Source organism: Lissotriton vulgaris, chromosome 7 (assembly GCF_964263255.1).
Source record: "Lissotriton vulgaris chromosome 7, aLisVul1.2, whole genome shotgun sequence".
In the NCBI taxonomy this organism is placed as follows: Eukaryota; Metazoa; Chordata; class Amphibia; order Caudata; family Salamandridae; genus Lissotriton; species Lissotriton vulgaris.
Window position 1 is genome coordinate 1,542,588,253 of NC_141695.1, and position 72,089 is coordinate 1,542,660,341.

Here is a 72,089-nt window from a genome sequence, read left to right on the forward strand (position 1 = left end):
CTCTAGATACAAGTTTCTCTTTTTCCATCACACAACTATCTTTCACCTCATATGCACGACCACTGGTGTCAACTGCATGCACCAAATCATTTTCCTGAAAGTAACTCTCCTCATTAAAAAAAGGCTCAGAACTTGAACTATGCATCCATTCACCAGAAAATACTTCACAAAAATTACTCCGATTAATAATTCTTTTCCATCTACTGTTCGATTTGAAAACATCCATTGCCTTATTAAGTATCCTAATTCTATTGATTATTAAAATAAATAATTTTTTCTTAACTTCAAAAGCCTGATCAACAATCTTTTCTACACTTTTCTTTTTCTTGTAAAAAGCAGCTTTTAGTTTACTTTTCTTTTCATTTTTTAGCAAATTTAAAACTACCCTATTGCGAAACATTCGCCTACGAATGTCCCTAAAAACATTTACCCTTCTATTGCTAACCATTCTCTTCTCTCCTGGTCCAATGGAAACATTTTTTGTGGGCTTCTCTTTCCTTTTTAGATTTGTTGACTTTTTCTGTATATTCACATTAGCAATTTCATTTTTTTTCCTACGACATATGTTGCGAAGAAAAGACTTAATTGGCTTACCAGAAGCTTTTCTGGTGTTTTTTGAAGTAGTTGTTGAAGAGGATTCCATAAACTCTGTTGTTGATGTTCTCCTTTTCCGTATGGTATTTTTGATATTTCTTTGCCTTGAAGGCATTTTTGCTTCCTTTTCAGAAGTTGATTTGAATCTGTTGTTCTGTTAAAAAAACACATGAAAGACCACTATTAGCAAACAACAAAGTAATGTTAAAAAGCAAACAATATAAACAATAAATTGCAACATATTTAAGTTTATACAATAGCAACACATGGCTTTATTTTTAAAGGCCTTGCGCCACCAGTGCGTCACTTATTACCCATGTTTAAAGTCAAGCATCAGCTGCACATGGCATTCATAAATAAGGGCCAAATGCAAATACCAATCAATTGCACCCAAAAATCGATTTTTCAATAACATGTAAGAAACACTGCGCAAAACCTAAGTACAACCACTCAATATCATCAAACAAAGTCAGGGTCTGATTTATAAAGGCCTTGCGCCACCAGTGCGTCACTTATTACCCATGTTTAAAGTTTTGCATCGGCTGCACATGGCAATCATAAATAAGGGCCAAATACATATACCAATCAATTGCACCCAAAAATCGATTTTTGAATAACATGTAAGAAACACTGTGCAGAACCTATGTACAACCAATCAATATCATCAAACAAAGTCAGGGCCTTATTTATGAAAGCCTTGCGCCACCAGTGTGTCACTTATTACCCATGTTTAAAGTCATGCATCAGTTGCACATGGCAATCATAAATAAGGGCCAAATACATATACCAATCAATTGCACCCAAAAATCGATTTTTCAATAACATGTAAGAAACACGGCGCAGAACCTATGTACAACCAATCAATATCATCAAACAAAGTCAGGGCCTTATTTATGAAAGCCTTGCGCCACCAGTGCGTCACTTATTACCCATGTTTAAAGTCATGCATCAGCTGCACATGGCAATCATAAATAAGGGCCAAATACATATACCAATCAATTGCACCCAAAAATCGATTTTTCAATAACATGTAAGAAACACGGCGCAGAACCTAAGTACAACCACTCAATATCATCAAACAAAGTCAGGGCCTTATTTATGAAAGCCTTGCGCCACCAGTGGGTCACTTATTACCCATGTTTAAAATCATGCATCAGTTGCACATGGCAATCATAAATAAGGGCCAAATACATATACCAATCAATTGCACCCAAAAATCGATTTTTCAATAACATGTAAGAAACACGGCGCTGAACCTAAGTACAACCACTCAATATCATCAAACAAAGTCAGGGCCTTATTTATGAAAGCCTTGCGCCACCAGTGCGTCACTTATTACCCATGTTTAAAGTCATGCATCAGTTGCACATGGCAATCATAAATTAGGGCAAAATACATATACCAATCAATTGCACCCAAAAATCGATTTTTCAATAACATGTAAGAAACACGGCGCAGAACCTAAGTACAACCAATCAATATCATCAAACAAAGTCAGGGCCTTATTTATGAAAGCCTTGCGCCACCAGTGCGTCACTTATTACCCATGTTTAAAATCATGCATCAGTTTCACATGGCAATCATAAATAAGGGCCAAATACATATACCAATCAATTGCACCCAAAAATCGATTTTTGAATAACATGTAAGGAACACTGCACAGAACCTAAGTACAACCACTCAATATCATCAAACAAAGTCAGGCCTTATTTATGAAAGCCTTGCGCCACCAGTGCGTCACTTATTACCCATGTTTAAAGTCATGCATCAGCTGCACATGGCAATCATAAATAAGGGCCAAATACATATACCAATCAATTGCACCCAAAAATCGATTTTTGAATAACATGTAAGAAACACTGTGCAGAACCTATGTACAACCAATCAATATCATCAAACAAAGTCAGAGCCTTATTTATGAAAGCCTTGCGCCACCAGTGCGTCACTTATTACCCATGTTTAAAGTCATGCATCAGCTGCACATGGCAATCATAAATAAGGGCCAAATACATATACCAATCAATTGCACCCAAAAATCGATTTTTGAATAACATGTAAGGAACACTGCACAGAACCTAAGTACAACCACTCAATATCATCAAACAAAGTCAGGCCTTATTTATGAAAGCCTTGCGCCACCAGTGCGTCACTTATTACCCATGTTTAAAGTCATGCATCAGTTGCACATGGCAATCATAAATAAGGGCCAAATACATATACCAATCAATTGCACCCAAAAATCGATTTTTGAATAACATGTAAGGAACACTGCACAGAACCTAAGTACAACCACTCAATATCATCAAACAAAGTCAGGCCTTATTTATGAAAGCCTTGCGCCACCAGTGCGTCACGTATTACCCATGTTTAAAGTCATGCATCAGCTGCACATGGCAATCATAAATTAGGGCAAAATACATATACCAATCAATTGCACCCAAAAATCGATTTTTGAATAACATGTAAGGAACACTGCACAGAACCTAAGTACAACCACTCAATATCATCAAACAAAGTCAGGCCTTATTTATGAAAGCCTTGCGCCACCAGTGCGTCACTTATTACCCATGTTTAAAGTCATGCATCAGTTGCACATGGCAATCATAAATAAGGGCCAAATACATATACCAATCAATTGCACCCAAAAATCGATTTTTGAATAACATGTAAGAAACACTGCGCAAAACCTAAGTACAACCACTCAATATCATCAAACAAAGTCAGGGCCTTATTTATGAAAGCCTTGCGCCACCAGTGCGTCACTTATTACCCATGTTTAAAATCATGCATCAGTTTCACATGGCAATCATAAATAAGGGCCAAATACATATACCAATCAATTGCACCCAAAAATCGATTTTTGAATAACATGTAAGGAACACTGCACAGAACCTAAGTACAACCACTCAATATCATCAAACAAAGTCAGGCCTTATTTATGAAAGCCTTGCGCCACCAGTGCGTCACTTATTACCCATGTTTAAAGTCATGCATCAGTTGCACATGGCAATCATAAATAAGGGCCAAATACATATACCAATCAATTGCACCCAAAAATCGATTTTTGAATAACATGTAAGGAACACTGCACAGAACCTATGTACAACCAATCAATATCATCAAACAAAGTCAGAGCCTTATTTATGAAAGCCTTGCGCCACCAGTGCGTCACTTATTACCCATGTTTAAAGTCATGCATCAGCTGCACATGGCAATCATAAATAAGGGCCAAATACATATACCAATCAATTGCACCCAAAAATCGATTTTTGAATAACATGTAAGGAACACTGCACAGAACCTAAGTACAACCACTCAATATCATCAAACAAAGTCAGGCCTTATTTATGAAAGCCTTGCGCCACCAGTGCGTCACTTATTACCCATGTTTAAAGTCATGCATCAGTTGCACATGGCAATCATAAATTAGGGCAAAATACATATACTAATCAATTGCACCCAAAAATCGATTTTTCAATAACATGTAAGAAACACGGCGCAGAACCTAAGTACAACCAATCAATATCATCAAACAAAGTCAGGGCCTTATTTATGAAAGCCTTGCGCCACCAGTGCGTCACTTATTACCCATGTTTAAAATCATGCATCAGTTTCACATGGCAATCATAAATAAGGGCCAAATACATATACCAATCAATTACACCCAAAAATCGATTTTTGAATAACATGTAAGGAACACTGCACAGAACCTAAGTACAACCACTCAATATCATCAAACAAAGTCAGGGCCTTATTTATGAAAGCCTTGCGCCACCAGTGCGTCACTTATTACCCATGTTTAAAGTCATGCATCAGCTGCACATGGCATTCATAAATAAGGGCCAAATACATATACCAATCAATTGCACCCAAAAATCGATTTTTCAATAACATGTAAGAAACACTGCACAGAACCTAACTACAACCACTCAATATCATCAAACAAAGTCAGGGCCTCATTTATAAAAGCCTGGCGCCACCAGTGCATCACTTATTACCCATGTTTAAAGTCATGCATCAACTGCACATGGCAATCATAAAAAAGGCCAAATAAAAATACCATTCATTTGCACCCAAAATCGATTTTTAAATAACATGTAAAAAACACTGCGCAGGACTTATATACTAACATACAATTTCACTTCTAAAACATAACTATCTGCTTCCAAATATTCTCCATAGAGAAAATAAATCTCTATCTAAATTAAATGAATCATTACTTACCTTTAGAAATGCTTTTGGAGATTGAAAACAGTGTCAGACACACACACCAATTTTTCTTTAGCAGAGGAGAAGGTGTGCTCTCAATACACTGAAACCAAGACTGGCATAGAAAATCTCTATCTTTGTACACATATGCCTTAATTCAACCAATGAAAACTCTTCCCTCACTATTTTCAAACCAACACCCATCCCCCTCTCAAACCTTTCTATCTGTTACCATAGCAACTCCCTCCTAACTGAACTCTAAGGTTCAAAAGTTTATCTTACAATGTTGCAAATTAACTCAGCAAGGATGTTTGACCTGTCAATACAGCAGCCTATACAGGGTATTTTTGCTTTTGGTGACTTTTTTTAAACCATTCAAATTGCTTCTTTCACACAACATAACCATACACCCTAACTTTCAGTTTTCAACTATCTGAATCCACCAATCATTGCTAGTGATTCAAGAGCACAGAAACTCCACAATTATTTTTTTGTGAACTCCTACTGTTCCAACTGCCATTTCATTCCCACACTTCATCTGACTGGACCAGAACCTTCTCACATCATGTACTCTGTTTGGGTTATTGGACATAGCTACATCCACTGGGCTCAAAGGTATGCAGCTAGCAGAAATTTTCATAACCTTGATTTATCAAATGTGGAAATCAAGTGGATTGGCCACAGAGGATTAAAATGTCACCAATTGATACCATTGGTGAAAACCTTTTTGCATCTGCCAGAACCTGACCTTATAATTGTGCACTGTGGTGGAAACGATCTAGGCACATTAACTGGGGTAGGTCTGGAAATGCTATTAAAGGACACCTTTCATCAATTGATGATACTTTTTCCACACACTGCCTTGGTATATTCCAATATATGCCAAAGACAGAAATGGAACTGGTCCAACCAATTTGGTCCACAATTTGAGAAAGCACGGAAACATGTAAATAAATCTGTTTCTGCTTACATGAGAGACTATGGAATGGGTTCATTATACAATAATAACTTGCGTTACAACATGCAAGACATCTACAGAGGAGATGGAGTGCACTTCTCAGATGAGGGGAATAGAATATTCCTCCTGAATTTAAGAATGTGTATTGGAACCTACTTGTAGGTACCTAAATCAACCACAGAACCCAAAAGCTCTTTTCAGAGCTACCCTAACTCTGATCATTCAAAGCGTTTATTTTTTTCTAACTTTTTTCACTATTTTTCACCAAAGTACGCTTTCGGGTACGCTTAAAGGTGCGCGCACCAGGCGCTACCCCCGCGAAAAATTAAAGAATTTTTTTTTTTTTTTTAACGTTTATGAGCCTCCTAAGCCCCCCTCAGAAAACCTAGAGGGTCAAGAAGTCTCTACAGTTCCCCCTTCTATCCATTCCGAACATTGTTTACCCTCCATCTTGTGTCTCGATTGTTCCGAAACACAAAATGGAGGACTCCCGTAACGCTGCCAGTGCGCGTAAAGGAGCGCGCACCCCTAAGCGCTCGTTAAAAAAAGGTGGGAAAGTAATTTACGGAAAACCCAATGGAGACACTTTCATCAAATATAGAATACGCCCTACTACATAGCAGTCCCTACCATTTGCCCAAATTTGGTGAAATTCCATTGAGACATTTAGGCTACAGGCCTGTCTAAATATCCTGAGGTAAATTACATGACAAAAACACACTTGTAATGTTAGAATTTACAACCAATTAAAAAGTATCTCTCATTTTCTACGATTATTTCCTGACGTTTGATTGGTTAAGTACAACAATATATATAAAAGAAGAGAGGGAAACACAGCCATTTTGACTACTGCTTCCTGAAGTACACTTGAAAACAAATTTCACTGACAACTTCAACTAATTTCTCTAAGGTAACTTCTAATTATGGAAGTATATTGTACACGTTAAGTTTATTTCTTAAAAAATATTCTGTTAGTGATATGCTATCCCTCTTTAATAGTTAGAGATAGAGATAGACTTCTCTGTAATAGTTATGGATTGAGTTAGGCTTCTCTGGTATACTAGCTCTACTAATATAGTTAATTTATATGCAATTTTCAGAAAGAAAATGGAAGGAGAAAATAAGGCAAATGATACTTCTATCAAAGTAAAGGTGGAAAAACCAGAAGATGAAAAAAAAGAAGTTGATTTCATGGATGACTCTTTGGATGAACAGTTTATAGAATGTTTGGAAGAAATTGAATCATGTACATATAATTATGAGGAAATTCCGGACAATATTATGTTAGAAATTTTATTAAATTATGAAAAAGAATCAGAGGAATAAATTTATCTTTAATAATTTCAATTGTTTCAGACAATATTCTTTTTTATATGTAATTCATGAAGTATTACCAAAAATGTTTAAAATATAAAGTGAGACTTATAGTATACTGTTCAACTATTTTTCTGTTACATAGTAAGTTTACTCATAGTTACTACCTTTCTCCCACTATATTATCTCATATGAATATTTTACACCTCATTTTCATAAGTGAACAGGATAGACTACTCATGATCCCCTAGAAATTCTCAGGGAGTGCTTAAAAGATCTGTTTCTCCTTTCCAGACAGACTATATTATGAATTCCATATACCACAAAAAATACAATAACAACATGCAAGATGTCTACAAAGAAGATGGTGAACATTAAATTTAAGTCTCTTCATTAGTACCTACATGTAGGTACTTACATAAAATAAAAAAATAAAAAAAAAAACAATTCATAAACATACAATTTTTGAAGTGATTATTTTTCCATAGTACCCTCCTCGATACGCTCCCCGGTGCGCGCACCAGGCGCTTCCCCCGCGAAAATCGAAAAAAAAAAAAAAAAATTTGAGGCCCCGCGGGGCCCTTTAATGGCCCCCATATCAAACCTAGGGGGTCAGGGGGGGTCTACCCTGCCCCCTTATGGTCAATTCCACCCTTTGTTTTTGCCACCTCTTATGACTAGATTTTACCGATAGACAAGATGGCGGCCGCTCCGGACTGTTTAGAATGTTTACAGACAACTGAGAGCCAATCAGCTTTCTGCGCGCAAGTCGCGTGTCGCGCCGGGAGCGCTCACCGGTGCGCGCACCGGAGAGCGCCTATAGATATATATATTTTTTTGAACGTTAATTTCTCAAAATCCACTGAAGCACATATCTTGAGACATAGCAAAGGCACATCGGGCTACCAGTCCCTACAATTTTGCCAAGTTTGGTGGAAATCCATTCAGCCGTTCGAGCTAAAAGTGAAATCGACCGCCCTATGGAAATTAACATGGGGAAAACGCGTTTTGGGACCCCCCTTTTATCTCGGCCCCCGCTTGACGAATCCCCCCCAAACTTTCAGGGAAGGACCGGACCGCCATGAGACCATTTTCCTGAAAATTTCAGACAGATTCGTCAACCGGCGCCAAAGTTATTCAAAATAGAATGTTGAGATTTAACATTGAAAATTATCCTAACTATAACTACCTACTGGCGACCGCCAGTAGGTAATATATATATATATATATATATATATATATATATATATATATATATATAAAAAAGACTTAAAGACTTTGCTATGGAAATGACAAAAGACTTTGGCCCAGATGTAGGTCGCCAAATACCGGTCGGTAACGGACGATTTCGGCCGTTACCGACCGGTATTTGGGATTTGACATGTAGGTGGCCATATATTTACGGAATCGGTATATTTACTGATTCGGTAAATTTACTGATTCTGTAAAATACTGAATCGTTAAATTTACCGAATCGGTAAATCCAGATGTAGGTGGCACTTCAAACTGTGCCACAGGCCATTACCGATTTGTTATTTACCATGTAATACTATTGCATGGTAAATAACGAATTCCTGTGTACATGCACATATGTGCATGTATACCTGTGCCATGTGACATACATGCATGCCCTTAGGGCATGTATGTGTGCCACTTGGCACACAAGCCAAAATCAGGTGTGCAACAGGGTGTCAAAGTGACACCGTGTCCCCCTTGTAAATTCAGTAATTTTACCGAATCGGTATTTACTGATTCGGTATTTGACATTGGTTCCTATGGGCCTCAAGGCCCATAGGAATCAATGGCAATTACTGAATCTGTAAATACCAATTCGGTAATTACCGAATGTTACGGATTTGGTAAAACAATCGGTAAAAATACCTACATAGCATTTACCGATTTGTAAATACTGAATCGGTAAAATTCGGTATTTACGAATCGGTAAATGCCATTTACCTACATCTGGCCCTTTGTCCTTTTCTATCTCGGCGTGGCTGGCACTTTGCTAATCCTATGCTTAAAGACTTTGATAGAAAAGCAGACATTTGAGGTGAGCAGATCTGGAGTGCAGCTGGTGTTGAGAGTGCTCCACACAGAAGCTGCTTTCCACCTAAACTTGAGATCTACCCAAAGTTCTATGCTCCTTTTTTGCATATATATATATATTCACTGAAAAAACCATAGGTTTCACACCGGTTATAGTTAGGAATTAGCATTTAAAAAACCTATTAAATTCACTGAAAAAACCATAGGTTTCACACCAGTTATAGTTACCTGGAAATTTTACTGACATAAAACCATTGAAATTCCCACGTTATAGTTAGTTGGACTCACTATAACTTGCGCGTGCAATGCACTGCTGATGACATCACATATTACATCACTCATGACATGGTCAGTGACATCACTCATGACATCACTGATGACACCATCCTTGTAACACAGTGACAGACCTCCTTTCACTGTAAAGTAACCTTTGAAACACATATTCAAAAATAGAAACTAACATTAACAAAAAAGTGGATATACCCATACCAGTTACAATACCAATTCAGTAATTTCACCATCTATATACAAATTCGCACATTCACCAACAGTTTTATGTATTCACTCATACATATACTCACTCATCATATGTAGTGATACCCCTATTCATTCTGTTACACACTGACAGTCATCAAAAACTTACTCATACATATACTCACACATGCAAATAAACTAATAAACATCCATTTATTTGCATATACAACTATACACACATTAGCACATTACTTCTAAGGAAACTTACACATACTTACTCTCTTAAACAATCACTTATAGAAACACATACTTATTTAAACAGGAACTCTTTCAATCTCTCACTCTCACATATACTTACTTATATACATCAATTCTCATATATACAAGATTTAAACATATGTAGTTACTCATAAAGACACTAGTGAGAGAGGCATTCACTCTCTAACACACACATATACACACTCATCCACCCATACAATCCTACACAAATGCTGTCTTCAAAACACATACAAACAGTGAGTCAGTCATTGATGCATCTATGTGCTAAGTAACAGCCCCACCAAACCATACAGACACTCATACTGATACTAAAAAAAATCTAATAACCCATATACACACACATGTAGCTACTCACCAACCCATGCAGCCACTTATACACAAAGTAAAACACTGATACATATATTTAAATATTTAAACATTACTCGCTAATATATGTATTCACTAAGATACACTAAATAAGCCAGTTAACCAATCAATTTCTTTAAAAAAAACATCCATTCAGACACTTATTTAAACATTTATTCTTCCATCGACCTTAACATATACATATATAAAACATATTTATTTTTCAGAAAGGCACATATTCATTGGATGGTGTCATGAGTGATGTCATGAGTGATGTCATCAGTGATGTCACTGACCATGTCATGAGTGATGTAATATGTGATGTCATCAGCAGTGCATTGCACGCGCAAGTTATAGTGAGTCCAACTAACTATAACGTGGGAATTTCAATGGTTTTATGTCAGTAAAATTTCCAGGTAACTATAACTGGTGTGAAACCTATGGTTTTTTCAGTGAATTTAATAGGTTTTTTAAATGCTAATTCCTAACTATAACCGGTGTGAAACCTATGGTTTTTTCAGTGAATTTCATAGGTTTTTTAAATGCTAATTCCTAACTATAACTGGTGTGAAACCTATGGTTTTTTCAGTGAATTTCATAGGTTTTTTAAATGCTAATTCCTAACTATAACTGGTGTGAAACCTTTGGTTTTTTCAGTGAATTTCATTGGTTTTTTAATGCTAATTCCTAACTTTTTATACAGACTCATACCTATGTGTTTTTTAGTGAATTGCTAAAGTATGTTTTTCTAAAAATGAACACTATAATGTATATTGAGATAATATTTTTAATTTAAAATAGTTTTTTTTATATTTCACCCTTGTGCGCTTTCGGGACGCGCACCGGTGCGCGTACCGTCAGCGCACTAACAAAAAAAAAGAAAAAAAAATAATGAAGGAGTAACCATAAGGAATGGCATCACTTATTACCCATGTTTAAAGTGATGCATCAGCTGCACATGGCAATCATAAATAAGGGCCAATCAATTGCACCCAAAAATCGAATTTAAAATAACATGTAAGAAACACTGCGCAGAACCTAAGTACAACCACTCAATATCATCAAACAAAGTCAGGGCCTGATTTATAAAGGCCTTGCGCCACCAGTGCATCACTTATTACCCATGTTTAAAGTGATGCATCAGCTGCACATGGCATTCATAAATAAGGGCCAAATGCAAATACCAATCAATTGCACCCAAAAATCGATTTTTGAATAACATGTAAGAAACACTGCGCAGAACCTAAGTACAACCACTCAATATCATCAAACAAAGTCAGGGCCTGATTTATAAAGGCCTTGCACCACCAGTGCATCACTTATTACCCATGTTTAAAGTGATGCACTAGCTGCACATGGCAATCATAAATAAGGGTCAAATGCAAATACCAATCAATTGCACCCAAAAATCGATTTATGAATAACATGTAAGAAACACTGCGCAGAACCTAAGTACAACCACTCAATATCATCAAACAAAGTCAGGGCCTCATTTATAAATGCCTTGCGCCACCAGTGCATCACTTATTACCCATGTTTAAAGTGATGCATCAGCTGCACATGGCAATCATAAATAAGGGCCAAATGCAAATACCAATCAATTGCACCCAAAAATCGATTTTTGAATAACATGTAAGAAACACTGCGCAGAACCTATGTACAACCACTCAATATCATCAAACAAAGTCAGGGCCTGATTTATAAAGGCCTTGCGCCACCAGTGCATCACTTATTACCCATGTTTAAAGTGATGCATCAGCTGCACATGGCATTCATAAATAAGGGCCAAATGCAAATACCAATCAATTGCACCCAAAAATCGATTTTTGAATAACATGTAAGAAACACTGCGCAGAACCTAAGTACAACCACTCAATATCATCAAACAAAGTCAGGGCCTGATTTATAAAGGCCTTGCACCACCAGTGCATCACTTATTACCCATGTTTAAAGTGATGCACTAGCTGCACATGGCAATCATAAATAAGGGCCAAATGCAAATACCAATCAATTGCACCCAAAAATCGATTTTTGAATAACATGTAAGAAACACTGCGCAGAACCTATGTACAACCACTCAATATCATAAAACAAAGTCAGAGCTTTATTTATGAAAGCCTTGCGCCACCACTGCATCACTTATTACCCATGTTTAAAGTGATGCATCAGCTGCACATGGCAATCATAAAAAAAGGCAAATAAAAATACCATTCATTTGCACCCAAAATCGATTTTTGAATAACATGTAAGAAACACTGCGCAGGACTTATATACTAACATACAATTTAACTTCTAAAACATAACTATCTGCTTCCAAATATTCTCCATAGAGCAAATAAGTCTCTATCTAAATTAAATAAATCATTACTTACCTTTACAAATGCTTTTGGAGATTGAGAACAGTGTCAGACACACACACCAATTTTTCTTTAGCAGAGCAAAAGGTGTGCTCTCAATACACTGAAACCAAGACTGGCATAGAAAATCTCTATCTTTGTACACATATGCCTTAATTCAACCCATCAAAAGTCTTCCCTCACTATTTTCAAACCAACACCCATCCCCCTCTCAGACCTTTCTATCTGTTACCATAGCAACTCCCTCCTAACTGAACTCTAAGGTTCAAAAGTTTATCTTACAATGTTGCAAATTAACTCAGCAAGGATGTTTGACCTCTCAATACAGCAGCCTATACAGGGTATTTTTGCTTTTGGTGACTTTTTTTAAACCATTCAAATTGCTTCTTTCACACAACATAACCATGCACCCTAACTTTCAGTTTTCAACTATCTGAATCCACCAATCACAGCTTGTGATTCAAGAGCAGAGAAACTCCACAATTATTTTTTTGTAAACTCCTACTGTTCCAACTGCCATTTCATTCCCACACTTCATCTGACTGGACCAGAACCTTCTCACATCATGTACTCTGTTTGGATTATTGGACATAGCTACATCCACTGGGCTCAAAGGTATGCAGCTAGCAGAAATTTTCATAACCTTGATTTATCAAATATGGAAATCAAGTGGATTGGCCACAGAGGATTAAAATGTCACCAATTGATACCATTGGTGAAAACCTTTTTGCATCTGCCAGAACCTGACCTTATAATTGTGCACTGTGGTGGAAACGATCTAGGCACATTGACTGGGGTAGGTCTGGAAATGCTTTTAAAGGACACCTTTCATCAATTGATGATACTTTTTCCCCACACTGCCTTGGTATATTCCAATATATGCCAAAGACAGAAATGGAACTGGTCCAACCAATTTTGTCCACAATTTGAGAAAGCACGGAAACATGTGAATAAATCTGTTTCTGCTTACATGAGAGTCTATGGAATGGGTTCAATATACAATAATAACTTGCGTTACAACATGCAAGACATCTACAGAGGAGATGGAGTGCACTTCTCAGATGAGGGGAATAGAATATTCCTCCTGAATTTAAGAATGTGTATTGGAACCTACTTGTAGGTACCTAAATCAACCACAGAACCCAAAAGCTCTTTTCAGAGCTACCCTACCTCTGATCATTCAAAGCGTTTATTTTTTTCTAACTTTTTTCACTATTTTTCACCAAAGTACGCTTTCGGGTACGCTTAAAGGTGCGCGCACCAGGCGCTTCCCCCGTGGAAAATTAAAGATTTTTTTTTTTTTAACGTTTATGAGCCTCCTAAGCCCCCCTCAGAAAACCTAGAGGGTCAAGAAGTCTCTACCGTGCCCCCTTCTACCCATACCGAACATTGTTTACCCTCCATCTTGTGTCTCGATTGTACCGAAACACAAAATGGAGGACTCCCGTAACGCTGCTGGTGCGCGTAAAGGAGCGCGCACCAGTAAGCGCTCGATAAAAAAAGGTGGGAAAGCAATTTACAAAAAAACCACTAGAGACACTTTCATCAAATATAGAATAGGCCCTACTACATAGCAGTCCCTACCATTTACCCAAATTTGATGGAATTCCATTGAGAAAATTATGCTGTAGGCCTGACTAAATATCCTGAGGTAAATTACATGACAAAAACACACTTGTAATGTTAGAATTTACAACCAATTAAAAAGTATCTTTCATTTTCTACGATTATTTCCTGACGTTTGATTGGTTAAGTACAAGAATATATATAAAAGAAGAGAGGGAAACACAGCCATTTTGACTACTGCTTCCAGAAGTACATTTGAAAACAAATATCACTGACAACTTCAACTGATTTCTCTAAGGTAAGTTCTAATTATGGAAGTATATTGTACACTTTAAGTTAATTTCTTAAAAAATATTCTGTTAGTTATATGCTATCCCTCTTTAATAGTTAGAGATAGAGATAGACTTCTCTGTAATAGTTATGGATTGAGTTAGGCTTCTCTGGTATACAGTACCCTAGCTCTACTAATATAGTTAATTTGTATGCAATTTTCAGAAAGAAAATGGAAGGAGAAAATCAGGCAAATGATACTTCTATCAAAGTAAAGGTGGAAAAACCAGAAGATCAAAAAAAAGAAGTTGATTTCATGGATGACTCTTTGGATGAACAGTTTATAGAATGTTTGGAACAAATGGAATCATGTACTAATAATTATGAGGAAATTCCGGACAATATTATGTTAGAAATTTTATTAAATTATGAAAAAGAATCAGAGGAATAAATTTATATTTAATAATTTCAAATTGTTTGAGACAATATTCATTTTTATATGTAATTCATAAAGTATTACCAAAAATGTTTAAAATATAAAGTGAGACTTATAGTATACTGTTCAACTATTTTTCTGTTACATAGTAAGTTTACTCATAGTTACTACCTTTCTCACACTATATTATCTCCTATGTATATTTTACACCTCTTTTTCATAAGGGAGCAGGATAGACTACTCATGATCCCCTAGAAATTCGCAGGGAGTGCTTATAAGATCTGTTTCTCCTTTCCAGACAGACTATGTTATGAATTCCATATACCACAAAAAATACAATAACAACATGCAAGATATCTACAGAGGAGATGGTGTACATTAAATTAAAGTCTCTGCATTGGTACCTACATGTAGGTACTTACAAAAAATAAAAAAAACAATTAATAAACATACAATTTGTTAAAGTGATTATTTTTCCAAAGTACCCTCCTTAGAGCGCTCCCCGGTGCGCCCCCCGGTGCGCGTACCGGGCGCTTCCCCCGCGAAAAACGCAAAAAAAAAATTTTTTTTGAAGGCCCCGCGGGGCCCTTTAATGGCCCCCTTATCAAACCTAGGGGGTCAGGGGGGGTCTACCCTACCCCCTTATGGTCAATTCCCACCTTTGTTTTTGCCACCTCTTATGACTAGATTTTACCGATAGACAAGATGGCGGCTGCACCGGACTGTTTAGAATGTTTACAGACAACTGAGAGCCAATCAGCTTTCTGCGCGCAAGTCGCGTGTCGCGCCTGGAGCGCTCACTGGTGCGCGTACCGGAGCGCGGCTACAGATATATATATTTTTTTGAACGTTAATTTCTCAAAATCCACTGAAGCACATATCTTGAGACATAGCAAAGGCACATCGGGCTACCAGTCCCTACAATTTTGCCAAGTTTGGTGGAAATCCATTCAGCCTTTCGGGCTAAAAGTGAAATTGACCGCCCTATGGAAATTAACATGGGGAAAACGCGTTTTGGGACCCCCCTTTTATCTCGGCCCCCGCTTAACGTATCCCCCCCAAACTTTCAGGGAAGGACCGGAACCCCGCGAGGCCATTTTCAGGAAATTTTCAGGCAGATTCGTCAACCGGCGCCAAAGTTATTCCAAATAGAATTTTGAGATTTAACATTGAAAAAAATCCTAACTATAACTACCTACTGGCGACCGCCAGTAGGTAATATATATATATATATATATATATATACATATATATATATATATATATATATATATATTCACTGAAAAACCATAGGTTATAGACCATATATAGTTAGGAATTCGCATTTACAAAACCTTATTTTACTCACACAAAACCATAAAAATTCCATATATAGTTAGTTGCACTAACTATATATCGCGCACCCGCAATCCACTGCTGATGAAGTCACATATTACATCATTCATGACATGGTCAGTGACATCACTGATGACATCACTGATGACATCTCAAATGACATCACTGATGACGTCTCAAATGACATCACTGATGACATCACTGATGACATCTCATTTGACATTACTGATCACATCACTGATGATATCATTCATGTGAGAATACGATGAATCTCTTCAGACTCTAATATAACCTTAGATACAATCAGTGTAAACAGACACTCACAGACTGTCACTCATCCATGGAGTTACTCACACACCTAGTCAGTCATGCAAATAATCAATCACACCTCCATTTCCTCAACTATACAGTTATACAAACTTTACTTATTCAAACATATACTAACACATATTTACTCTCTTATACAATCCCTGATACAAGTTCACAATGATCCATACAGCCACTCACACATTCACTGGCTCTTATGCACAGTTATTTATATATGTCAACTCTCACATGTACTGTGTTTTACATATGTACTTACTTTGACATGTAGCACTGAGATATCCATTCACTCACCAATACACTCATGCACACAGTCAACCGCCCATACAGCTGTTTCCACATGCACTTTTGAAACCATACATCTAGTGAATCAACTGCTCACACATCTATGCACAGAGTCATACACCTCCCAGCCACCCACACACACACTCAGTCTCCCATACAAATACTTGGGCAACCAATAAATAACCGATATAGTTACTCATATAGCTACTTATCAACACATGCAACAGTTTACAGAACAACAGACATAATGATGCACAAATTAAGACAGTTTAGTCACTAACCCATGCACTCAGTGAGACACATTTAATCACTCACTCATACAGTCAGTCATGCACCTACTAAATCCTTCATCCAGACACTTATACATCCACTCATTCTTCAATATGTAAGACATATTTTAACTTTACAGAAACATACAGTCACTGGATGTTGTCATCAGTGATGTCATCAGTGATGTCATTTGAGATGTCATCAGTGATGTCACTGACCATGTCATGAATGATGTAATATGTGACATCATCAGCAGTGGATTGCGGGTGCGCGATATATAGTTAGTGCAACTAACTATATATGGAATTTCAATGGTTTTGTGTGAGTAAAATAAGGTTTTGTAAATGCGAATTCCTAACTATATATGGTCTATAACCTATGGTTTTTTCAGTGAATTTTCAAGGTTTTGTAAATTCTAATTCCTAACTATATATGGTCTATAACCTATGGTTTTTTCAGTGAATTTTCAAGGTTTTGTAAATGCTAATTCCTAACTATATATGGTCTATAGCCTATGGTTTTTTCAGTGAATATATATATATACATACATATATAAACATATAGCATCTGTATATCTATATAAATACAAACATAAATGCATGCATACATATACTTATATGCATACAGATGCATGTTATTTACATGAAAGTTGAAAAAACACTAATAAAAGCAAAGCTAAAAAGCCACCTCATTACAAACAGAATGGCTTTAACTTAAACGAGGGCGAGATCTATTGCATTTTCAATGCTTGTTTACTTTGGTTCCATCAAGAAGGCATTCAGATGTGTCACACATTTGCCATAAATTCTGAATGTTAGCACTCTAGTTGCACATTAGATCACTGTAGTAAAGCTACTGCTCACCAGGGACGTCTGCTGCTGGTATTCAAAGTGCATGTTTCAGTCTGCATTTCAGAATTTTTTTAATGAAATAGAAGAGGATTTGAGAAGTCACTCAAAATGATCCCTAATTTTTCTTTCTGAAGCACTAATCATACTTTCTATGGCAAAATTAACCCCCTCATGTTGTTCCTTTTTAAATTGAGTGTTTTCAGACTTACCACTTCATTCCAATCAAGATGGCTTCTGGTGTGCCATACTTTTGTCATAAGTAAGACTGTTAGCGCTCTAGTTGTTCTTTAGAACACTCTGGGACATTCTGTCATTGGGCTATACTTGGGGTACATCTGGGTGATATTTGGGCTACATTTAGGCTCTTTTGTCTCTGGTGGCCATCTTGGGAGACTGTATGTCAGAATTTTTAATGAAATTGAAGAGGGTTTGAGAAGTCACTCAAAATGTGCCCTAATTTTTCTTTCTGCAGCACTAATCATAATTCATATGGCAAAATATACCCCCTCATTTTGTTCCTTTTTAAATTAAATGTTTTAAGAGTTACCACTTTATTCCAATCAAGATGGCTTCAGGTGTGCCATACCTTTGTAATAAGTAGGACTGTTAGCGCTCTAGTTGTTCTTTAGAACACTCTGGGACATTCTGTCATTGGGCTATACTTGGGCTACATCTGGGTGATATTTGGGCTACATTTGGGCTCTTTTGTCTCTGGTGGCCATTTTGGGAGACTGCATGTCAGAATCTTTTAATGAAATAGAAGAGGATTTGAAAAGTCACTCAAAATGTGCCCTAAGTTTTCTTTCTGCAGCACTAATAATACCTTCTATTGCATAATATACCCCCTCATTTTGTTCCTTTTTAAATTAAATGTTTTAAGAGTTACCACTTTATTCCCATCACGATGGCTCCAGGTGTGCTATACCTTTGTAATAAGTAGGACTGTTAGCGCTCTAGTTGTTCTTTAGAACACTCTGGGACATTCTGTCATTGGGCTATACTTGGGCTACATCTGGGTGATATTTGGGCTACATTTGGGCTCTTTTGTCTCTGGTGGCCATTTTGGGAGACTGCATGTCAGAATGTTTTAATGAAATAGAAAAGGATTTGAGAAGTCACTCAAAATGTGCCCTAATTTTTCATTCTGCAGCACTAAACATACTTTCTATGGCAAAATATACCCCCTCATGTTGTTTCTTTTTAAATTAAATGTTTTAAGAGTTACCACTTTATTCCAATCAAGATGGCTTCAGGTGTGCCATACCTTTGTAATAAGTAGGACTGTTAGCGCTCTAGTTGTTCTTTAGAACACTCTGGGACTTTCTGTCATTGGGCTATACTTGGGCTACATCTGGGTGATATTTGGGCTACATTTGGGCTCTTTTGTCTCTGGTGGCCATTTTGGGAGACTGCATGTCAGAATGTTTTAATGAAATAGAAAAGGATTTGAGAAGTCACTCAAAATGTGCCCTAATTTTTCATTCTGCAGCACTAATCATACTTTCTATGGCAAAATATACCCCCTCATGTTGTTTCTTTTTAAATTAAATGTTTTAAGAGTTACCACTTTATTCCAATCAAGATGGCTTCAGGTGTGCCATACCTTTGTAATAAGTAGGACTGTTAGCGCTCTAGTTGTTCTTTAGAACACTCTAGGAGGCTGCAGTAGAACACAAAGGAATCAACTGACAGTCTCTGTCCTTGTTGGATGTACATGTTTTACTGAGAATGTCAGACTTCATTTTCACATGACTGAAAAAGATAATGTGAATTTACAGAAAATATGCTTTCAGTTTAGCTTATAGATCCCCTTCCAAACCACTGTGGAAAAATCATGAGATATTAGTTTTCTTTCAAACAATATTCATGATATCACAGCAGAAGGTTTTTTCACATGGTAAAATCACCTTAGAACCCACCACAATTCCTAAAACGAGTATGGTACCATCAACAAATGATTTATAATGTAACTAAAGTCCTAAAACCCTCTATTAACTACAATGCTTTTTAATGAGGTGCTATCATGTATATTGGTCCCAAGATGGCTGCCAACACTTCTTGGATGAAGTGCTGACAGCCAATCAGATCAGATGTGTGGTTAGGCTCCGCCCATATATATATCTTTTTTTGAACCTAAATTACTCAAAATCCACTGGAGCACATATATTGAGACCTAGCAAAGGCACATCGGGCTAACAGTCCCTACAATTTTGCCAAGTTTCGTGCAAATCCATTCAGCCGTTCGAGCTAAAAGTGAGGCCAACCGCCCTCTGGAAATTAACATGGGAAAAACGCGTTTTGGGACCCCCCTTTTTTCTCGGCCCCCCCTTGATGAAACCCCCCCAAATTGTCAGGGGCTGCTCAGAAACAAAATGTTCCATTTTACTGAAAATTTCAGCCGATTCCGTCCACAAACGCCAAAGTTATTAGACATAGAATTTTCAAAAATCCCATAGAGAAAAAATCCTAACTATATATACCTCCTGGCGACCGCCAGTAGGTAATATATATATTTATATATATTACCTACTGGCGGTCGCCAGGAGGTATATATAGTTAGGATTTTTTCTCTATGGAACTTTTGAAAATTCTATGTCTAATAACTTTGGCGTTTGTGGACGGAATCGGCTGAAATTTTCAGAAAAATTGCACATTTTGTTTCTGAGCAGCCCCTGAAAATTTGGGGGGATTTCGTCAAGGGGGGGCGAGAAAAAAGGGGGTCCCAAAACGCGTTTTTACCCATTCATTTTTCCATAGGGCGTTTGGCCTCACTTTTAGCTCGAACGGCTGAATGGATTTACACGAAACTTGGCAAAATTGTAGGGACTGTTAGCCCGATGTGCTTTTGCTGGGTCTCAATATATGTGCTCCAGTGGATTTCGAGAAATTAACGTTTAAAAAAACAGATATATCTGTGACAGTGTCCCGGGTAGCGCTCCAGATCGCTTACTTTTCGCGTAACAGAGCTTTGCAAAGCGAAGCTGATTGGCTCTCCGGCGTCTGTCAACATTCTAAACAGTCCGGTGCGGCCGCCATCTTGTCTCTCGGTAGGATCGAGAGACAAGAGGAGGAGAAAAACGAAGGGGGAATTTAATGAAAGGGGGCAAGGTAGACCCCTCTTGACCCCCTAGGAATGATGTTGGGGTTATTAAAGGGTCCCGTGGGGCAAATAAAAAAAAAATGATTTTTCGCGGTAGAAGCGCTTCTCGGTTCGCGAACCGGGTCGCAAACTGGTAGCGAATTCGCCATTTTGTGTTTCGATTTAATTAAATTACTAGATTGAGGAAAAGCAACATGAGTATTGGGTATAAGGGGGTATGGGAGACGTATCCTGACCCCCTTTGTTTTCTGAGGGTGGTTGAGGAGGCTCATATATGTTTATACTTGTCTTCCAGCGGTTGCGCGTGAGCGTTTTTTTGGGGGTTTTTTTGCCGCTTGATTTCTGTTAACGTTCGATTCGAAGGAAATTAGGAAGTGTTGATCGCCATTTTGACACTGCGAGTAAATATATTGTTAAAAATAATTTTTATAAATTAATCCGTATTGATAAACATTGTCTGCGCCATCTTGCTTTTTTTCCAATGCCACACTTTTGTCGTGCACGGCAGCCATTTTAGATGCCGTGACCAGACCCACTCTCTGCACGCTGCCGATCCTCAACATGGCTCCCCACCCTCGCAAGCATCTCCCCCACGCCCTGGTCAGCCCTGCTCTCTCTCTCATGCATGGGCCATAAACTTCCCCCCATCTGCGCTGCTCTTCCCTGAGTATCACACCCTGTGCCCGCCCGACACCTCCCTTTCACCCTATTCACTACCGCACCCTCTGACACTCCTCTTCCTCTGTGTCTGATTGTCCAGGCCGGTCCCAGGCTATCACCTAGCCCTGCGGATGTAGTTTATGGCCCCAACTGTAAAGAATCACCCCTGTTCAAAGGAGTTACAGTAGATCAAGGTCGCCACCTCATGAGATCCGTCACACCACACGCGTTCCTACTATCTGATAACGATCCTGTATTGTGATTGGGGAGGGGATTCTCACTGTACGGGTGTGTGGGACCGAGCCTGAAGCAGAAGATTCCAGGGATGCCTTTTTGTACATCAAAGTCTTCACAATTATGTGTCACATTAAAAATATATAGCACTCCAACAAAGTAGTAGGACTATAACACTTTAATAACTTATAAATATATACAACGCTCCAACAAAGTAAACACGTTAAAAAAAAACTTTTTAAACAACTATTTATATGACATTGCTTTAACCAGGATAGACAAAGAAATGACACAGTGATGTAAAAGTTTCTGAAAGAAATGCCGAGAACGTCCCATGTGAAAGTGAATTTTATCTGGCAATTTTTTTCTTTTCCTTCTCATGAAAAGAAAGTTAATGCCAGGTTCGTTACCTGCCTCATCTGCCAAAAAAAAACTCTTGAGAGGGACCGAAAAAAAATATAGCTATGGTAATCATACCATGCATCGGCACATGGAGAGGTGGCACCCTCCTAATTATTTTAAAGCACAACTTCGAGATTTGGTGGATAACCCCCGACCGGCAAAAACATCCATCAATGACTTAGCAATAAGTGAGTCAGAGGCAAGGGAAACGGTCCCAAATCTACAAAAGAACTTTGGGCAGATGAGATTGACTTGTGTAGCATGTGGAAAATTAATTTCATGCAGAGAGATGAGTATTACTTTAATAAATAGATCATATGAAAATCATCAATGTCCAAAACTTCCTAGAAAGTAATTTTTGTCATTTTTGAGGAAGAGAGATAACCTACAGTGGTACGGGGTCGTTTTCGTTCGAACTAGGGGGGCCAGGTGACATTCCTTCGGGGTGGCTTAGGGGCATTTAAAACAACTTCCCTGATACAGGTTGCATATAAAGTAGAGGCTAAATACCAGGATCTTTATCGATTGCTTTATGCTGTACAAAAATGAAAAACACATACAACAAACCTGGACCATTCATATTTTCAATGTTTCTGTGTACTATACTTTTTAACCCTTAACTAATTGAGGTGCTTCATTTCACCTGCTTTTAAAAAAAATAAAAAAAAAACGGAAACAGTGGCCATTTCTTCGAAACTTACCAATCTACGCGTTACAACTACGTTTGCTTTTTCAAAAACCTTTAATAAAAATGTTGGTGCCCAAATACGGGCCTTCAACCCCGTGGGCCGGCCACGGAGCAGGCTGGAACTGTAAATGGGGGGGGGTATTTATTTGTGGAAAACATAACAGAGTCAGTGGTCGTTGATTTCATAGTAAAAAGTGCGACAAGTGCAACAAAATCATATCGATAATTCATTGTGAGCAAGTACCATTAGTGTCGACAATTCCAACCTTCAATAATAAATACAGTAATCAATGATGCATTAGAACTTAATATCAATTCATTGTTCGAACGTGTAATCAGTATTATCCCATATCAATTCATGTGCTAAAAACTGCATACATATCTCATGATATCAAGGCTGAGCAATCGGGGCACAACAAGGAGTTGAGAGTTTCATTTGTACCGGCGCCATTTTGGGTGAGGTCAGGAAGGTCCAAGTATAGTCAAAATGTCTCCACCAACTCGTGGTTGGACCGGGACCTCTTTCGGCAGTCCAAAAGTTTTCATTTAAGGGTTGCAGAGGGGACTGGCGACATGAACCATCAGTGAAAGTGGGGTGGGAGGAAACAATCTCTCCTACCGGGTCATACTGGTGTCCCACCGGAACTGATCAAGTTGGTAGTCTTGCAGGATTTTGATCATTTCAAGACTGAGGCCGGTGCCGGCATGAGTGCGCCGACGTTCCTCGGCTACGTCGTGGTCGTTCCGTGGGTGATCATGGCAGTCATTTCTCATCGGGGGTCGGGGGCCCCCGTGGCTCTTATAGAATCTTCAAAGTTGAGGAGAATGTTTCTGGAGGCAGGACTCATTTTCAGGCTGAACTGAAAAGCGTTGTTGTACCGCAAAAGTAACCGAGACCCCCGCTGGGTGAGCGGAGCATCATTGCCTCGCAATAGTGGACGAGACCTTTTGTCGGGTGAGTGCAGTGCAGCTGCATCGCAAGAGTGGAGGAACCCTTTTGTTGGGTGACTGGAGCGTTGGGGGTGCAGCTGTGGGGCCCCCACCTGGGGGGGTGGGAGAGGCTCGTTCGCACCGCCTCTCCCTCCCAGCCCACCCCACGCCGACACCTGGCGTTGATATCCGTGATGTCCGGACTAGGCGATAAGAGGGGGGGATCGGAGGCAGAGGCAAGACATCCCCCCCCTGTGGCCAGCAGGGCGCCGCTTCAGGACCGAACGGGGAGCTCATACCAAGCCGGGGCCAGACCAGGAGATACGAGGGGAGGGGGGTCGGTGGCATGTGCAAGACATCCCCCCCCAGTGTTGTTACAGCCATTATTGAAGAAAGAAGAAGATCCCGTCGGCCTCGGCTCCTCTCCTGGTGCACCTTACGTGACGACCCTTTTGTTGGGTGAGTGGAGCATTGGGGGTGCAGCTGAGGGGCCCCCACCTGGGGGGGCGGGAGAGGCTCATTCGCACCGCCTCTCCCTCCCAGTGCACCCCACGCCGACACCTGGCGTTGATATCCGTGATGTCCGGACCAGGCGATAAGAGGGGGGGGGGTCAGAGGCAGAGGCAAGACATCCCCCCGTGGCCTGCAGGGCGCCAGAAGAGAAAGGGAGGACCAGCACATTCGGGGCCGACCATCCCACGACTTCTCCGGCTGATGGTGGCTAGTCGGGCCCCGCCCTGCACGTGTCGAGGCCTCGTCTTCCGGATGGGCGTAACCGTGGACCTGTTGCACTTCGGGAGTTTCCGGAATGGGGGTAGGTATCTGCTGATTTGTATCTATTTCATGTTACCGCTATAGGGCGTGGCGGGTGGTGGGACAGACATGCTTGGAGCAGTGGGGGGGTGCGGAGGTTAGCTACCTCGTGGCTGCCGTAACGTCAAGCTTGGCTTCTCTCACCACTTCCATGTTTCTTATTTCTAGCGAAGTCAAAAACTCATCAGTGGCCTACTGATTTTGTTCGATTTCTTTCCCTTCTTTTTCAAGTGTGTTTCATTGTAAAGTTTTTGTTTAACAGGATACAGTAATTACTTCGTATTTTACATATGTCTTCTTTATTAGGGGTACTCTCCGGTTAAGCCAGATGATGTACCTCTAATAAATGGTCCGGGTGGAACTAGTTTCTCAATCAGTGGGGAGTAGATGGGCATGACAGATTACAACGGGGGACAAAGGTCCGCATTACCCACCCTTCACTACTTGCAAAGACCAGACAGAATATTTCTATTCCACGTTATTTGCAAACAGAGAATACCTCGTTAGAACTATTCCTTGAACAATAAATGTCCAGCCAATCAATCAATCAGTGGGGAGAAAAACAGGCATGACGGATTACAACGGGGGACAAAAGTCTGCATTACCTATCCTTCACTATTCTCAAAGGGAGACAGAATATTCCTATTCTTCTCTGTTTGTAGACAGGGAATATCTCAAAGAGCAATAATCAATAAAAAATTAACAACTTTAAGGTAAATACTCACAATTTGACTACTCAACGAAGTTAAAAAGTAACAGATATAGGTACTTGAGAGGTTTTCGGTGGCAGATAATCTACAATATACACTTGTACATATGAGTCGGATACAGGGCGGATCTCTGTATAACTATGGATAATTAGATATTAGGATGGCATACAAAGCTCCCAACCTTCTTACTTTTTCTCTTAAAAGGTTTCAAATTGGGGACAAATATTAGGCTGTGCTCTAGAGGTTGACGGTGTTGCCCCACTGGTACTCGGGCCTTCTCATGAAGCAGAAGGAGCCGCTCTCAATCTCCTTAACTCTTCCCTTGCAAATTTGACCGGATTCTTAGTCTGCAACTGCTTCAGCATACTTGCAGTTCCACACAAGTCCTTTTTATTGGGGTCTCCTCTTGAAAGCAGTCTTGCATATGCGGCAAGTAACTTTTCTTGCATTCACCTTTTTTAAGACTTGTGAAAATTAATTTCAAAACATTCAATAAATACAGTGTTACTATGCATTGTGTCCAATGCTTTATTAAAATATGCAGAAAATGTTCCCTTTATTTGTTGTTAAGGTCTTTACAAGAGAATTTGAAAGTTGAAAGTAGGAGATGAATAACACATGTAGGACGTTATATCTCAAACTGCAAAAATTGATAAAGAGGGTGGACCAAAGTCTGCATGTACAATGCCAGTGGAAGCGTTTCAGGCACACTGCGAAGATTTTAAAAAATATAAATATTGTCAAGTTTTACTTTGACTTGTGATGTTTGATCTCATTTAGTCACTTCAATCTAATTTTAAACACTAATTTTCTTTTTGTTTTGCAGATTAACTACAATACTTATTTTGGACTCCATATTATATGATGTTTATTATATTGTTTTGTTACTTATAGTTCTAGTTATTTATTGTAGTGTTATCTTTTAGTTATAGTTCCAGTTATTGTTTTAATAAAAGTTAATTAAAAAAGTACATACGTCTGTTTTTTTGTGGGGGTAGCAGTCATCAATAGAAATGATATTTATAATTTGAAGTATAATGCTGAAGCTCACTCATTAGCAACATTTTGTGGTGAAATTTTAACCTATGTGCTGACGTAAGTGTTCCATAAACTACTACTATGGTAACAGGGAAAATACTGTTTGGGAGTAGGGTATAATACGCAGGAATGCTGTAAAAATAAATGGGCAAGGGCTGTTTTGTTTTCCACTGTTGCAACATAAAGTGATCGATAAAAATCCGATAATCAGGCCTATCAGCGACTAAGACAGCAGGCCGAGTCTCTTTTGCTCAACGGCTCCCTCATGGGACAAAGAAACGCCCTTTTTCACGAAATAGGAATATTTTACTTGCAGGACAGTTGTTAATTTCCCGTGAAAATACATTAGCCTGGAACATTGTTAGTGATAAACTCTAAATGCATCTGGGTCCTTTGCTTAAAAAAAAATATATAAAATATATTTGTGAATTAGAATAAGAATATATGTTACAGCTATAGATATTGCTATTAAAAAACCATTGAAATTCACTGAAAAAACCATAGGTTTTAGGCCATATATAGTTAGGGATTAGCATTTACAAAACCTTAATTTACTCGCAATAAACCATTGAAATTCGCATATATAGTTAGATGCAATACCTATATATCGCGCACCCGCAATCCACTGCTGATGATGTCACATATTACATCATTCATGACATGGTCAGTGACGGGGTACGCGTACGTATGCGTACGTACGCGTACCCCACAATTTATTTATTTTTGGCCTTGGTGGTTCTTGTGGGACCACCTGAACAGACCTAGGGGTTCAGGATGTTTCTACCTTGCCCTCTTTTTGAGTTCTCCTCATTTATTTTTCTGCTTTCTTGTGCCTCGGTCTACCGAGCACAAGATGGCTGCCAACACTTCCTGATTTGGAGTGTTGACAGCCACTGAGCATGCAGCTCGGAAAGGTACGCGTACGTACGTGTACGTACACGTAACTATACATACCCCGTGATCTTTAAAAAAAAATAACAACATTTTTTGGCCTTGGGGGTCCTTGTGGGACACCCTGAGCAGGCCTAGGGAGTCAGGGTGTTTCTACCCTGCCCCCTTTTTGCGTTCTACAAGTTTGTTTTTCAGCTTTCTTGTGCTTCGGTCTACCGAGGCATAAGATGGCTGCCAACACTTCCTGGTTTGGAGTGTTGACAGACAATTGACAGTCAATGAGCATGCAGCTCGTGCTCAGAAAGGTACACTTAGGTACGCGTACCTGTACGCGTACTGTACGCGTGCAGTAAGCGCCTCTAGATATATCTATGAATTTACTTTTGATTTTCTCAGGAACTACTGAACAGATTTAAACCATTTAACAAAAAGGGTGATCTGCAAACCGAACTCTACCTCTCTGCCAAATATGGTGTAATTCCGTTCAGCCGCTCGGGCTGTAGCCCTGGCTAAAGGTCCTATGGAAAAATGCATGGTGAAAACATGTTTTGTGACCCCCCTTTTTTCTCAGCCCCCACTTCACGAATGACCCTAAAACTTTCAGGGAAGGAGCTGAGCAGAGCAGGCCATTTTCTTGAAGAAATTCGCAAAGATTTGTCAACTGGCGCCAAAGTTATTCGCATGTTAGCACCCTTTTTCTCTACGCTTCTCCTTGCATCTCTAATGAGATGCAAAGGGGGCGTTCCAAAGAAAAATTATAGGAGAAATGTTGTTATGCGACATTTCTCCTATTATCAAGGAATTCGCTAACCATGTTAGTGATAAAAAAAGCAGCGCTAACCGCGGTTAGCACTGCTTTTTTTACACCTGGTATTTTCCTGACTTAGCCATGATATCCTATGGAAGGTGGATATCATGTCTAAATTTGTGAGCCGCTATCATCAAGCTAACTCCAAACTTCGAGAGATTATCGTTGGTTTTCCAGCGATAATTTCTCAATTGGCAGTTAGCGCGAGGATTTTTATCACTACTGAGATAAACCTTGCTAATAGCAAGTTATCACTGCAATAATTTCCGGCGATGCTTAGCGTTAAAAAATGTGTTGCTAAGCTTCGTTAGCGGTAAATATCGCTAAACGTTGGTAATATATATATATATATTATATATATATTACCTACTGGCGGTCGCCAGAAGGTATATATAGTTAGGACCTGGTTTCCATAGGAAATCCGCAACATTCTATTGGGAATAACTTTGGCGCTGGTTGATGAATCTTCGCAAATTTTCAAAGAAGATGGCCCGCTCCGCTCCTCTCCTTCCCTGAAAGTTTTGGGGGGATTAGTCAAGTGGGGGCTGAGAAAAAAGGGGGGTCCCAAAACGTGTTTTCCCATGGTAATTTCCATAGGACCTTTGGACACGGCTACAGCTTGAACCGCTGAACGGAATTACACCAAACTTGTCAAAATGGTAGAGTCTGGTACGCAGATCACGCTTTTGGTTAAATTGTGTAAATCCCTGCAGTAGTTCCTGAGAAAATTAAAAGAGGAAAAAATTATATATCTGTAAGCGCGCACCGTGCGCGCACCCCGCGATTTTCCGGAGAAAAAAAAATTGGGGGGGGGGCCTTGGGGGGCTTCTCTATTTTATTTTAATCTCGAGGGTGCCCACCCCTTGTTTTGCCCCCGAGATCACCGCCGCGGCCCAAGCCGCCTCAAGATGGCCGCCGCCTGTTTGTGGGCGGGGCCGGGAGGACATGGTTTCCGCTTCCCCCTACCTGGGGGAAGCCTTCGATGTGTCCGTCCGGTCTCCTGTGCCGAGGGGGAGACCTGGTGATTCTGCCGGCCCGAGGAAGAAGTGTGGGCTGGTGCGGGGCTCCCGTGTGCTGAGGGAGCCCCGGGAAAAGAGGAGACGCCGCCCGTACCGCAGCGGGACCCCCGTGGTGTTGGCGGAGCCCCGCAGCTGCTGGCGGAGAGGAGAAGGCGAGCCACAGGAGAAGAGCCCCGCCGCACCTGAGGAGTGCCTCCTCCGTACCGGTGAGTGCGGGAAAGTACTGTGTGGCCCAGCCGGTCTAGCGAAGTTTGCAGGCACGCTGCAAAGTGAGTGCCCTAGGGCTGGGCCATTCTTTTTTTTTCTAACACCCAACCTGAATAATGAATTCATGTGTGTATATATGAATGTATCTGCCTGCGCATGTGTGGGTTGTGAAAGGATGTGTGTGCATGTATAAGCTTATGAATGGTGGGTGTATGTGTGCACTTGTGAATTATGTGGATTTGTGTGAGTATATGTGTGTCTTTGTGGAAGAGATTGCATGTGTGCCTACCCTGTCACTGCTGCTTATTTCGGGTTGCAACTGCTACTCTATCGAAAGCTTTCTCAGCATCAAGTGCGATAGCAGCCAAAGAATGAGAGAAGGAAGGGGATTTACTGAGAACATTAAGGAAAAGGTGAGTATTGTCCGATAGATGACGACCCTTTATGAAACCACATTGCTCTCGACCAATGAGCTGGGGAAGAATTTTATCTAAACGTAAAGCTAAAATTTTGGCAAAAATGTTATAATCTAAGTTGATTAAAGAAATAGGCCTATAGTTTTTGCAAAGAGTGTGATCTTTATTATCTTTCGGAGGAAGACAAATTAATGCTTCTTGAAACGAGCCTTCGGATTTCTGAGAAGAAATAAAATAACTGATGAAGTTTAGGGACTAGAAAAGAAGAGAAATGGGAATAGAATTCGATCGAAAATCCATCCGGACCAGGGGCCTTGCCCCTCTTAAGAACTTGGATTGCCTCTAAGATGTCTTTAGGAAGAATATCTTTATCTAGGGGTGAAAAGTCAACATCTGACACGGAGGGGGGAGGGATGGAGGAAAGGTAAGTATCAATATGAGACGGTAAGGGAGGAGATTCAGGGGTATAAAGATTTTGATAAAAATTCGTAAATTCTTCTAAAATATCTTCATCTTTATGGAGAGAGACATTAGAAGAAGACAGTATAGAATCAATTTTCGTTCGCTCTTTTCTAACTTTAAGATAATTAGCGAGAACATTACCTGCTTTATTTTGGAAAGAATAAAACTTAGCACTAGATTTAAGTAAGACTAAGTTGGCAGAGTAAGTAGATAATTTATTAAATGAAAGTTTCGCGTTAATGAGTTGAGTTAGGACAGAAGGTGATTTGGATGAAAAATAAGAATGTTCAAGTTGTTTAATTTGAGATGTTAAAGAGGATAAATATTTTTACGCACGACAGCGTTTCTTGGCAACATAGGAAATAATGAAATCTCTAGAATCAGCTTTGAATGTGTACCAAATTAATTGAGGAGAGGTGTGAGGAGTTTCCTTTTCTGTAAAAAAGTGTGACGCAAAATCTGGGAAAGCAGCACTGAAAGATGGATCCAGAAGGAGAGAATTGTTAAATCTCCATCGTTGTGTACCTTTAACAGGAGGGAGTAAATCAAGACCTAAGGTTTCAGGAGCATGGTCGGAAATTAGAATAGAACCAATGTCTGAGTGAGTAATGTGTTGTGTCAAAGCCTTAGAAATAAAGAGATAGTCAATTCTTGATTGGGAGCAGTGAACGGGAGAAAAAATGTGTACTCTGGTAGAGTAGGATTGCAAAGCCTCCAGGAATCAACCAGAGCTCGTTGAGAAATAGTGTTTGTAAATTGAGAATGAATCTGAGAGGGAGAAAAACAGGAGGAAAATTTCCTATCTAGAAACTGGTCCATAATCATGTTGCAATCCCCACCAAGAATAAAATAGTCATCAGTATATTGCATGGAGGAGGAAAGGATTTGGGGCCAAAATAATTTGTCAGGTGCAGTGGGAGCATAAATATTAAAAACAGTGAGAGGTATCTTATTAACTAATAATGAAACAACTACCCACCGACCCTCAGTATCGGAATTTTGAGATATAAGCTGAACATTCAAACGTTTATGGCACAAAACTGCAACCCCATTACGTTTACCCATACCGGGAGAAGCAAAAACATGGCCTACCCAGTTACGTTGCAATTTAGGGATTTCAACATCTTTAACATGAATTTCTTGTAACAAAGCTATATCTGCTTTCAAATGAGCTAAATGAGAAAGAACATGTTGTCTCTTAATAGGAGACCCCAATCCTCTAACATTCCTAGAAATTAAATGAATTTATATGAATCGACAATTTAAAAAAAAGAGAACAATATCGAAAGATGCAAGAACAATGAAAAAAAAATGAAACAATAACATGAGTATATAATAAGAACATATACAAAGTAAGTAGAAACAGTACAACCAAAATAGATAAGAAAACATAGTGAACATAACAGAGAGAAAAATCTAATGAGAAAAATTAGAAAAGGCTGCAAAATCAGAAAATTGAGAAGGAGGAGGAACCGAAAAAAGAGAAAGGGAAGGAAGAAAAAAGACAGGAGAAAAGAAGAGAAAGACATACGAAAATGAAGAAACTACACAGAGAGAAGATAGAACACAATAGAAAGAAGCAAAATAAGAGCAATATGCGGAGAAAAAATAATGCAACAAAAGACATACCACAAGAAAACGGAAAGAACAGGGGTGGTGGAACCACATAAGGGAAACGGAACGCTGATTAGGAGAATCCAAAACGGGACCGCGAGGAGAAGAACAACTCCCAGGAAAAATATATGAGGTACAAAGTGATGAGGGACCATAATACAGCTTACCTAAGAGAAATATGAGGGAAAAAAGAAAGAAATGAGCATTAATACATATAACGCAATGAGTGACAAGAAAAGTCAATAAGAAACAGTACAAAAATCACCATACAACACAAACGGAGAGAGAGAAACATTGATAAAACACGACGGAATTCTCAGAAAAGAAATAGGAAGCCATCATGGTCGGGGAACTTCCATGGGTTCTCCATTGCAACTGTCCAAAAATTTCTGAAGAAGAGCAGGGTCTTCGTATGTGGTCGTCTTATTGTTATAAGTCACTCTGAAAAGGAACGGGTGGAACAAGCCATATCTAGCATTCAAACTGCGCAGTGCAGGTCTCATCTCCAAAAATCTTTTCCGACGATCTGCAGTTACTTTAGCGTAGTCTTAGGCAAAAAAGAGAGTAGAACCATTCCAAATCAATTTTCCACGTTGTTTAGCAGCGTGAAGAACTTTGAGTAATTCCGTGTACTCCAGAAAATAAAGGATAACACCTCTGGGCTTTGAGGAAGACAAAGCTGACTGAGAAATCGAGCCAAGATGATGAGCGTGTTGAATATTCAAAGGTGGAGTATCAGGAAGACCCAGAAGAGTCTGTAAGAAAGTCTGAAAAAAAGATATTGGGTTCGGACCTTAAAGCCCTTCAACCAAACCGTAAATACGCAGGTTGTTGTGTCTATTACGGTTTTCCAATTGCTCAATCTGCTGTTTGAGAAGAGATATCTCCTTAGACATAAAAGGGACCTGGGTGGCAAGTCCTTGAACTGAGTCCATACGGTGTTCCAAATCCCCAACTCGTTGTTTAGTGAGGGACCATGAGGACTCCAAATTTTGCAAGCGGGCATTCGTCTCTTCCATATGTATCTTAAGAGCACGAATTTCCTCAAGTAGCAGCTCCATCGAGATTGAGGAAGACAAATTAGTGGGAGAAGGCGGGTTAACTTTCACTCTTTTGCCAGAAGCAGTTGCTGACATCGAGAGTACTTTAGCATTTTGCTTTGAGCTGGTGCGGTAACCAGAAGAAGACGCAGAGCCTTTAGACGCAATAGAATCATTGGTAGACAGGTCCACAGGTTCTTGTAGAACATTAAATGGATTAAAGTCTTCCAAACCAGCTTGTTTAGATTGAAGAGACCCACCACGGTTATTTCGAGACGTTGCCATGAAAAGTCGTACAAAAAGAGGTCCGACAGTTAAATTGTGAGGAGAATCTCAAAGTGTAAGGAAAAGACAAAAAAGTCAGTCAGCAGAGAGCAAAGTAGATGAATCAACATGGGGAAAAAGAGTTCAGAGGTACCCAATAATGAAAGAAAAAACTAGTTAATGCAAAGAAATAGTTTTCCTGAGAGAAAAATTCATCGCACATAGAAGGAGCGAGAATCCGCGGAAACACCGAAAACAAAATGGCGGCTGCGGCGTTACGCTAAGGGGCAATAACAAATTGAAGAAAATAAAGTCACTGAGTTCACCATGAGTGCAGATTTTCGCCGCATTTGACGCAGCTCTGGTTCCGACGTCCGAAAAGGAGAAAATTCGGGTCCGGACCTAAGAAGTATGTCCTGGAGCCGGTCTACATCCTCACGTCTCAGCGGAGCTCGCAGGAACAGCGGCCATTTCCGAAGGCTCCGAAGTCACTCCCCCCATACACCATTATCCTAATCAATGTAAACCACATTTTCCTAACCCTTAACAATATTCACCAAATGCTTCACCCTGTACCCCAAATCCTTAACACTCTATCCTAAAAACTTTAATCCTATACCCCAGCCCATAAATCATATATCTAAAACCTTTAACCATATGCCTGTAACACATTATACCTTGCACACTCCAAAAGATAAAACCTTAACAGTCTGCTGCTAAATCTAAACAACATGCCCTAAACCCTTAATCGTATATTCCAAAGCCTTTAATCTGTTTCCTCAAATGCGTAATCCTTTTCCCATAGAACCGATTTCCGAACTTGATAGACTTTTCTTAATTCCTTTCACACTCTCCTTACTTATTTATTTAGGTGATTTTCTATTGCATGAGCCTGGCCCGCTGGCATCCGACCTCTTTACAAATGCAAAGAAAGGTGAACAACTTAAATATCTTGTAGAACAAACACTTTGGAAAATATTCCAATTTCAAAGTATTTTTTTTAAATTAATAATTGACAAGTGTTATTTTTTGAAGTGTTTCAAAGTTTTGAAGCGAGACATACACACATGTACAAGGCTAGTTCAGACATGGCTATCAAGACTGAAAGACCTTCATGTGTCTCCAGGTTCAGCATGGCACTACATTGTCTGAAAGCCAAACCTTTATTTACAGAACATCCTGGAGCTTATAACATGAATATGTTAGTAATGCCTCTTCAGAAAGAACTAAAGTCCTTAACACTTGTTTAATTTTGGACATATTAAGACCAGGAGCTATTGACAAATGAATTAAAATTATTTATACATAGCTAACACTTGCATCAAGTTCATTAAGCCTTGGAGAAAATTAGAAGCAGGCACTGTGGTGTTGGTAGATTGAAGCACACCTTTCTCGATATGACCCCTACAAACATACACTTATACAATTCTCTAAGTGTAAGTGCTCTAAATAGCTCAAACCTAAAGAAAGACAGGAGGAAAAACATCCACAGACCACCCTCCCTGAAGTGATCTACAACCACAAGTACTCTGGATATATGACAAGGGATAGAAATCATATCTAACCTACATTGTGAAGAGAGTTATTTCTGTAACTGGGAACAACCTTGCTCATCCAAAGTCAACATAATTTAGTATAACTCTCCTCCTCATGTTGCCAAGATGTAGGTGCCGATGTGGGCATCTAACCTCAAATTATGGGAGCTCTTTGAACCCCCATGCTGGTTGTATGCTGGAGAATGTAACGGTGGGGGAACAAAAAGTGAAGAAACAGCTAGAACTACATTGTGGTGGACAATAGGCTTTAAATGTCCTCAGTACGTACATTAAATCTTTGACCTCACTACACAATTGCAAATTTCTGCCCAAATGAAATTGTACTCCAAGTGTCACAAGGAAGTGACCAGGACACTGACCCACTCTATATGAACATTTATCATCAAGTAGGATTATATCGATATAATGTAGTTAATTTTAAGCCGAAAAAAGTATTTGGTCATTAATGCAGAATAGGTGGAAGAGATGCTCACCATTCCTAATTGGCCATTTGGACAAAGGGAAATACAAAGCATTGTTTTACTAGATCCATAATTGGTTTGACCAGCATTATTTTGTGCGGTTGTACTCAGTATTGTATTCACTGAAAATCCACACGTGAGCCCCATCACACTTCATTTTTTAGACAAATCACAATTGTGATGTTAAGATACTTTATCCTGCCTGTAGACACTCCTGCCTTCCAGCATACAGTCAGACAGTAACTAAGTGTAATATTAGTTAAATAAAGGTACAAATGCTAGTTATTGGGTTATGTAACCACCGAATCTGTTGCAGTGTGAAAATATAGAAGAACAGGTAAAAGCTCAACTAAAAACATCATTTTATTAAATTATTTTTGCATGGTAACCCATATTTCTTTTTTGCTACATTTGGTTGCTGATTTGACTCTGTCCACACTAACACCCCTAACCAGGATCCCAGTGTATGTGCTCTGACCCCTTAAATATGTTGAAATTGTCTACACTCTTGATTAAAATATTCAACTGACCTATAAATCCTTGCATATGCTACAAAAGTGTACCCAGGGCCTGTAAGTTAAATGTCTTTAGTGGGCTGCAGCACCTATTGTGCCACCACTAAGGTGACATTCTTAAGCATGCTTTCAGGCCAGACTGGGTCAGCAGTTTTAAAACTGCCATTTTGGCCTGCAAAATAAACTTCTTTTAACCCTATCCATGCTGATGACGTAACCACTCCGTCATCAGCCACGGTAAATTGATACTTGTATAGATTACTACTCACCCGCAAGGGTCTCAAGGCGCTTGTACGAATACCGCTGTGGAACCCATCCTGTGAGACGTCCACTCCTGGGCACCCCCAAGGTGGAGGCCAGGCATCCTTAGCATTGCTGGTGTCGCTGTGCTGATGACGGAGCGGTTCCGTCATGGCCCGGCCGCCGCGCCTGCGCGTCCCGTTCTATTGAGCGGGCGGGGCCATGATGGAACCGCTCCGTTATGAGCACAGCTCAACCGCGGCTGGTGATGGAGCGGATCCGTCACCAGCATGCGCCCGCCGCACGGCCGCCCCTCCCCCTTAGCACTGCTGCGGAATAGCCGCGGCAGTGAAGGGGTTAACATTCCTAAACCTTTCTTTTCAATAGTAGTAACTCATCCCGAAAGTAAGCCTTATAAGCCTTAATGCGGATAGTATTTAAAACTGTGACACATGTACTTCGACACTGTCTGCCACCGCACCCTAGTGCAACGCCTCAGCAACGTCGGAATCCAGGAGAAGGCACTGGAATGGATCGTCTCCTTCCTCAACGGAAGAACACAGAGAGTCCGCCTACCACCGTACAAGTCAGAAGCCACCGAAGTCATCTGCGGCGTCCCTCAAGGATCCCCGCTGAGCCCTACCCTCTTCAACGTCTACATGAGCCCCATCGCGGCCATCGCACGCCAACACAACCTCAACATAATCTCCTACGCCGACGACACCCAGCTGATCCTCTCCCTGACCAACGACCCCGCCGCCGCCAGAGCCAACCTGCACGAAGGGATGAAGGAGGTAGCCGAGTGGATGACGACCAGCCGCCTGAAACTGAACTCAGACAAGACGGAGGTCCTCATCCTGGGCTCCACGCCCACCGCCTGGGACGACTCCTGGTGGCCCCACGCCCTGGGCACCGCACCCAAACCGACCACCCACGCACGCAACCTGGGCTTCATCCTGGACTCCTCCCTCTCCATGACCAAGCAAGTCAACGCCGTCTCCTCGGCGTGCTTCAACACCCTGCGCATGCTACGGAAGATCTTCTGGTGGATCCCCACGGAGACCAGGAAGACCGTCACCCAGGCCCTCGTCACCAGCCGACTGGACTACGGCAACGCCCTCTATGCTGGAACCACCGCCAAGCTCCAGAAGAGACTTCAGCGGATCCAGAACGCCTCAGACAGACTCATCCTCGACATCCCACGTAACAGCCACATCTCCGGACACCTGAAAGACCTGCATTGGCTCCCCGTCAACAAAAGAATCACCTTCCGTCTCCTCACCCACGCACACAAAGCCCTTCACGATCAAGGCCCGAGCTACCTCAACAACCGAATCAACTTCTACGCTCCCAAACGCCACCTCCGATCAGCCAGCCACGCCCTCGCCACCGTCCCACGCATCCGCAGAGCGACAACAGGAGGAAGGTCCTTCTCCTACCTGGCCGCCAAGACCTGGAACTCCCTCCCAACCGACCTGCGCCTGACCCAAGACCACCTCTCCTTCAGGAAGAAGCTCAAGACCTGGCTGGTCGAGCAGTAATGGCACCCCCCCCCCCCCCCCCCAAGCGCCCTGAGACCCTTCGGGTAAGTGGTGCGCTCTATAAATGTCTTTGATTGATTGATTGATTGATGTACTTAAGCTTTTTACATGTCCTTACAGTAAAAAATGCAAAAACAACAATAGATGAACAGAATGCAGAACAATGTCATACATTCACCCCAGTGCAGAGATCTGGGCCTAAATCCATTCTTTTTTTCTCACCATGCCATTCTAGTTTGAACACAGCCATATGCAAATCAGTCTTGACCCTGTGTCCAATGGGAACAGTCTAGCCTGAACTGCCGGCCAGGTCTTACCTGGATTGGAAACAAGCATCCTACGACCAATTTCGGGTGACTGGTGGTGAATGTTTGCATTGTACAACATTCCGTCAATCAATTGTTTATTTTGCATATGTCACCCTAAGTGGGAAGGTATGCCTAGACATGGGTCCCGTGCTCACTACACCTCTGGATTTAAGCTAGCCTGGCTGATGAAGAATGATGCCCGACACCGGTCCCAGGATGCTTGTTTCCAGTCCAGGGAGGACCTGGCTTGGCAGTTCGGGCTGGAATGTTCCCATAAGGAACACAGTAAATACTGATTTGCATATGGCTTGGTCCAATCTGGGGCTGGTGTGGTGAGCAAAAGAATGATGGATTAAACCCAGATTCTTGTTAATGGGGGTGAATGTTTGCATTGTCCAACATTCCGTCCATCAATTGTTTTTTTTCGCTTACAGTGAAAAAGGCATCAAACACATTTTTCATTGTAGCAAGGCTGGCTGTGCCATTGAAAACACCTGGTTACTTTATCACATTTAATTAAGTTAACTCCAGAGTGGCACTAGCTAGGATAATGCTTCAAACACTAATTTTTACAGTTAAAATAAATCTAACCTAATGCCAAAGTCGAAATTTGTCTAACAATCTCAGAAAATAGGGACGTTAGAAAGTCACTTTGTTTATGCCTACATACTATAGTAGTGTTTTCAGAGTAAATCCCTGTAAGATTTGGCCCTTTCTGCCGGTCTATCCCTTAACTTTTTGCTCTCCCCCTCCTGTCTTTTGAACTCGTTTTGTTAGCTTTTAGGATTTTACTACTTCAAAACAGTGATAACGTGCTTATGTGCACTTCTTAAAGCATGGGAGAAGTTGCTTACAACCAATTGGCCTATTAAATCTGCTTGTAAGTTCCTAGTAAAGTGGTACTTCATGTGCCAAAGGGCCTGTGCATTTAATGCTCCTAGTGGGCCTGCAGATCCGATTGTGCCACCCACTTAAATAGCCCTTTAAACATGTCTCAGGCCTGCCATTGCAGCCTGTGTGTGGACTTTTAAAACTGCCATTTCGACCTGGGAAAATAACCCTATCACAAGGCACAAACCCTCACTTTTAATGCATTTAACCACCCCAAGTGTATGACCTAAACAGCCCGAAGGGCAGTGTATTTAAAAAGTAGGACATATACTTTTAAGTTTTACAAGTCCCGGTAGTCAAAACACCCAAATTAATTTTTCACTACTGCAAGGCCTACCTCTCCCATATCATAGAATTGGAGTTAACGTATTACATTTAATAAGCTGTAATTTCCAATTAGGAGCCAGTGGACAGGTCAAGTTTGATTTCTAAAGAATTGTAATTAAAAGCCCTCTTTAACTGTAAAGTTGATTTTTCAGTCACAATTCTGAAAATGCCACTCTTAGAAAGTTGGCCTTTTCTTTTCCCTACCATTTGGTGCATGCAGACTGATCCTGGGTCATGTGACTAGGTGTAACTAGCAGTTGGTATTTGTGTATTCCTCCCAGACAGTGAGACAAAGTAAAGAGAGGTTTTGACATGATACAACACTCTGAAATAACAAGGGGAGTAGCTGTTAACTAACACACTTGCACATCATAATGGCTTTGCCTGAGCACTTTCACAATGGTTTTGCCTCTATTTTTTGTGACTCCCCAGACAAGTAGGGATCCGTAAAAGGATGAAGGGGATGGCTGGCACCTCAGGGTGGGGGAAACCTCTGGGAGCTTTCTCCACTCCAGGTATAAATATTAGACCCTTTAACCAATCTCTTCAGTATATTTCTGGGCGTGTGGACACTGCTAGTAAGAAGGACTGCTGTGCTGCCACTCTGCTGGACAGCTGCTTGGAAGCACTGCTTTTTTGTTGTGTTGATCTACTCCCCTGCTGCCCTCTTGCACGGATAACAAGGGCTGGACCTGCATCTCTAAATCCAGGACACAAAGGTTACTCCAAGGGCTAGTAAACTGAAATCCTGGTCAGAGGCCTGAGGGACATAATAGGGATCCAACAACAACCTTGATCCCAGCATCTGAACTCTGCCATATGTGAGTACTGCCATCCCTTGAAAGTTGGACTTAAGATGCTCTGTCAGCCTATCTGTGGATCCAGCAGAACCAACACATCTTCCCTGCTGTGCAGTGCATCCCATGCAGAAGAACTGGTGTATCACCTTTGCAGCTTGATGCATCTCACTCGAAACTGATTCATCGCCTGCTGCATAAACTTTCCTAATGCAAGGACTTCACATCGCAGCCCATCGGAGCCAACACATCTACATGCAAGGGCATCGCCTCATACTCCGCAACTCCCTGAAACTGTTGCTGCAAAATTAGTCTCCTCACCTAGTATCCGCATTATCTCGGCTGCATGAAGCATCCTCAGCACTGGACTCCACATCTCTTCACAACCAGGCTTTAAGGTGCTGTGTTTAGCCAGTACAAGTGGGTCCCTGTAAACCTTTGAAATTGTGTATCATCAGTTCTACTGATTAGGTTTTTGTTGTCTTGGTCTTGATTTATTTACTAAAGTGTACTCTGTATTTCTACATTGTTGTGAGATTGTTCATTGTTGTGTTTTCACTTTATCACTGTTTGAAATATTGCATAAATATTTTAAACATTGCCTCTCAGTTAATACTGACTGCTCTGTGCCGAGCCATCTGTAACCTTGGGTGTATTCGCGAAGTAGCGCTACGCGTAGCTACGCAAAGTGCACTTCACACTACGCGAGCTACGCATAGCACTTCACGGACTGCGTAGTACCCTGTTCGCACTGTGCAAGATGCCGTTTTCAATGATTGCACAGTGCGGACAAGCTCCCGGCATTGTGCAATCATTGAAAACGGCATCTTGATCACTGCGAGCTGTAGTTTTCTGCCACTCAACAAGATTTTTACTCGAGCGGCAGCTTTCTCAACGTGGACTGGTAGTTTCTCATCGCAAGCGGTCGCAAGCATATGCGACCACTCGTAATGAGAAACGTGACCTCCCCGCTTTGAGAGTCTCGCCATGAGGTTTATTTTCCACGCTCGCAATCAGCAACTTGATGTTGCTGATCGCAAACGAGGAAAAAGTCTCACCGGGATGTCATTTTGCTTGCTCGCAGTCGCCAACTTGAAGTCGAGGACCGCGAGCAAGCAAAAAATGACTGCTGCACTACGCTACGCTACGCTATGCATGTTTGCACTGAGCTACGTGTAGTTTGCGTAGTGCGAAGTAGCACAAACTTTGCAAACTACGCGAGCGTAGCGTAGTGCTTTGCCCAGGGTTAGCCATCTGAGGAACTAGCATATCTTAATTTAAGGTTTGCTTGTGGCTTCACTCTGACAAGGATTTTGGTTTCTGCTTGAGTTGGGTTTCATCGCTCTAAACCAGCAACCCAATTTTTTACAATTATCATCTGTCACGTGGCAGCGGAGGTGAGAATGGCTTCCAGGAAAAAGAATAAAAGGGCATTGGGTGGGAGGAGGTTTGATCTCTCCTGACAGTATAGCCTTTGGGATGTGCCACCACTACACAAGCTTGAAAAGTGTACCCCCTTTTGAGGCAGGCATAACTCAGATCTAGCCCTGCCTTTTACATGGTCCAGGTAGTCAGGACGGCACCAAGCCCAGTGGGAGGAAATCCAGTTTCAGAACTTATTTACATGGGGATTTTCTCCTTTCCCTATTCATTTCTCAGGAGTTTGGCCATAGTTCTGCCTAGGGGAACAAATGTTTTGCCCTGTTGGATTTTGGCAGAGCAGTGGACTGTGGGGTTGTTTAAGGTCAAACCCCCAGGAAGCGATGTCGAAATGGGTAGGGTGCCACCGGAAATGTTTACCCATTGGTCAGAGGAGTCTCCACACCTACATGGTAGTGTCAGGCATAAGTATGGCATTCCTGGATACTTTCTTCAAAACCTATCTGGACCCGTGGAACACGGTAGAAGGACTGCACCTGTTGCTGAACCTGTGGAGTGAGACCTCAAGAGCTGGACTGGCTTCCACTTGTACCCAGAACTGAGAAGTGGATTACAAGGGCCAGTCGACTTAATTCCTGTTCAGCTACAAGTGCACAAAAACTGCAAGAGGCGTACTCTATTTCCCAAGAACCCAGCTGATCGGTTCCAACTGGATTTGCTCTAGACCCTGCCGAAGGCTTCTAAAAGAGTGAGTCTGAACCTTCAAGTGGTGCCCACAAATTCTTGGACCCTTGGCTGGTGTTAGAGTGTACTCTTTTGACCCAAAAACCTGCAAAACTGGACACTTAGAAAAGTTCTCAGAACTTTTCCTCCAGAGAACTAGTGGAGAATGGGACACCAAAGCTACAGCTGCTGGTGACATATTGCCAGTTGGACTCAACTAGCAGGTTTCCCCGCTGATAGAATTTTGACTTCCAGAATTGTTTCCAAGTCTGAAGACAGATGGGCTTTATTGAGGCCTATGTCGGATAGCATCCAACCTCCAACATGACATTTGTGGGTAAGGATTCCAGACTTCCAACAGTCAGAGCTTTTCCCCTGAAGATGTGGCACACACAAGTTTCCTGTCAGAGCCAAGGCTCACATTGAGGGCCTGCACTTCACCTGGCCTCTGCTGTCTCACTCTCTTATGGGCCCAGCCTGCAGTCTGACCCAACAGAGACCCATCAGGGAGAAAATATTTCCAGAAAATCTTATAAGTCAGAATGTAAACATTTCACTTGGACCAACCTGGGCACTGTACCTGCTTGGCATTATCTCGCATTCAGCTTTAACCTTTGACTTGGACTCACTTTAGAGATACCAAATAACCATGGTTGGTGCCTTTGCACTTTAAGTCACTATTGTAAAATAAAACGTTTAAAAATTATATCTTTGGTTCACTACATCCAATGTGTGTCACTTTAGAGTCCATTTGCTTATAAGATTTTACTTATTTTTATATAAACTGGAGTGCAATTTTTATTGTGTTGCGTTTTCTACTTTTTTTTAACTGTTTTGCACATCCTTTACAAGGTTCTTCAAAGTTAAGCATTTCTTCTCTGTGCTACAGGTACCAAGGGTTAAGCTCAGATTGAAATGATTGAGACCTAACTAGACCTTGTATAGAATTGTGATGTTATTTGATGAAGATTCACATGCTCTCCTACTAATGATCCACATTCTCACAATTATTAGTATATATTCAAAACTAAGGACATATTATCAAGGGCCAAATCGCTGCTTTAGTGGTACTTTTTGCAGAGAAAGCGGCTATATTTTTATCGCCCTATCAGCACGCCTGCATTAACATCTAGGCGATAGCTGGCGCATTTTGTATTGCCTTGCATGCCAGAGATATTTATTGCGAATGGCATGCAAGGTAGGCATTCCCAACCAAAATAACATGCTTAAAGTCGCGAACACAACTTCCCTGTATTACAAGGTTGTCCTGCAATAGAAAAAGTTGCTCTAAGGCCGGAAGAACGCACAATTCTACCACCTGATAAAATACTGACTAAACATGGTGATACATGGTGTAACGTGGGAGGCGGGGGCAGCGAATGGTCAGTCAGGGGAGTGGGGCCGTGGGGGATGGAGCGGCAGGACAGAATCAAGGCCACAGAATCCTGGGGGCAATGGAGGGGACAGAAGGAGACAAAGGCACAGAATCACAGAGGCAGCGAAGGGGACAGAAGGAGAAAAAGGCACAGAATCACAGGGGCGGCGAAGGGGATAGAAGGAGAAAAAAGGCACAGAATCACGGGGGCAGCTAAGGGGCCAAAAGGAGAGAAAAAACACAGAATCAACGGGGCAGCAAAGAGGATAGAAGGAGAAAAAAGGCACAGAATCACGAGGGGTGGCGAAGGGGACGGGAGAAAAAAGGTACAGAATCACGGGGCAACGAAGGGGAGACAGACAGCAGCAGTCACAGACACCAAGAGAGTGCAATTTGACAAATGACAAACAAATCTAAGGCCTACCACTGGCCACCAGGGATGAGGCGCAGGTGGTAGCCTGCAGTTGGTAGAGGGCCTCGAACTTCCTCAGCCGCGGCAGCTGAGGCAGGGGACAAATAAGCAGTGCTGTGCGGAGGGGGAGTGACCTACCTGGCGGGGTCAAGGGTCGCTCTCCTCACCACACAGCGCCCGGCCTATATGGGGAGGTGGGAGGGAAGAGCAGCTGGGAGGCGGGTGCAGTGAATGGGCAGTCAGGGGAATGGGGCCGCGGGGGAAGCAGCAGTGGGAACGGAAGCAAAAGCACAGAATTCCTGGGGCAACGGAGGGGACAGAAGGAGATAAAGACACAAAATCATGGGGGCAGCAGTTAATAGAAGGTTTTAAGACGTTAGTTACATTATAAATCATTTTTTGATGGTATCATACTCAATTTAGGTATTGTGTTGTGTTCTAAGGTGATTTTACCATGTGAAAAAACATTCTGCTGGGGTATCATGAATCATGTTTGAGAGGAAACTATTTTCTCATGCTTTTCCCGCAGAGGTTTGGAAGGTGATCTATAAGCTAAACTGAGAGCATATTTTCTGATGTAATTTGAGATGTAATCAGTGATGTCATCAGTGATGTCACTGACCATGTCATGAATGATGTCATAAGTGACATCATCAGCAGTGGATTGTGGGCTCGGGAGTTATAGTTAGTACAACTAACTATAACGGGGGAATTTCAATGGTTTTATACGAGCGAAATGTCAAGCTAACTATAACACCCCTGAAACCTATGTTTTTTCCAGTGAATTGCTAAGGTTTTTTAAATGCTAATTCTTAACTATAACTCGTCTGTAACCTATGGTTTTTTCAGTGAATTTCAAAGGTTTTGTAAATGCTAATTCGTAACTATAACATATAATAAACCTATGTTTTTTTAAGTGAATTTCAAAGATTTTTTAAATTATAATTTTTAAATATATTTATTGTTTTTTTAAATATTTTCTAACTATATTTCTTTAATCATTTTATTTTTAGATGTTATTTTTTAAATTACAATCCACATTTTTTTTTTTACATTATTATATATTGTTCATAATATACTTAAATTATTTTTAATTCTTTTTTTCTTTTATTAGGGAGTTGCACACCGTACAAACACCCTGCTTGTTTACTGTGCAAAAAGCGTCCGCCATTTTACGGTCGTTGTGTAGGATCCAAGTAGGGTGTGCGACGGGTACGACTTTTCCAACGTGGTTGCTATGCGACCTGTGTGCGAAGCCTGGCGCATATGCGACATGTACATATAACTAGGTGTGAGCGGGAAATCCGTTACGCTCGCGGATTTTGCGGATTTTTGGGAAATCCGCAATCCGGGAATTTTGCGGATTTCCCGCAAAATCCGCAAAAATAAATCCGCAAACGTAACGTGTTCAAAAGTTGAGCCCCCACTCATGCAACTATTTTACAATGGCACCAGCAAGCTGCCAGCACCGTTGTAAAATAGTTACAAAGTTAGCTTGCACAGGAACCACTAGATAAAACGAAGCAGGTGCTGCTTTATTTTATCTCAGTGCTTCCTGTGCAAGCTAACTTTGTAACTATTTTACAACGGCGCTGGCAGCTTGCTGGCTCCATTGTAAAATAGTTGCATAGCTGGGCACAGGTCAGGTCTGCAGCTCACTCAAGGGACCCCTGCGCCCTTCGGGGCGATTGCATAGTAACACACACATGGTCGCTCGAACTAGTTGATGGTCAAATTCAGTGACTCATTCATTAGCCCAAAAACAATCGTGAGCGTCGTCGAGGCTGGACAGGTGTGCCTTCTTCCCAAATCTACCGTGGAAAATCAGCTGTGATGCTGGATAGGCTTTGCATCCTCGAATTTCACGAGCGCAATACCCGAGCTTCTTTCTCTTCATCTGCTGAACTGATCTTTCTCTGACCTTTTATTCACACAAGAGGCACATACCCTACTGGGCACATTGTGTTTGCACGGGTTTCTGCAAGTTCGCACGCGTTTTGTACAATTTCACAATTTGCGAAATTGTACAAAACCCTCGCGAACTTGCAGAAACCCGTGCAAATATAAAAATAAAATACGCAAATTTGTGGGAATTCGTGGATTTTGCGGATTGCGAGTTCGCAAATCCGCAAAATTCGCGAACGCGAGATTCACAAAATTCGCCCATACCTACATATAACCTGACGTGACAGACGCACTGTAGCGCGTGACGTCATATGCATATGGAAAGCAATACCTGTGTTGCTTCCGCGATTTTTTTAATGTTGGAAAACTTATTTCTATATATTTAATATAAATATTTCAAGTCAAAAAGTGCTTTATTCGAGTATTACTCATAAAAGCATAGTAAACAAAGAATTTTAAAAACAGATTTAATTTTTCTGTCGAACACAATGACACAGCACTTTAAGATACATACAGGAATACATTGAATTAAAAAGATTTTTCCATTACAGAAATTGATAAATGGTTAGAAAAGGATTAATACAGTAAAAAAAACTTATCAAGTTATAGAACGCCGGTGAGCTAAAATCAGTAATACAAATACAAAAAACACACTTATAGCAGACAGAGAATAGGTAACAAACTAGCAGTCTCTGTCTTAATGCAAAATCATTTATAGTTAAAAAGCAGTGATTACAAATACAAGGGGACCATTTTTTCAGACAGAAAGTAGTTATTTAGCTAGCAGTCTCTGCCTGATTGCCCACGCCCAACCGAGATATTTATTTTAAATATTAAGGGAAGAGATTTTCTGAGATTATTAAAAAAATAATATTCTTTACATTTCTTAAATTGTACATAACTTTTTAATGCAATTTCACAAACTCGTGCTGGATGCAAGCACGATGCAAGCAGGGTGTGTATTGAGTGTCCACATCCAATGCGCATCCTACACGCACACATGTCACTTTAAAAACAGAGATTTGATTGGTTCATTACACTTCCTATTGAAACTATTATGGGCTATGTAACAGATCTCCTAAAAATGGCCCCACTGATCTGCTGGGTAAAAAAATGGCTGAATGATGAGATTACCCTTAACCATTTAATCCTTAAAGATTGTTTGGCCCTAGAGAAGGCAAACAGGATCCCATGGCTGGCTTATGTTAGAGCGGCATGCGCCAGGTTGGGCCAACACGATCTGTTTACTTCACCACAGGGCAGTATGAAGGGGGACATAGGGTGGGTCAAACATCATTTTCATAACCTGATGGAGGCAGAAAGGGAGGAGCAGGAGTTGAGAAAACCAGTGGTGAGAAGTATTTATGGCTTATCAACCTCCCCATTCATTGAACCGTATCTGAAATGTGTCACTAAGCCCTTCCATCGGGTTTTATTGGTCAGATTTCGGTTCAACCTAATTCACTTTATATTGGGTGTATTTCCTAAATGGGGGAAACCTGAGGATGTAACGCCATGTTCCTGTGATAACTTTTCCCCACAGGACACACTCCATTTTGTAATGTTCTGTGAGCATTACTCAGAGGCGCGTAAAAAATTCTTGTTTCCAATCCTGCGCGATGCTGGCTTTGTACAAGTTAGTCCCGCTCTTATTTATTTACAAATGCCTGGTTCCGTCAAGGTTATTTATAGCGTGGCTAGCTTTTTGACGGCTGCAGCTCGGATAAACAAAAGAAGACCCCTCTAAACATAATTATTCAGTGGGTCCAAAAGGGGCTCATGGTTTTGACTTGAATTACCGAAAGATGCACTTTATAGTAGATCTAACAGCCGTTGGTTACTGGTCTTTTTACATTGTACTCTCTGTTTTTATTGATTTTAGATTTTGTATCTATGAAATGTAAATAATGAATGCTTGTTTTTACTGTCTTTTTAAATACTTTTTAACTGTGGAGGTTTATGCTGCTTGTATTGCCTTTTATGATTTTAATTAATCGAAATAAAGATGCTTGACTGACTGAATGAAACTATTATAGGACCCCACCCATTTCAATCACTCTTATTATAACTTTTCTGAGGGAGAGACCTCCTATGAAGATCTGCTGCTCTTTATTTTTTGGAGAAGAGATTCATTTAAAGATACTTTGGCTGCTAATCCACCATCATCCTCTAATTCAGAGAACTCATCACAGCAAGAATTTGTTTCTGAACCTCCACAAAAGCCAAAATATACCAGCATTGTCTGGAAAATGTTCACCTTTCCACCTTCCCTTCTTGCAGAAAAACAATCTTGTTTTTGTATACAAAAAGAGGGAGAGGAGATCTTTATGGATCTAGAGGCCAAAATTACCACTCGGGACAAGTGGAAGGTCCAAACCACACTGTTGGCCCTCAGATATGTGATACCAAAGAGAGGACTGTGCTGTTCCTGGGATATAGGTGCAGGTCACTGGGGTGTGGATATGTAAAGGTGGTTAAATGGTAACCAACCAGTGGGTATCCATTTTGTTGGATATATTGGCCTCACACACCCTTGCAGGTGTCATGCTTCATCATGGGCAATGCTCCTCGTTGGGTGGGCGGTGCAATACCCAATGGGCTACACCTCAAAGAGGAGCTCTTTGGCGGAGATCTTTTTATTCAACTGCCCATGGGTGAAGTGTGGGTGAGGGACCAGAGTAGTAGTAGACGGAATGTGGAGAAGTGTGGCTCACTGGTTAGAGCAGGCAGACCCTGAAGCAGAGGTCAGACCCGGGACCAGGGTTCAATTCCCGACGCGGCAGGGTCTTGAGCTCAAATGTCCATGGACTCGATGATTCTCGCTTCGGTGCCTGACCTAATCATGGGTTCACACTCTGCAACTCTGGGCATTAAGCTTGCTTAATCTCCACAACGGCCCCCCGCGGCAGGATGCCTGGCTTTCACCTTGGGGATGCCCTGTAGGGGCTTTCTCACAGGGAAAAGCCAGGACGGGTTCCCAAGGCAAGCGCGGAGATACCCCTTCGGGGGTCGATTCAGGCGCTATATAAGAAACATAATAATAATAATAATAATAATGTGAAACCAATGTCATTCCCGCCAGGCACTGCTGTTACATTTAAAAATTGACCTCTAGGCATGGAACAATGTATAAGCAGGTACTTCATTTATACCAGCTTATCTTATGTAATGTTCCTTTCTATCTACTTTTGTTAACCAATAAGAATCAGGCTTTCAAAAAACAGAAACCTGCACCCTAGTTTTGAATGTAGAATAGTGTCAAACAATCAATCATTTCTCTTCTTTTTTTCTCAACTGCATCTTATCCACCATTTTACAAAAATATTACTTTTCAAACTGGCCCTTCATTTACAGAGACCATCTGAGTGCATTCAGACATCCCTTCAACATGCTTGGAGTGTGGATTGTGGGACAAGCTATATTATCAGGAGCCAAAGGTACGCAGAACAGAAAGGAATTCACAAAGGCCTAGCTTTACCAAACGTAGACATTAAATGGATTGGACAGAGAGGGTTAAAGTGGCACTAATTTATTTATTTTATTTATTTATTTGCGGGTTTGTATAGCGTTTGATTCGACTCCCGAAGGAGTATCTCTGCGCTTTGGCAGCCACAACAGCAAGATGTATCGAAACTTACCTTCGCCTCACCCAGAACCACCTAGCGTTCAGAAAGCAGCTTAAAACATGGATATTTGACAAATAATCCTCCTCCCCTTCCTAAGCGCCTTGAAACCCTCTGGGTATGTAGTGCGCTATACAAATTTCATGACTTGACTTGACTAGATGTTAGAGTTGAAACAAAAAGGTTTTAAGTTGTTTCCTAAATGGTAGGTGTTCTGAGCATTGTCTGAGATCTCTGGGGAGACTGTTCCATAGAGAGGGTCCAGCCACTGACAGTGCCTTACCACTGTGTCTAGCCTTTTTAGTCCGAGGGACACATAGTAGACCTTGGGCACAAGACCTGAGGGAACATATAGGAATATAGGGGGTGAATTTGTTTATTAGATATTCAGGGCCTGAACCATTAAGGCATTTATGAATAATGCAGCAGGTTTTGAATTTGGTTCTCTGTTTTATGGGCAGCCAATGAAGTTTTGCCAACAGAGGTTTGGGAGGGGTTCGGGAAGGGGCGTTGAGGACTAGTCGCGCTGCAGTGTTCTGAACCACTTGGAGTTTTGCCAGAACTCCTTCATTGGCGGACAGAAACAGGCCATTGCAGTAGTCTATGCGGCTTAGGACAAGAGCCTGTACCAGTGTTTTCCTGACTGAGTCGGGGAGCAGTGGGAATACTTTCCGTAGGAGCCCAATTACATGGAAGCATGAACCCACAATGTAGTTGCAATGCTGTTTTAATGAGAGTTCCTGATCTAGTCTGACTCCTAGATTTTTAACGACCTGCTTAGGGTCGGGGACTGGGCCAAGTACTTGTGGCCACCAGTCCGGGTCCAGAGAACAGCATGACTTCGGTTTTACCGACATTGCATTGAAGGTAATTGGAGGACATCCAATGTGCCATAGCCTTCAGACCCTGGGAAAAGGAGTTCTTGACCTCGGAGGTAAGGTGTTTAAAAGGAAAGAGGAGCTGATTATCATCGGCGTAGGACACCAGAATGAAGCCATACTTTCTCATGATGTTATCTAGGGGTACCACATAGATATTAAAGAGGGTAGTGCTCAAACAGGAGCCCTGTGGCACCCCTTTTGAGATCTCAGTCTCCTCTGAACGATATGCCCCCAAGGTCACACATTGGGTCCGGTTAGATAAGAAACTCCTAAGCCAGGCCAAAGCATTGTGTTTCAAGCCAATGTTGGCCAGCCGAGTCGTCAGGATGTTATGAGACGCGGTGTCAAACACCGCAGACAGGTCCAATAGTACCAGGATCACGGAGAAGCCCCTGTCCTGATGCATGTGTAGATCGTCTGCGACTGACATCAAGGTGGTCTCGGTACTGTGCTTGGGCCTAAAACCCAATTGGGAATAGTCCAATCCACCTGCCAGTTCAATATAATTTGATAGATGGCGGTTGACATATTTTGCAGCAAGTTTGCCCAGGAACGGGAGAAGGGAAATTGGCCTTAGATTGGTAAATTCTGTCCATGGGATAGCAGTGTTTTTTCTAATAGGCCTGACCAGGGCCCTTTTTCATTTCTTGGGAACTTCTCTGATGTTTAAGGAGAGATTAACTCGTTTTTGAATCATTGGGAAGCATGGGCATTAATCTTGCCATAATGATGTCTGTTGAGCATCCACTCTTAATCTGGGAGATTAAGGATATTACCTCCTCTAAAGAGATAGGAGGAAACATGTTGAGGGAGTGAGTGGGGGGTGTTTCTGCAATTGTTTCTTCCGCTGACCTAGGTGGTGATTTTTCTCCACCCAAGGATTTAGTGGAGCTAATGATTTTATCGTAAATTCCGTCTATTTTTTGGGTGAAAAATAGCAAAATGTCGTTGCAGAGTTGCTGCAATGCCAACTCAGAGCTTTCACAAGCTGTTGGTTTCACGAAAGATTGCAGAATTTGATAAAGCACTATGGGAGAGTTTCCTTCAGTCATGAGCTGGGATGCAATGTGGTTCTTTCATGCGGCACAAATGGCTTTGTGGTATGTGGTGAGCGAATGCCAGTAACATTTTTTGTCCTCGGCCAGTTTGGATATTCTCCATTTCTTTTCGAGTTTCCTGGCTGCTTGTTTTAATGATCTCAGATGCTCTGAGTACCAGACTTCTGTTTTTGAGCAGGGGGAGTTTTAAAATGTTTTAGTGGAGCAATGTCATTTACTGCTGTGGCGATCGCCCCTTCAAATTTAGCCATAGCGGTTTCAATGTTGTCAATAGAGGTCAGGGTGGGTTCAGCATATCTGACTTTAAAAGACTCCTGAGTCATTTTGTGCCATTGTCTTCTTTTAGTAGGTAAAGAAATCTGATTAGTCGGCGGGGGTTAACCTTTGGAATGTGGAATTCAATAATAAAGTGATCAGTCCACTCTACTTGGGAAGGAGGTAGACATTTGATCAATGGAGAGTTGGTCAGGACCAAGTCCAGGGTGTGCCCTGCCTTATGTGTAGGACCGTTATTAACTTGTTTCAATCCCAGTGAAGACAGATCTGTTAATAGGGATTGTGCTTCCTTACATTCTGCTGTCACTATGAACATTGAAGTCACCTAGAAGCTGGAAATCTTCACGTTCCTGTACGTATGGAGCCAGTGATTCTAAAAGTGAGATGGAAAAATTGGTGCACGGACCGGGGGGGGCGGTATACTAGGGCTCCTTTCCTGCTCCCTTTGGGTGTGGTTTTGATTTTAAAAATCAGAAGTTCTAGCTTGGGGGTACATAGTCCTTCAATTATCAAGATGTCTAAATCTTTCTTATGTACAATTGCAATTCCCCCTCCTATTTTGACGGGCCAATCTAATCTGAATATTTTGTATCCAGCTGGAATTCCTAAAGTTATAGCTGGGACTGAGTGGGGCTTTAACCTTGTTTCCGTCAGGAAACATATGTCCGGTTTTTTAGAGGTGATGAGGTCCCAGACCTCAGTGGAGTGTTTGGACAGGGATCTGATATTACAGAGCAGATTCATACTCCCTAAAGAGGTGTTAGAAACTTCCCTGTGGCTATTGGTGGTGTTACAGTGTATTGGCTCCCCCTCGAGTGGCTGTGGTTGGTTATCACTCGGGGTTATGTCCTCAGGTAGTATGTGGAACTGGGTTTTACAATGGTTACAGGAGAACGGACCTTCCATGTTGATATCTGTCAGCTTACTACAACCTCTCGGGAGGCAATTTCGTACGCCTAACAGTACCAATTGTGTACTTTCTAGAACTATTGGGAGCGGTTGTTTGGTCATTGGTGGAAATAGTCATAGTCTCTGGCCCCTGGCCCCGTCCTGTCGTGGACGGGCGCAGACGGGCTAGTCTTTGGCTCGTCTTAGGCGCAGACTTAGGCGTCCCTCTGCGTGCAACCGCTGCGCGCTTGAGCTGACGAGTGGCTAAATAGCCCTTTCAGATGAGAGGCTAGAGCGCTAACCGCTCGACTGTCCAGGGGTGCCTGGGCGTGTCTGGCTCGTACCTGTCCCTCCAGACACTCCGCTCAACGGTATAGGATACCGAGTCGGACAAGGGCGGGTAGGCTGAAACACTGAGCGCAGACTTCTAAGATGAGCTCTGATGCCCCTAACATTCCGGGGGGATCGTAGATGCACGGTGAGTGCGAGATTAAAATTAGCAGTCAATTTCAATTCCCAAAATTAGCAGCATAAGTGGTTTAAAATTAGTAATATTCAATTTTAAACGGCAAAAGTGATTTTAAAATTAGTATTCAATTCTAAACAGTTACAGTGTTTACAGCGTGCTCTACAATGCTGACTAATGTTCCACTTTGCAAGTATTACTTGGCGCCAAGCGGGGTCGGGAGACACTGCCACTGTCCTTCCCTTACCGCAATGAGCCAAGCCGCCTCACCACCTAAATAGCCCTTTCAGATGAGAGGCTAAAGCGCTAACCGCTCGACTGTCCCGGGGTGCCTGGGCGTGTCTGGCTCGTACCTGTCCCGCCCTCCGCTCAACGGTATAGGATACCGAGTCGGACCAGGGCGGGCAGGCTGAAACACTGAGCGCAGACTTCTAAGATGAGCCAGGAATTGGGTCTGACTTGTTCGTTTGTCAACACAAAGTCCTGCGCACTCAAATCAAGTATAGAAATCAGTATGATAATATATGCAATTAAAAAGAAATCTGTCCAACGTCGGTTTTTGGAGTTTCATGTATATCTCCTTTTATTTGGTCATCAAATCATTGACAATTTACAGCCAGGCGACACATGTTTTGTTGTAGGTCTATACATGCACAGATGCTACACCTCTTCAGGGCTCAATGGCTGAATCCTTAATATTTTGGCCCACTTCCGGTGAAAATTGCAACCCGGCAGGGTAACCTCATATTTGGATGATCACGGTGTATGGAACTCTTTCCATCGTGGGTTACCCCACCCTTTCACCACTCCTATGGGTCATTCCCCCATCTGTCAACGCAGCTCGTGCTGCTATTGGTACAATGCCAAGTCACGCAAAAGGAATGCCATTGGTACAATCCTTTTTACATCTCCAACACTCTGACCTCATAATTGTGCAATGTGGTGGCAATGACCTAGGCACTTTGACTGGGGTTGGTCTGGAAATGCTTACGAAGGACACCTTTGGAGAATTGATAACATTTTTCCCCAAACTGCTTTTGTGTATTCTAACATATGACAAAGGCAAAAATGGAACTGGTCCAATCAATTTTGTCCACAGATTGAGAAAGCTAGAAAACATGTGAATAAATCTGTTTCTGCTTTTCTCCGAGACTATGGAATGGGGTCCATATACCACAACAATCTGCGTTTCAATATGCATGGCATCTATAGGAGTGATGGTGTACATTTTACAGATGAGGGAAACAGAGTCTTCCTCTTGAACTTTAGACTCTGCATCGATACTTACTTGTAGGTATTATAATCTCTCAATAACCATAAGGGCTCTTTTTAGAGCCACCCATCATCTAAACACATAAGCTTGATGTATACCTCAAAAATACATGCTTCTTTTTTTTCCGGGGGCGCAATGTATGGATCCTACACCCATCCAGCAACTTTTAAAAAAGAAGAAAAATACTATCTTACTTTTTTGGCCCTACGGGTCCTTATGTCACCCCCTAAGCAGACATAGGGAGTCAGGGTGTATCTAACTTGCCCTTGTTCACGTTTTGCCAATATATTCCACTGACTTCCTCAGCCTCGCTTCTCCCGAGGCACAAAATGGCTACCAACAGTTCCTGGTTTCAAATGTTTACAACTGCTTTACATCCAATTAGAATTGAGAGCGTGATTGGGACAGTGCGCTTATCCTACGAGGCCAATCCTCCCACAATTCGCGGATCCTCCCTCCGCGCCCATAGATATATAAATGAATTTAACCACAATTTTCTCAAAAACTACTGAACAGATTGACACCAGATAGGCCAAATTAGGTGTAATTCCGTTCAGCCGTTCGGGCTGTAGCCGTGGCTAAAGGTCCTATTGAAAATTGCATGGGGAAAACACATTTTGGGATCTCCCTTTTTTTCTTGGCCCCAGCTTCACTAATCACGATTCATCAATCAACGCCAAAGTTATTCCCAATAGAATGTTGCGGTTTTCCTAAGGATAACAGGTCCTAACTATAACTACCAACTGGCGACAACCAGTAGGTGATACACATACATATATATAAATGCATATGTATGTATATATATATTCACTGAAAAAACTATAGGTTTAACACCAGTTATAGTTAGCTGGACATTTTATTCATACTAAACCATTGAAATTCCCACGTTATAGTTATTTGGACTCACTATAACTTGAGTGCCCGCAATCCACTGCTGATGATGTCACATATTACATCATTCATGACATGGTCAGTGACGTCACTGATGACATCACTGATGACATCTCAAATGACATCACTGATGACATCTTAAATGACATCTCAAATGACATCACTGATGACATCTTAAATGACATCACAGAAGACATCACTGATGACGTCTCAAATGACATCACTGATGACATCACTGATGACATCATCCAGTGAATGTGTGTTTCTGTAAAGTTAAAATATGTTTTACATATTGAAGAATGAGTGTATGTATGAGTGTGTGGATGAAGGATTTAGGAGGTGAGTGACTGACTGTATGAGTGAGTGATTAAATGTGTCTTACTGAAGGCATGGGTTAGTGACTAAACTGTCTGAATGTGTGCATCAATATGTCTGTTGTTGTGTAAGCTGATGCATGTGTTGATTAGTAGCTATATGAGTGGCTATATTGGTTATTGATTGGTTGCCCAAGTATTTGTATGTGAGAGTGAGTGTGTGTGGGGGTGGCTGGACGGTGTGTGACTCTGTGCATAGATGTGTGAGCAGTTGAATCACTTGGTGTATGGGTTCAAGAGTGCATGTGGAAACAGCTGTATGGGCGGTTGACTGTGTGCATGGGTGTGTTGGTGAGTGAATGGATATCTCAGTGCTACATGTCCAGGTAAGTACATATGTAAAACACAGTGCCTGTGAGAGTTGGCATATATTAATGACTATACATGAGAGCCTGTGATTGCGTAAGTGACTGTATGGATCAATGTGTACTTGTATCAGTGATTGTAAAAGAGAGTAAGTATGTGTTAGTATATGTTTGAATAAGTAAGGTTATGTGTGTATAACTGTATATATGAGGAAATGGGAGTGTGATTGATTCTTTGCATGACTGACTAGGTGTGTGAGTAACTCCATGGATGAGTGGCAGTGTGTGAGTATCTCTATAGGTGTATGAGGGCATATGATAGTGTTGTATTGAGGAGTGGCTGTATGTGTGAGTGATTGTATGGGTGAATGAGTGGATATGTGTGTAGACTTAGGAATCCGTGAGTGCGTATGTAGAAACTGGTATTGATGTGTCAATAGTTTCTGGAATGGTAGTCTGTATTTAACACTGGATATATCAAAGGTTAGATTAGAGTGTGAGGAGGTGCATCGTATTATCACATGAATGATGTCATCAGTGATGTCATCAGTGATGTAATTTGAGATGTCATCAATTGATGTCATAAGTGATGTCATTTGAGATGTCATCAGTGATGTCATCAGTGATGTCACTGACCATATCATGAATGATGTAATATGTGACATCATCAGCAGTGGATTGCAGGTGCGCGAGTTATAGTGAGTCCAACTAACTATAACGAAGAGAATTTCAATGGTTTTGTATGCGTAAAATGTCCAGATACCTATAACTGGTGTTAAACCTATGGCTTTTCAGTGAATTTCAAAGGTTTTTTAAATGCTAATTCCTAACTATAACGAGTGTTAAACCTATGGTTTTTTCACTGAATTTCAAAGGTTTTTTAAATGCTAATTCCTAACTATAACAAGCGTTAAACCTATGTTTTTTTCAGTGAATTTCAAAGGTTTTTTAAAAGTTAATTCCTTAATATAACAAGTTTGTAACCTACGATTTTTAAAGTGAATTATTATTATTTTTTTAATAGTTGTTTTTATAACTATTATTTATAATATTTCTTTATAAAATTAATATTTTTTTTCTAAAATAAATTTTTCAATCTATTTTTCCTGTTCTTTTTTTTTTTACCATTTTACCTCGGAGCGCTCTGGGTGCGCGCATCCGTAAACGCACCCGTACACGTAGCGAGAGCGCTATTCCTGCGTGCAAAAAATATGTAATTTTGTATTTAAAGTAAATAACAATGCAAGACATTCAGTGGCATACTCATGAAAGTACTAATTTTCATTTTAATAACAGTATTTCACCTTTAAATGCATTTCCTAAAACCTAACAAAGCGTAATTCAGGCATGCCGCATAAGTGCCCTCGGAAGCACCTAGGTAAGTGCCGTGTAAGCGCCCCGGAAGTGCCTACGTACGTGCCGCGTAAGCGCCCCCAGAAGCGGTCCGGAGCGTGTCGCGTAAGCGCGTCAAGTCATGTGACCTTAAAATAACACTTTTCATTGGTTGTTAACATTTTTTTTTACAACTAATGAAAACCCACCAATTTCCTTCACTACCTCTTTCACTTTGGAGAGAGCAAGAACTATTCCCTTCTTCTCTTCAATTCTTTGCAAAAACGTGGCTGCAAGACCACCAAGCAGCAGTGATGAGTTTCTCCAGGAGCAACCTCCTCAGCCAAAAGTGAAGCAGCACTTAATCTAGAAGTTTTTTTACCATTCCAGAAGGGGAGAAGAAGGTAAATGCTCCTAAGGTGGAATGTAAGATCTGCCACACTATTCTGTCTCGTGGTGCCTGAGAAAAAAATACAGCTTTGGTAACTCTACCATGATCACGCATGTGCAAAGGAGGCACCCCCAGAACTATGCCCAGGAGAGTGTCAGGGACCTGGCAAACAATGCACCAAGAGATGGCACCTCGACTTCTACCGGAGGAGCAACATCATCGGGGAGAGGAAGAGCAGTCGAGCTGATACCAAACATTCAGCCTGTTTTTACTAACATTACCATTAGGTGTAAGCAATATGACAAACTGCTTTGTTATGGAGAGCAGAGTATCCTACTAATTGTCCGAAACAGAGAAGAACACCACTGCCCTCCCCAGCCCTAATTTTTCCCCTTTTTTTTGCTCCTGTTGAGCAGTTTGGCATTCCCTAGTTTTTTTTTTTGTTCTGAAAAACAAAACTATTAAAAACGTTTGGAAAAAGTAAAAAAAAAAAAAAAACAGTTCTTTTTAGAACTACCTCCAATTCTCCAAAAAGAGCTATATTCTTTATATATTGTAAAGGAGTGTGTGGTGCGCTCAGCATGCGCATACCAGTGAGCGTACATGGGAACGCACCCAGCGCTTACCCCGCAAAAATTGCCAAAAAAAAAGGATTTTTGCCCTTCAGGGTCCTTCTAGGCCCCCCTCAGAAAACCTAGGGGGTCAGGGGGTGTGTACCCTTCCCCCTTTTAATTATTTCCCCCTTTTTATTTTCACCTCTTGTGTCTCGATTCTACTGAGACACAAGATGGCGGACTCTCCGGACTGTTTAGAATGTCGACGGCCAATCACCTTTCCACTCGAGCACTCCCGTACCTGTGAGCGCTCGGAGCATGCCTATAGATATATATGTGTTTTTGAAGTTAATTTTCAAGAAAAACACTGGAGGAAATTTCACCAAATACAGCAAAGGCACATCTGCGTACCGGTCCCTACAATTTTGCAAAGGTTGGCGTAATTCCGTTTAGCGGTTCAGGCTGTAGCCTTGTCAATTTGTCCTATGGAAATTAACATGGGGAAAACATGTTTTGGGACCCCTCCTATCTAGGAAGCATCTCATGGCTTTCAAGCCATCATCATGTCTTATTGAGGTGTATAGGCTTGTGATGTCTAGTGTTATCAAGACAAAGTCATTTTCCCACGCAACACCTTGAATTATTCTCAAAAAGTCTTTTGTATCTTTGAGATACGAGCTTAGATCTCGTACCAATGGTGCGATGAAATTGTCAATGTATGTGGAGGTTTTTTCCAAAAGGCTCTCCTTCGCCGATACTATAGGTCGACCAGGTGGCCTGATTCTACTCTTGTGGACCTTGGGCAGGTGATAAAAAGTTGCCAATTGTGGATGCTCACATTTTAAGTTGTTCCAGTCCTTCACATCCATTATGCCCTTCTCTTTCCACTCTGTAATGAGGGTATGAAAGTTCAATATGCTTTCATTAAATCTTTCTCTTTTCACTGGGGAATAGTGTTCCAATTTCTTCAACTGTGACAGTGCTTTATCCTCATATTGTTGTTTATTGAGGATAACTATATTCCCCCCTTTATCACAGGGCTTGATTACAATATTGCCATCCTCTTTCAAGCCCTTTATCAATGTCCAGCCCATTTTGCTCAAATTTCTCCTCATACTATTGAATTTCTTTTTTTGTAAATTATTTATTTCCTCAATTACTACCTCTTGGAATGTGTCTATAGTATCATGAGCGGCTTTGGGAATGAATTTTGATTTGATAGTCATCATGCTTTAGCAACCACGTTGCCTGATGCCTCCTTCTTCCAGCATTTGTGTTAGTGCTGGTGTTGGTTCAATTTGAGAACTTGCTTCATCCAATAGTTCCCGTGCTACACTCAGGGCTGCTGTGTCCCTACCCGTGAGTGCATCTATGGTCGTTACTTCATCCAAAGTTCCTGGTTCATCTGATTTGGGATGCATGGTATGAATTTTCAAGAGTTTCACTTTCCTTATGAACTTGTATATGTCTATTCGCGTTTATGTATAGTCAAAGGCGGGTGTGGGACAAAATGTCAGTCCTAACTGTAACAATTCTTGTTCTTTGTTTGATAGAATCCTAGTAGATAGATTGATTATTGTTTTTGTTGCAGTCTCCTCTTCCATTATTTCCATTTGTTCCCTCCTATGCTGCCGGTCACTACCGGAGTAGAACGACCAGTTTCTGCTCTTTTCCCCCCTCCTCGTTTTCCTCTTGTTGCCTCCGGGGGATGTGTTCTGGCGGCCGGTCTTTGTCTTAGGCCTCTTATAAGTTCGTATTCGTGAAAAAAAGGGAGATTCGTGGAAGTTGAAGGTTGATCCTCTGTCTCTCTCCTTTCTCGGGTAGCACCTTCTTGTTTGTCTCCTCGAGTAGAATCGTCCTCTGATACTTTAGATTATTCTGTGCTCATTTGAATTACTGGTTGTTTTCTCCCCTCTGTTGATTTTTTCGGGGAGCATCATATTTCTTGGCGAACGTTAGAATTCGTCCGTTTGCATAATCCTTCTCGTCCCTTATGAATTTTGCCCGTTTTCTTGTCTTAATCACATTTTCATAATTTATCAGGCGTTGTTTCATAGACTTACGCAGATCCTCACTTGTTTTCACATCCTTGTCTGCACTTATCTTATCTTCAATTTCCTTTATCTCCTCCTGTAATTTCGCTCTGTCTATCCAAGCGTGTTTCACCAGGATTTTAAGCATCTGATAAGTTACTCCCATCATGAATTCAGACTATTCTTGTAGTAATTCTATATTTGGATTCTCATATGATGGAACGATGAAGATTCTAAGTCCTCTCGGGACTCGACCTACTTCCAAATATTTTTGGAGACTAGTTGCCTCCCACCATTTTTGAATCTCCTTCTCATATGTTTTTTCCAAAGCGGAAAATAGGCTTTTCAATGTGCCTGGTACTATTTTCTTTAAAGTCTTTTCTTTACTCGTTCCAGATGCCTTGACAACAAAAAGATTCCCTGCTGCTTCCTCCCTCTCGACATCTGAGAACATACTCTACTGCAGCGCAGGTTCTCACGGCAAAAAACAATAGTTTCTGCTGAACGAGGTAAACCGGTAATTTGGATCTTAGATTTTCAGCTGTCCACTCACCCGTTCCATGTCGTCGCGATACCAGGACTCCTCCACAGTCTTGTTTCGTCATCTTCCCGGTGAGTGGTTCGGCTTCTTCCTTCCGTCACCAATGTGTGCGATTCCACGTTTTTCTGGTTCGCTGGTTACCGGTGGGGCAGATGGTAAATTGTATTCCTTTTCACCACCAGTCGCTCCTCTTTGCCTCGGGTGCCTCCTTACCGCACAGTGAAGTACGTAAATATTTCCAAACACACACGGTCCTCACTCCCAGGTCCGTTCTGCAATTAAGGGCACTCACAGCACTTTCACGCAGTTTCTTATTGCCATAGTTTATTTTTTGGCGCTGCACAATCGTATCAACAAACGTGTTTCGGCGTTGCCGCCTTCGTCAGTGTCGATAGATACAAGCTTTCAAACTGTTTAAATAAGGTTACAAAGTAGCATTTTCACGTGATTAAAATCAAAATAAGAATAAAAATGAAAGAAGGCACAGTGAATTTTCTGCATTACTGTGGTGGCCATCTTGAAGTGTCAGTGGAACGGTAACTACAGTTATGAAACATGTTTCCGCATAATGTGCAGTTAATTACAGACATTGCATTATTTCAATTCCAGCAATACGTTACAATATACATTTCAATTCAATCATTGTCATAGAGAGAGTAGCAGAGCAGTAGAGTAGTAGAGAGTGAGTAGGAGAGAGTGAGTAGTAGAGAGTGAGTAGTAGAGAGAGTAGTAGAGTGAGTAGTAGAGAGTAGTAGAGAGCGAGTAGTAGAGAACAAGTAGTAGAGAGTGTAGAGAGTGTACAGCAGAGAGTAGTAGAGAGTGAGTAGTGGAGAGAGTAGTAGAGAGTGGGTAGTAGATAGAGTAGAAGAGAGTGAGTAGTAGAGAGTAGAAGAGAGAGACTAGTAGAGAGGGAGTAGTGGCAAGTGAGTATTAGAGAGTAGTAGATAGTGATAGTGAGTAGTAGAGAGTGAGTAGTAGAGAGAGAGTAGTAGAGAGTGAGTAGTAGAGAGTGAATAGCAGAGAGTGAGTAGTAGAGAGAGAGTAGTAGAGAGTGAAATTGAAATTGAAATTGAAATTGAAATTTAAACTTTATTGTTTAGTTAATTAAAACCATAACAATTTGATGAATGTCACACACAGATATAACATTTATAAATTTGTCGCTAAAAAATGTTACATTGTTAAAAAATTCAAAGCATTAATTGTTCATATTGTTTTTATACGTTTCTCAAATGCCTGCAAGAACTTCACCAGCTTGCAGTGTATTCTTGGAGCAGTAGTATCCAGGCTTCCAATAATGGCTGATCTACATGTTCGTAGTTTCATGGACCGATAACTTTCCTTTAGGTGTGACCGTTCCTTGGATAGCATCTTACAGTGACAAATTATGTGTATTAGGTCCTCTTTAGGGCTACCACACAGTCGACAAGAAATGTCGTCAAGCAATTTCCAGGCAGGTTCATTTGCTCGTGTGGGAAATTCACCAAGTCTCAACGCCATCAGCTTTTTCTTAATAAAAATAGAGTAAGTTGTTTCCAGGTATTTTGCAGCTGTCAATGTCTTATAGCCATTTATCACAGCCCATGAGTGCGAACGATGGGAGAACATTTCTTTATCCAAGATTAACGAATGAAGTTTGGCTACTTTATTTAGGGTCTGTTTTAGAACAACAAATGACAGATTATTATCCCATAGGGTTTTTGAGCAGGTTGTCTCCAAAGCTTGCATGAGAAATTGATTTGCTTTGGAGTTCTTTTGGGATTTAAACTCTTGCCATAGGTAGGTATTCAGATTGTTATTACTTGCTTTTTGCTTGATCTGATACCAGACCTTAATATAAGAGTATTGTCTCCCCGGTATTTCGTTTTTTAGTCCGAATTCAAGTCGCAATTGCGCTGGTGATGTCGTGCGTGGGAGACGTAATACTTTTTTGTATATTTTAGTTGTCAGGATGTTTAGCAGGTCGGCCTCCTTTCCGTGCATTGCCACACTTGCATAAGTGTTCGGAGGCCATTTTGAGAACACTGGCGTCCATTTTATATGAACGTGCTGCCTCATGGTCAGCATGCCCTTTTGTCCTTTCTCTGTACCACTGACCACTCAATTTGCCCTGGGAATTGTTATAAAACAATTATGTCAAAGGACCTGGGTAGCAAGTATTATAGTGAACAAGTGGTCCTTGACATAGATTCAACATATAACAAAATTTATGAATTCCAATTCAATTATTTTTTGCTCAGCTGTAGAATCAATCTATATAGTTGGTGGAATAAGTACATTAGCCCAAAATAACAAGCTTATACATAAAGAGTGCAAATTAAGGACAATGGAGGTTGTGTTTGATAATTAGAAGCGAGTAAAAAGAATCTATTTTTTACAAGCGTGAATTAGGGCAGGCTCATTACTTTGTATATAGCAAATTTCACACCTTGTTTTCCTGATCTCTTCGATCAATCACTTGAGCACCAATCTTTATCTTTCTCTGTGCACGGTCATTTTTTATACTAAATAAGATTTTTGTTGATTATAACATGTAAATATTTGTATTCTCTTTTTCAAAAATGATATATTAAAGTCAGAGAATCCAGTTGGATTCAATTGAATTTTTGAGTGTCGGGTAACTCTTTATTTATAAGCTTGTTATTTTGGGCTAATGTACTTATTCCACCAACTATATAGATTGATTCTACAGCTGAGCAAAAAATAATTGAATTGGAATTCATAAATGTTGTTATATGTTGAATCTATGTCAAGGACCACTTGTTCACTATAACACTCAATTTGCCCAGCAACAGGCTATTTTTAGTATTGGTCAAGCTTGCAATGCGTAGTCAAACCCTCTGTACTAGTGGACAGTATTCACTTAGGAATGTTCTCTCAACTGACCAGTGGTGTTATAACTCCTCCCATGAGTTGGCTGTGTTCCAAAAATGACCTTATATGTACCTAAACCGAGCAAATGAGTTCTGCCTACTCTTTTTATTACTGTAAAACTGTATAAAAGATGTCTCGCACCGATATTCGGTGTGATACTTCTTGCATTGCCGAAGGGTGCTGTAGGAATGTACCACCGCCCCATGGGGTCTTAATAAACTTGTCTTTTGCATTTTCCAGTTTCCGTGCCAACGTCTGTTTTATGGTGTAGAGGGTTTTTGCGGAATATGTAGGCCTGGAGAACCCAATACCACAAGTCAGTGTCAGTCAGTCAGTGTCAGTCAGTCAGTGTTAATCAGTGTCAGTGTCAGTCAGCCAGTGTCAGTCAGTGTCAGTCAGTCAGTGTCAGTCAATCAGTGTCAGTAAGTGTAAGTCAGTCACTGTCAGTCAATCAATGTCCGTCAGTGTCAATCAGTCAGTGTCAGTCAGTCAGTTTCAGCTAGACCAGCTTCGCTGACCTGGTTTTCTGGCTCTAAAGCAGCTCTGTTAACCTGGTTCTCTCCCTCCAAAGCAGCTCTGCTGACCTAATTTCTCTGGCTCTACAGCAGGTTTGCTGACCTGGTTCTCTGGCTCTAGAGCAGCTCTCCTGACCTAGTTTTCTGGCTGTAGAGCAGCTCTGCTGATTTGGTTCTCTTGCTCTACAACAGCTCTGCTGACCTGGTTCTCTGGCTCTAAAGCAGCTCTGCTGACTCAGTTCTATGGCTCTAAAGCAGTTCTGCCGACATGGTTCTCTGGCTCTAGAGCAGCTCTGCTAACCTTTTACTCTCCCTCTAGCGCAGCTCTGCTGACCTGGCTCTCGCCCTCTAAAGCAGCACTACCGACCTAGTTTCTCTGGCACTACAGCAGCTCTGCTGACCTGGTTCTCTGTCTCTAGAGCAGCTCTGCTGACCTGGTTCCTCGGCTCTAGAGCAGCTCTGCTGACCTGGTTTTCTGGCTCTAAAGCAGCTCTGATGACCTGGTTTTATGGCTTTAAAGCAACTCTGCTGACCTGGTGCTCCGGCTATAAAGCAGCTCTCCTGACCTGGTTCTCTGGCTCTAATGCAGCTCTGCTGGCCTGGTTCTCTGGATCTAAAGCTTCTCTGCTGACCTGGTTTTCTCCCTCTAAAGCAAATCTGCTGACCTGGTTTCTCTGGCTCTACAGCAGCTCTGCTGACCTCGTTCTCTGGCTCTAGAGCAGCTCTGCTGACCTAGTTCTTATGCTCTAGAGCAAGTCATATGACCTGGTTCTCTGGCTCTAAAGCAGCTCTGATAACCTGGTTCTATGGCTCTAAAGCAGCTCTGCTGACTTGGTTCCCTGGCTCTAGATCAGCTCTGATGACTTGGTTCTCCGGCTCTAAAGCAGCTCTGCTGACCTGGTTCTCTGGCTCTAAAGCAGCTCTGCTGGCCTGGTTCTCTGGCTCTAAAGCTGCTCTGCTGACCAGGTTCTCTCCCTCTAAAGCAGCTCTGCTGACCTGGTTTCTCTGGCTCTACAGCAGCTCTGCTGACCTCGTTCTCTGGCTCTAGAGCAGCTCTGCTGACCTAGTTCTTAGGCTCTGGAGCAGCTCTGCTGACCTGGTTATCTGGCTGTACAACAGCCCTGCTGACCTGGTTCCCTGGCTCTAGGGCAGCTCTGCTGACCTCGTTCTATGGCTCTAAAGCAGTTCTGCAGACCTGGTCCTTTGGCTCTAGAGAAGCTCTGCTGACCTGGTTCTCTGGCTCTAGAGCAGCTCTGCTGACCTGGTTCTATGGCTCTAAAGCAGCTCTGCTGACCTGGTTTTCTGGCTCTAGAGCAGCTCTGCTGACCTGGTTCTCTGGATCTAAAGCATCTCTGCTGACCTGGTTCTCTCCCTCTAAAGCAGCTCTGCTGACCTGGTTTCTCTGGCTCTACAGCAGCTCTGCTGACCTCATTCTCTGGCTCTACAGCAGCTCTGCTGACCTGGTTCCCTGGCTCTAGGGCAGCTCTGCTGACCTGGTTCTCTGGTCCTAAAGCAGCTCTGCTGAACTGGTTCGATGGCTCTAAAGCAACATCTGCTGACCTGGTTCTCTGGCTCTAGAGCAGCACTGCTTACTTTGTTCTCTGGCTCTAAAGCAGCTCTGCTGACCTAGTTCTTAGGCTCTGGAGAAGCTCTGCTGACCTGGTTCTCTGGCTGTACAACTGCCCTGCTGACCTGGTTCTCTGGCTCTAAAGCAGCTCTGCTGACCCAGTTCTAAGGCTCGAAAGCAGTTCTGCTGACCTGTTCCTCTGGCTCTAGAGCAGCTCTGCTGACCTGGTTCTCTGGCTCTAGGGCAGTTTTGATGACCTGGTCCATTGGCTCTAAAGCAGCTCTGATGACCTGGTTCTCTCCCTCTAAAGCAGCTCTGCTGACCTGGTTCTCTCACTCTAAAGCAGCTCTACTGACCTGTTTTCTCTGGCTCTACAGCAGCTCAGCTGACCTGGTTCTCTGGCTCTAGAGCAACTCTGCTGACCTGGTTCTCTGGCTCTAAAGCAGCTCTTCTGACCTGGTTCCCTGGCTCTAGAACAGCGCTGCTGACTTTGTTCTCTGAAGTGGTTCTCTCCCTCTGAAGCAGCTCTGCTGACCTGGTTTCTCTGGCTCTAGAGCAGCTCTGCTGACCTGGTTTCTCTGGCTCTAGAGCAGCTCTGCTGACCTGATTCTCTGGCTCTACAGCAGCTCTGCTGACCTGGTTCTCTCACTCTAAAGCAGCTCTGCTGACCTGGTGCTCTGCCTCTAGAGCAGCTTTGCTGTCCTGGTTCTCTGTCTCTAAAGCAGCTCTGCTGGCATGGTTCTCTGGCTCTAAAGCAGCTCTGCTGGCCTGGTTCTCTGGCTCTAGAGCAGCTCTGCTGACCTGGTTCTCTGGCTCTAAAGCAGGTCTGCTGACCTGGTTCCCTCCCTCTAAAGAGCTCTGCTGACCTGGTTTTCTGGTTTCCAAGCATTTCTGCTGACCTAGTTCTCCCTCTAAAGCAGCTCTGCTGACATGGTTCCTCTGGCTTTACAGCAGCTCTGCTGACCTGGTTCTCGACCTCTAGATCAGCTCTGCTGACCTGAGTCTCTGGCTCTAGAGCGGCTCTGCTGACCCAGGTCTCTGGTTCTAGAGAAGTCTGCTGACCTGCTTCTTAGGCTCTAGAGCATCTCTGTTGACCTGGTTCTCTGGCTCTACAACGGCTCTGCTGTCCTAGTTCTCTGGCTCTACAGCAGCTCTGCTAACCTGGGTCTCTGGCTCTACAATGCCTCTGCTGACCTGGTTCTCTGGCTCTAAAGCAGCTCTTCTGACCTGTTCTATGTCTCTAAAGCAGCTCTGTCCACTCCTACAATCATCCTGACCGAAGCATGTCCTTATCTAATCACTCTGCTGAAACTAAGTGCTTATAAACGTATCCTGCTCTCAAATTCTAGCACTCTAGGAACCCTGTCACTGTCTATGCACTTGCAGAATGACTCAGGCATTGAGACAAGCAGGGGTACAGTCAAATGTGCACAATATATGTGGTCCCTTAACCCCTTGCAGACTACTGAGTCAGTCCTGCAAAGTCCAGGTAAAAGTCATGCTTGTCTGGAATCACACTGTTAAGTCTCTGTCCACTCCTACAATCATCCTGATCGAAGTATGTTCTTATCTAATCCCTCTGCTGAAACATAAGTCCTTATAAAAGTGTCCTGCTGCCAACTACTAGCACTCTAGAAACATATTCACTGTCTATGCCCTTGTTGAATGACTCAGGCATTGAGACAAGCAGTGGTACAGTCAAATGTGCACAATGTAAGCAGTGTTACAATCAAATGTGCACAATGTATGCGGTCCCTTAATCCCTTCCACACTACTGAGTCAGTCCTGCAAAAGTCCAGGTAATAATCGTGCTTGTCTGGAATCACCCTGTGAGTCTGTGTCCAATCCTACAATCATCCTGACAGTAGTATGTCCTTATCTAATCACTCTGCTGAAACATAAGTCCTTATAAACTTATCCTGCTGTCAACTACTAGTACTCTAGTAACCTATTCACTGTCTATGCACTTGCAAAATGAATCAGGCATTGAGACAAGCAGTGTTACAGTCAAATGTGCACAATGTATGCAGTACCTTAAACCCATACAAGCTACTGAGTCAGTCCTGCAAAAGCCCAGGTAATAGTCATGCTTGTCTGGAATCACACTGTGAGTCTGTGTCCACTCCTACACTCATCCTGACAGAAGCACGCACTTCTCTAATCACTCTGATGAAACATAAGTGCTTATTAACTTATCCTGCTGTCAACTACTAGCTCTCTATGAAGCCAGACACTGTCTATGCACTTGCAGAATGACCCAGGCATTGAGACAATACCTAAGCACTTATAAATTAATTGAGCACTCTGTTTGCAGCACTGTCAACATTGTAGTTACTAGTGATGTTCTCATAGAAGGACCTAGGCCAAACACAAGTACACATACAATATTCTGTGGACAAGCCCTACAAACCTCTAAGCAGATACATACTATTGGTACACTCAACTAAATACTGAAGTAGTACTCATGCAGCCTAGCATACCTCCTGCCAGTCTCAGCAGTTCATCAATCAGCTATCCAGCACTATGTTCTTATTGTATCACTCTGCCAATACCCAAGCACTTATGGGGCAGATTTACAAGCCCTTGCGCTATCAGTACGTCACATTTTGTAACATAGTGATTGCGCTGGGGACTCCTCCATATTTACAAGGAGAGGAAATGGAATGGAATAACACATATCAACACTTACGAGAAAGTGTAAATCTGTAGATACGTGTGAATGGTGCGCCACCCTAGAGATGGTGTAGCGAGGCACAACAAGGAGAAATGTTTTCATTTCTCCTCGTTTTTTTCTCTTTCAATGCATGCTGCATTCCACAGCACACATTGAAGGAGGAAAATGCCTTTAGTGATTGTTTTTGTGCAGGAAGTATTCCCTTCCTGCACAAAAACAATCTCCCCACAACACAGATATCCTTGCACTATGGTGCAAGGGTGCCTGCATCACTGCATGGCTGCAGTTTGTGTGCTAGTACAGAGGGAGCATAGAGTTGCGACATATTCATGTAAATATGTCTCATCCCTGTGCTTCAGAAGTGCCGCAGCGCGGTGCAGATAAACGGCTTGCAGTGTCACACTGTAGCACTTCCTCATAGATCGCCCCTATAAATTCACCATACTGTACTAATGCATTCTTTCAGTCAATCGTGCTCTACACATACATTCAACCAAACCTTCAGACATTACCTTGTAATTATAGTTCATTTTTTAAACAAGATAAGGTTGTTCTGAAATTTTTTTTCTGTTTTTCTGCTTTCTTTTTTTTTTGTAGTTTTTTTTACAATTTTGTACTTTTTTGGTGTTTTTTAAAAATTTAAAAAAAAGTAACTAAATAAACAGTTAGCTTTTGGAATTCAACATCATTCCAAAAACAAAAAAATAAAAAAAAATTGCATTTGTGGTTTCGTTGTGCTGACAAATAGCGTCCTCCGACTGTTCACCATAACAGATGATGGATTTGAACTTAGTGCAGTGCTGCTGCAGAAAAGCAAATTTTGGGCGAATGTCCACTGGTGTTTTTTTTTTTTTAATTCTTTATTTGCAACTGCAAAGCATTGTATTATACATCAGTAAGCATTTTCAGAAATGTACAGCCTTTTTTGTTTTCTTCCCAGGCAACTGTGACAGGTTGAAAGGTTAACAATGGCACACCACCCCTATAATATGTTCTCAAAAGGACTGTGAACTAAAACAGTGCAAACAATTATCAGTGATATTGTGGCCCGTCCGTACATTAGCAGGTATTGCCTTCACATTCTGCAATAATAATCACATATTAATTAACTGTTAAACTTTCTCTGTCTCGCCCAACTCCCCGCCCTCTCAGTACGTCTCCTGGTCTCTCCACCTACAGTGTCAGCTGTCTGTGTTACAAAGAAAAGGTAAACCATTCTCACCTAGTGAAGCTTATCTACGTTTGTCTGGTCAACCTGCATATGCACTGATCAATTCTTCTCGTACATCTCTACCATCTCCCTCCCGCCGTTCCTTAGGATGCAGTGCTTGCTTGTGATGGCACTAAATCTAGTTCCTCCACCTTTAGCAGCATTCGGTCCCATTCCTGTGCAATTGGATACTTTCGTAGTCCTCTCCCTTCCTCCCTACGCAAAACTGCACCGTCTGCTCTGCCCCATTTTAACAGGTCCGAGCGCCACGTCTCCACCCCTGGAGGTCTGGCGGACTTCCACCTCATAGTTAGGACTCTGGTTGCTAACAACAGTGACAAGTCCAAAAACTTCAATTGGGCTCTGTGGGTCTTGGGACGTTTCCTATGTCCTATCAGACAGTGTGTCACTTCCACTGGGACCCGCAGGGATGTGACCGTGTGCAGTATATGGCACATTGTCCCCCATTATCTGCGCAGGTCGGGACATGACCACAACATGTGAAGAAGGCCGGCCTCGTCTGTCTGACAATGGGGACAACACTGTGAAGAATCAGGGAACATCCTATGTAGCCTCTTAGGAGTGAGGTATGGCCTATGTAATATCATCACCTGTATAAATTTGAACTTGATGTTCCTGGACACCCTTCTGGGATGTTCCAGAATAATTTTCCAGGCCCCATCCGTCAGGTTCTCTCCCGTATCCTGGGTTCAAGTGTCCCGGAGCGCAGTGAGTGGTATGGTCGCATGTTCCCAAATCCCAGCGTAGAGCCACCATACTAAGTGTCCTCCTGTCCCCATGTAGTAGAGGAGATGTACAAGCTCATGTTGTGTAGGCTTAATGCGCTGTGGGGCCCAGGTGTCCCGTACATAGTGTGACACTGTAGCGTGCAGAAGGTATAATTGTGGAGGGGCACCCGTGGACTGTGTAAAGGAGCCATGATCTAACAATGTATCGTTGCTAAATAAATCGCCTACCATTTCAACCCCCGCCTCCGTCCAAGGTACCAATCTACACTGCGTCAGTCACCCCTGCGGTGTTGGGAGCCCTAACAAAGGAATATTATCTGCGTAGGGTTTGACCCCCGACGTGTACACTAGCGCATTCCGCCAGCACCTCAGTGCGGTGTATAGCAGGGGATGGCAGTCTCGGGGGATCCTAGCCCCAGGTAGTATGAGGGAATGTAATTCTCCGCGCTTCCATTGGTCTGTCGAGAAGTCAATTTTGTGTAGGTTTCTGCCCGCCACCCAGCGGGCCAACCACTGTAGTTGACTTGCATATTAGTAACTCCGCAGGTCCGGCACTCCAAGGCCTCCGATCTTGGTGCCGAGCTGTATCCTTCTGAGGCTTATTCTCCGTCGCCCGGAACCCCAGACTAGGTTAATCAGGATCGTATTCAGGGTAATAAAGATATGCTGTGGGAGAAGCACCAGTAGGTTCACAAAATATTATAACATACAGGGAAGCATGACCATTTTTGAGACCGCTATCCTACCCATAATGGACAGTGGAAGGTGGATGTCCAGAAGGTCACACTACTACGGAGATTGTTAATGGCCTTCTGGACATTACCTTCAATCTGATCTTCTGGCAATCTATACACGTTGAAGCCTAAATACTTGAATGTGGTCTGTGCTATCGGTATCTGATATCCGCCGAATTGCATGTGGGGGGGTCGACTCAGCTCTTGGAAGTAAAAACCTACCGATTTCGCTGGGTTCATTGCTAGTCCCGACACGGCCTCAAAGCAGTCAAAGACAGTCACTATGGGCGTGTGGTCTGCCCTCAGGTTCTGGAAATATAACAAGATATCGTCGGCATAGATCGATATCAGGTTATGTGTGCCCCTTATGGTGATGCCCACTCTATCCACTCTAGCCCGGAGGGCTATCGCTAGGGGCTCCAGTGTCAGGACATACAACAGGGGGGACAGTGGGCATTCCTGTCGGGTGCCTCTGTGAATAAAATAGTCAGCAGAGATATATGTGCCTGTGCATGCCCTGGCCGACGGGTTAGTATACAATAATCGTATCTATTTTAACAAGGATTCGGGGAAACCAAAACGTCGTAAAACTTCAAACATGAAAGTCCATGAAAGGGAATCAAACGCCTGCCTAAGGTCCAGCGCTACACAACCGGCCTGCGGAAGGCCTTGTTGGATAGCGGACATAAGGGCATGCAGTCTCCGCGTATTTTGGGAAGTGCTCCTCCCTGGGACAATCCGCATTGATCCGGATGTATTAGGCCAGGGAGATAGGCCTTCATCCGCAACGCAATGGCTTTGCTAAGAATCTTGTACTCTGTGGAGAGCATTGAGAGGGGTCTATAATCAGCCAAATCTAGGGTATCCCTTCCAGGTTTGGGTATGGACGTCACTACGGCCTGCATCGTCGAGGCAGGTAAGTGACTGGATTCATATGATGTCTTATAGATTTTCTCCAGTATAGGTACTGGAGTGGTAGAATAGGTCTGGTAAAATTCCACAGGCAACCCGTCCATGCCGGGCGTTTTACCCCGGTTAAGTGCACGGTTGACTACTCGGATTTCCTGCTGCGTGATGGGGCCGTCCATCTCCGTCTGCGCATCCCTAGTCAGGGCAGGGAAGGGTAAGTCTCTCAGGAAGTCTGAGATTTCCTCCACGTTCTCGGTGGGAAAAGGGGCGTATAACGCTCTCAAGTGTTCCCTGAAGGCATGGTTGATATCAGACTGGGTAGTCACAGTCC